Source organism: Schistocerca gregaria, unplaced genomic scaffold (assembly GCF_023897955.1).
Source record: "Schistocerca gregaria isolate iqSchGreg1 unplaced genomic scaffold, iqSchGreg1.2 ptg000178l, whole genome shotgun sequence".
Classification (NCBI taxonomy): domain Eukaryota; kingdom Metazoa; phylum Arthropoda; class Insecta; order Orthoptera; family Acrididae; genus Schistocerca; species Schistocerca gregaria.
Window position 1 is genome coordinate 17,799,266 of NW_026061728.1, and position 72,089 is coordinate 17,871,354.

Below are 72,089 nucleotides of genomic sequence, written 5' to 3' on the forward strand. Positions count from 1 at the left end.
TGTTTCTGGTGTCTGTTTAAAGCAACAGTCTGGAACGCTCTGTATCGACGCAAAGAGGATTATATACTGAGCGTGGTGGCGCAGTGGTTACCACACTGGACTCTAGTTAGGGAGAACGACGGTTCAAACCCATTCCGCCATCCTGATTTAGGTTTTCGGTGATTTCCCCAAATCGCTTCAGGCAAATGCCGGGATGGTTCCTCTGAAAGGGCATAGCCACCTTCCTTCCCCATCCTTCCATAATGTGAGGGACCGATGGCCTTGCTGTTTGGTGCCTTCCAACAATTCAACCAACCAACAGTGGATTACATGTACCGAAATCCTGGCCAAAATTATTTTTGATAGTTTCAAACCTTTAAAGCACTCCCTTTCACTACTAGGTTAACTGTAGTTGTGAATACCCCTAAACTACTCCACTGCCGTCCATAGAGATGGGCCTGGGATGACTCGGCATGCATTTGTTAGTTTGTCTGCCTGTCTTTCAGTTTGTACCATGCCACTTTCCACTAGTTCTTAACCTTTTGTACTTGAAAATTTCAAAGTTGATTCGTGTGATACCCTTAATTTGCTGTACCGATTTTACTGGTGACGTGATGACAGGACTGCTTCTACTAGGGCACCGAATTGCTCGTCACGTGTGTGATTGTTCCATATGTAGTTAGTTTGCCATACTTTTCTCGCAATTTTTAAATGCGCCTTCACACTAATTATAGCTATGTACTGTGTTATATATGTGCGTATTGAGAAGTGAATGTTAGTGTGTGTAATCTAGGTTGGTTCTGCTACGTTGACTTGTCTAATGTTACCGATCACAGCAGGTGATTGTCCCAGGCCTCTCGCAAAGTTCTTTTCAATTGCACGTTGGTTTATTTTCTTACTTCTCGCAGTTCACAGCCTGATGCGATATATGGTGCTGCACGCATCGCTAGATTGCAAGCAAAATCTATCTACGTAGGGGGGCAACATATCTGTATGCTCCACCGTGACGTAATCCAGCAAATCAGATGCCTTCCTATGAGTATGAAAGAGGGAACCTTGCCAGTTCACGACAGTCAGTTTTAGTCCCTGACGACGATGGTGGAGGGTATCATCGAAAGCGTGGAATTTTCTGAAAATTTGACGAGGCAAGTGAACCGAGAACCTTTCATGTACTTGCTACAATAGTTGACCAAACGTCCATTTTTGCCATTTTGGCCATAATTTTGGTAAATATACTCCGGTGTGCGGCACAGGTCAGCACAGCATGGGCAACATGCGATGTTGGTGTAATGTGTTGAAAGATAATGTCACGAAGATCTCGGAGAAGGGTCATAGCATTCGTCCTTAAGGCGCCAGAAATGTGATAGGTACAGTCCAAATTACCATCTGTGTGGACAAGACGCGATCATCTTATTTACCCAGTGGTACCCCATACCAACAAGTCAGATGATGAGCCCATGAGAAGATGACGAAAGCAGCCTGGCAACGTTCGTCCTCCTCAGAGCTTGCATGCATGGATACGTCCAATGTGATGTTGTACACAGGACTGGGACTCGTCTGCAAAGACGACATAGTGCCACTCTGGTATGTCCAGTCTCCTTGTTGGGAGTTCCACTGTCGGCCGCCTCGGTCTCCTGCCGCGTCGATGTGGGCTTCGACAGCAGTTGTCGCTGGACGTCGCCGCACTGTCCGTGAGGGCGCTCTTCTGGCCACCAGTGAGTTCGCTGTGTTCCTAGACACAGGGGACCTGGTGTGTCTGTGTGCTCCTGCACAGCCAACCAAACAGCACGTCGAGCCTCTCAGGCGCTAGTCACGTAGGGCCATTAACAGCCTACGTGACGCTCGCGAACCGATAGGCACCGTATACACGTGACAGCGCGAGCAGCGTAACGACAAACTGCAGTCTCGGACTTTGGTACGTGCTGGTAGACGTTTCCCCTTCGTACACAAGGTGTCACACAGTCTTCCCACAAACAAACAACACTCAAATGCGATTTCTGAACGACAAACCCGCTGTAAAATCTTTACTTACATACAGAGCATAGTGGCAGCTGTGGAAAATCACTGGTCCACATCTACCCTATACCTTGCAAGCCATGTAATATGCTGTGGCAGATGGTGGAATCCGTGCTGGATACAGTGGCCGATGCGCAGGGAACAGTTACTGTGCGATTTCATTTGTTTCTTTAGGCGGGGCCGACCTTGTCTGGCCACTTCCAGCCGGCTGGCGACACACTGCGATGGCAGAAGCGAGCCACACGCCCTGCGTTCTTCCTCAAACGATTTTACAGATACTATTCCGTAAAAAAAAAATCTTTTTTCCCTACTTATAGCTTTATATGCCAGCTTCGTGTGACGTGCCCATCATTTCGTTAATGGTGACATTTATTATGGTACTTCGATTTAAGTAAGACACTGCATGAAATATGAAAAAGTTTAAAATAGAAAATAGGGGTTGCTAAGATTTTGCGTTTGGTACACATTACATAATATGTTGTCGCGTATAAAATTCAGCTGAGATAATGAATTTTTCTTTAGACTTTGGTGGAAGTCTCAGTCACCAATGACGGAAAAATTAATCTGATGTAGCGCACTCATCTGCAACCGTCCGAGCCAGCGAAAGAGCCAGAATGAGATATTCTCAACATTCCTCACATCTCAAACGGTTTGAGATATGGAAACAAGATTTTGGCAAATGACAGCACGCAAAGAGAAGAGTGCTTTGCCGTATGGTTAACATGCAAAACTTAATTATTGACCGCATTATACGATGAAACAATGTAATTATTAAGGGGCATCGATAGCTGGTGAAACGAGACATACTGTGGGATATAGTACAACGTAAGTGAAGACATTACAAGCTCATTTTTGAATCGGCGATGTGCTTTTTCATAAACGTTTCCTCCCTATTTTTCCTCAGTTTCTCACTTAAAAAACTTCATAACCACTGTCCATTCTCAATTTCTCGCCGCGTAATGAACAGTCCATTAAATTTTGGGCACGCAGCCGCGCAAATAAAATTTCCTCCGCTGATATTTCGGCCGCGTATCGTCCGGCCATCCTCAGAGTGAGTCATAAGACTGACGACAAGATGCCAAGCGCGGCCTTAGATGCTCCACCGAAGCGGTACTGCGCATGCGATTGACAGATGTTGGTCGGCGGCAAAGAAATACGCTTATACATGCACCGCCTGTGGCGAAGGCGTACAGGCATTCGATTCGCTTATCGATGTATGATCGGCGGCGGTGACACCGTGACGACTTCTCTGCAGTTCAATTACCCCAAGAGCCGGATTCCATGCTTTGTCCAAATTAAAACCATTATCTCTGTTTATTAAATTATTAGCTGCTCTAATCTCTATACCTTGACGGGAGATTTCCAAAAGGAAGACGTGGATGTTAAAATATTCACATCACTGTAATTCATGGAATGACCTGTACCAAGACAATGTTCGGCCACAGCTGACTTGTCTGGCTGTAATAAGCGTTTGTATCTTCGATGCTCTACACATCTCTCATGAACGGTGCGTGTTGTTTGATCTCTGTACGATTTCTCACAATTTCCGCTATAAATCTGATACACACCCGCTTTACGAAGCTGTAAATCGTCCTTCACAGAGTAAAGCTGCAGCAGTCTTCGTTGGGGGGGATGGGGGGGGGGGGGGGTGAAAGACCACCACAACACAGAATTTCTCAGGAATACACCCACATCGGCAAAAAAGTACTAGATTTGAAAGAATTACTATCTTCTTCCTAGGTTTTACATTGAATGCTCTACAAATTTGTTGCGGAGAAAATCCATTCGATTTAAAAATGCTCTTAAGGTATGTGAGCTCTTGTTGCAAATTGTCTTTATCGGAAATACAGTGTGCCCTATGCACTAAGGTCTTAAGAACACATACGGTCTGTGAAGGGTGATGGCAGCTACTGGCATGAACATTTAGATTTGTATACGTTGGTTTCCGGTATACGGCGTGTCCTAATGTGCCATCAACTTTACGGCGAGCGACAACATCCAAAAATGGGAGGTAGACGTTTTTTTTATATTTCCATAGTAAATTTGATACTAGAATGGATGGAATTCTAATGCTCAAGAAATCGATGTAATTCATTCATCCCGTGCGTCGATACCACAAATGTGTCGTCCACGTACCTCCAGAAGACCGTTGGTTTAAAACTTGCTGAGTCCAGTGCCTTGTCCTCGAAGTCTTCCATGAATAAATTAGCTACCAGAGGGTAGAGGGGGCGTCCCATGACAATACCATCGATCTTGTATGAATGCATGGTTTCTCGGCGATATGAATTAATAAAATATTCTCAGGCTTCCAGCGGTTAAAATCGCACGAGCTTCCGACCGAGCTCTCCCCGGTCATTGTCAAGTGGTAAGACTGACTGCTGTGTCGACGTGGCCGCGTCGTTATACAGCCGCACTGCTAGCTGTGACGTCACTGGTGCTCTCTTCCTCGACAAACAGGGTGTTGCAAAAAGGTACGGCAAACTTTCAGGAAACATTCCTCACACAAATAAAGAAAAGATGTTATGTGGACATGTGTCCGGAAACGCTTAACTCCATGTTAGAGCTCATTTTATTACTTCTCTTCAAATCACATTAATCATGGAATGGAAACACACATCAACAGAACGTACCAGCGTGACTTCAAACACTTTGTTGCGGGAAATGTTCAAAATGTCCTCCGTTAGCGAGGATACATGCATCCACCCTCCGTCGCATGGAATCCCTGATGCGCTAATGCAGCCCTGGAGGATGGTGTATTGTATCACAGCCGTCCACAATACGAGCACCAAGAGTCTCTACGTTTGGTACCGGGGTTGCGTAGACAAGAGCTTCCAAATGCCCCCATAAATGAAAGTCAAGAGGGTTGAGGTCAGTAGAGAGTGGAGGTCATGGAATTGGTCCGCCTCTACCAGTCCATCGGTCACCGAATCTGTTGTTGAGAAGCATACGAACCCTTCGACTGAAATGTATAGGAGCTACATCGTGCATGAACCACATGTTGTGTCGTACTTGTAAAGGCACATGTTCTAGCAGCACAGGTAGGGTATCCCGTATGAAATCATATTTACGTGCTCCATTGAGCGTTGGTGGAAGAACATGGGGCCCAATCAATACATCACCGACAAATAATGCCTGCCCAAACGTTCACAGAAAATCTGTGGTGATGACGTGATTGCACAAATGCGTGCGGATTCTCATCAGCCCACACATGTTGATTCTGAAAATTTACAATTTGATCACGTTGGAATGAAGCCTCATCCGTAAAGAGAACATCTGCACTAAAATGAGGATTGACACATTGTTGGATGAACCATTCGCAGAAGTGTACCCGTAGAGGCCAATCAGCTGCTGATAGTGCCTGCACACGCTGTATATGGTACGGAATCAACTGGTTCTCCCGCAGCACCCTCCATACAGTGACGTGGTCAACGTTACCTTGTACAGCAGCAACTTCTCTGACGCTGACATTAGGGTTATCGTCAACTGCACGAAGAATTGTCTCGTCCATTGCAGGTGTCCTCGTCGTTCTCGGTGTTCGCCAGTCGCGAGTCATAGGCTGGAATGTTCCGTGCTCCCTAAGATGCCGATCAATTGCTTCGAACGTCATCCTGTCGGGACACCTTCGTTCTGGAAATCTGTCTCGATACAAACATACCTCGCCACGGTTATTACCCCGTGCTAATCCATACATCAAATGGGCATCTGCCAACTCCGCATTTGTAAACATTGCACTGACTGCAAAACCACGTTCGTGATGAACACTAACCTGTTGGTGCTACGTACTAATGTGCTTGATGGTAGTACTGTAGAGCAATGAGTCGCATGTCAACACAAACATCGAAGTCAACATTACCTTCCTTCTATTTTGCCAACTGGAGGTGAATAGAGGAAGTAGGGTACATACTGACGTAACTAAAATGAGCTCTAACATGGAAATTGAGCGTTTCCGGACACATCTCCACATAACATCTTTTCTTTATTTGTGTGTGAGGAATATTTCCTGAAATTTGGCCGTCCCTTTTTGTAACACACTGTATATAGTCATGTTTTCATTCCGCGTCCGTTTTAACATCGCGATAGTCGGGTTCCGTCCTTGTTGATGGTGTTTTCAGCGGTTTTTATTTCAATAGCTTCTTTTATGACGCTATCGCAAAATCCCTCCTTCATATAGACATGTTTCGTCAAATAGAATTCGATGTCCACTTTCTAAGGCGTGTTCTTCCACGGCTGAATTTTCTGGATAGCGTAGGTGTAAGCACCTCTCGTGTTCCTTCCCGACGTTGCTCTACCATGCGTACTGTTTGGCTGACGTAGTAACAGCCACACTGACATGGTATCTTGTACACTCGAAGCGTTCTAAGATCTAGATCGTCCTTCACAGGCCTCATGAGCTGACGAACTTTTGCTGGGGACCTGAACACCGATGAAATGTTATATCTCTTCAGGAGCCGGCTAATCTTTCCCGACACTGTACCACAGAAAGGCTAAAACACAAGTTTCTTGTTTGCTTCTTCGGTGGTGTTCTCACCTCTCTTAGTTTGTTTTTTTTGCGTGTCGCGCCAGATATAGCCTGTGATACCTGTCCGTGGCTGTAACCGTTTTCCCGGAAGACGTTTCGGAGGTGGCTCAGTTCTAGTGGCAGACTTGCTGCGTCTGGGACGACTTTAGCACAATGAACGAGGGTATTCAGAAGGCCACTTTTTGTGCCGGATGGTGGTGGCTGAGTTACCGATCTGTGTGTGTAGGTTTCCTGCGGGCACTGTGGCTGAGGTGCCCGTTGGTTTTCCGTCGAACGAGTACGTCAAGCAAGGGCAGTGCATCATCTGTCTCGACTTCCATCGTAAACTTGATGTGGCCGAGGAGAGCTCGGTCGAAAGTTCGTTGGATTATAACCACCTGACGCGGCTGGAAGCCCGAGAAAATCTTATTAATTCATATCGCCACGAAACCACGCATTCATACATGGCGTACCTCTACGGGGGGGAAACGTGGCGCCAAGGGAACCTGCTTGGGAAGAAGGCTAACCTGTTAAGCTCTCTAGCCTTCCTGCTACGCTGTCGAGATGAGAACGCGATTCCACGATTTACCTCGGCAGCCAGGTGAATCTACCGTTCAGCCAGCTCTGCCCTGTTGCGGGAAACGATACACTTCACTAGGAGGCAGCTGGATTTAAAAGGTCGCGAACTGCTGGCTATACATCTGCAGTTGACAGAGGTACTCTCACAATTAGATTTTGAGTGGGTCGACGCGGCCACCACAGCAAAAGAAGGCCACAGAGAAACAGAAAGGGTAGTTCGCGCGGATTTCTTAACAACAACACGGTGCAGAACGGAAATCAACAGAAGGAACTGTCATCAATATGACGGAGAAAGAGGTCGATGCGGGTGCCATTTCGGCGCTTAAGAAAGGTATTAACTTCGCACCAGCGCTTCATAGCATCCCTGTCTGTGATGATATAAGTGGGGTTGAACAAACAATCCGTAAGATGCCTAGTGAGAATGCTGACGAAATTCATCGCGAAACGTGTCGCATCATTTCAAAATCTAAACCACCGAGGTCTAACTTGACTAGGGCTAAACGCAATGGTCTTCACGCACTCCGCAACGACGCACTCATCGTGGTTCTGCCAGTCGACAAGGGCAATGCATCCGTCATTGTAAATAAAGCTGACTACGATGCCAAAATTCAGTTAATGCTTGAAGAGGATATATAGCGTTAACTGCCACGGGACCCGAGGTCAAGAATAATGAGGAAGACATCAGAGCTTCTAAAACAGTCAATGCTGGAAGAGGGCGTTATTAAGACTCTCCTCCCTCAGGCGCCGAGACCACCTACGCTTTCTGGACTACCAGAAATCCACAACCGGATTCTCCTCTTCGTCCCATTGTGAACACCATTGGGTCACCCACTTATAGACTGGCAGAACACCTGACCAGCCTCCTTGCACCGCATGTGGGTCGTTGTGTGCATCACATCAAGAACACCGTCGACTTTCTCAACAGAATTAAACAACTGCGTCTTAGTCAAGGAGATATGATGGTTAGTTTTGGTGTGGTCTCCCTGTTTACACGTGTTCCGGTCAAAGACTGTATAGATCTCCTCTCCCAATTATCTGATAGCACAATTGTGGGACTGTTTAAGCACACAGTGACATAGTCGTACTTCCTACATGGCGGCCAGTATTTCGACCAGTTGGACGGCGTGGCTATGGGAAGCCCTCTGGCTCCATCCATAGCCAAACTTTTTATGGCAAAATTTGAAGACTTCGCCTTGGACACGGCTCCAGCTAAACCAAGTTGCTTTTAGCGTTACGTCGATGACACTTTCATCATGTAGCCCCATGGTCGTGAATTTTTGGAACACCTGAACAGCATTCACGGCCACATCAAGTGTAAGATGGAAGTCGAGACAGAGGGTACATTGCCCTTGCTTCACGTCCTCATTCGACAGAAAACCAAGGGGCCCCTCAGCCACAGTGTCTACAGAAAACGGACACACACACACACACACACACACACACACACACACACACACACACACACACACAGATCAGTATCTGCACGCTCTCAGCCACCACCATCCGGCACAAAAACGTGGCGTTCTGAATACCCTCGTCCATCGTGCTAAAGTCGTCCCAGGCGCAGCAAGTCTGCCACTAGAACTGAGCCACCTCCGAAACGTCTTCCGGGAAAACGGGTACAGCCACGGACAGGTGTCCAGGCTATATCTGGCGTGACACGCAAGAAACACACCAACAGAGAAGAGAACACCACCGAAGAAGAAAGCAAGAAACTTGTGTTTTAGCCTTTCTGTGGTACAGTGTCGGGAAAGATTAGCCGACTCCTGAAGAGATATAACATTTCATCGGTGTTCAGGCCCCCAGCAAAAATTCGTCAGCTCATAAGGCCTGTGAAGGACTACCTAGGGCTAAGAACGCCTGGAGTGTACAAGATACCATGTCAGTGTGGCTGTTACTACGTCGGCCAAACAGTACGCATGGTAGAGCAACGTCGGAAAGGAACACGAGAGGTGCTTACACCTACGCTATCCAGAAAAATCAGCCGTGGAAGAACACGCCTTAGAAAATGGACACCGAATTCTATTCGACGAAACATCTGTCGTTATGAAAGCGGAGGGATTTTGCGATAGCGTCATAAAAGAAGCTATTGAAATAAAAACCGCTGAAAACACCATCAACAAGGGCGGATGTTTGCAACTCAGCACAGCCTGGGACCCGGCTATCGCGATGTTAAAACGGGCGCGATGAACGCGGTATGAAAACATGATCATATATGGCGTGGAAGAGAGCACCAGTGACGTCACAGCCAGCAGTGCGGCTGTATAACGACGCGGCCACGACGACACAGCAGTCAGTCTTACCACTTGAGAATGACCGGGGAGAGCTCGGTCGAAAGCCCGTGGGATTTTAACCACCCGACGCGGCTGGAAACCCGCAAATTTTTATTAACTATCAATCTTCTCATAAAATTCACCATTAAACTGGAAATAAGATGATAAAAGCACATGATCAAATAAGGCCGTAATGTTCGTATCAAGATGTTGGCTGATAAGAGAAAGAGTCCTTTAAAGGTACCGGTGCATAATGACAGCAACGTCAGGCTAAATAATAATGATGTGCTAGTTAGTTTTGACGTGTTAAGTCTCTGAATAAAATCCATAGAATTACGAATGTGGTGACTCCATTTTCCTACCAATTGTTTTAATTAGGAAGTCAAGTGTTTGGCAGAAAAATATGTCGGTGAACCAATAGCGCTCGTTATAGGTCTCATAGACCTCTACACTCTCATACTTAGACATTTTGTGAACTTTAGGAAGACCATAATATCTCGGTGGTACTTCTTTTGACTTCCTTTGGTAGTGATGAAGCGTTCAGCAAGGCAGCAGTCCATACTGTCACCTTGATAGTAGGATCTTTGTTAATCTTCCGTTATGCACCAGAACTAAGTAGACCACATAGCTCTTCCTTGTAGACTTTCTGAGGCAAAAGGACGGGAGCATTACCCGCACGCGCTGCAGTCGGAAAACTATAAGCGCGACGCCATAGATAGTACAAGGGTACTAATATCGATACGCGCTGCTGCTGCGACTCACGGAGACAGAGGATAACAGCATAACCGCGAGAGACTAATCACAGAATATCAACCAAAACCAAGATTTAATGGGAAGCATAACACGAGCCAGCCACGGCTCAACCTCCCGCCCTCAAACAAACACGATGCTGGAAGGGGGGGGGGGGGGGGGGGGCTACTTAACCATCAGACTAACTAACTGGATTTAACCTGGCTAAGGTGAACCCAGTACTGGTTACCGGAATGGTTATCCTTAACCAGCAGATTCACCGGGCCTAAAATGCGCAAATTGGTGCTAGGCCCCAGAAAATGAGGAGTAAATTTACTCATATTTCCGACACGCAGGTGCCTACTGGGGAAACTACGGACATAGACCTGATCTCCTAGCCTCCCTCTAAAGGTTCGCCGATTACGATTGTAACGCTCACCTTGATTATTATGGACCCTGAGTATATTACGTCTGGCACGGTTCCAGTTTTCATTGATGACTTGAGGAACTAGATCTTGAATTCCCCACAAGTTCTAAAAAGGGGAATTAACAGGATAGGAAAGGATCAAAGAGGCGGGAGTAGCTCCCAAGGCTTCATGATTGGTGGTATTAAAAGCAAAACTAAGCCAAGGAAGACTAGAGTCCCACTTACTAGGCGTTTTCTGAAATCAAAGCGGATTTACGATTTCGGTTAACCCTCTCCGTAAAGCATGCCTGCGGATAATACGACGCAGTCGTGATATGCTTGACACCGTTCTGAAAATAGGACGCCTTGAAAGGAGCCGAAAGGAAGGCCGGCGCATTATCGCTAACAATTTTCTTAGGGGGGCCAAAAACAATGAAAACTTTAGTTAAATGAGAAATAGTGGTGGTAGCAGTGACGTTACGGCTCGGAAGGAGCCAAGTGAATCCGGAGAACGCATCAATAATAACTAACACGTATCGATGACCTTTCTTAGTACGAAGAAAGGGTCCTAGATAATCGATATAGAGCTTGTGCGTAGGACAGGACTCGCGCTCAGAGCTCAGCAAACCCTGTTGAAGAGCATTCTTGGGTTTGACTACATTATACAGCCGATATTGCTATACCATCTCTCTGACATTTCGCTCCATGGTGGGCCAAGTCAAATGCTCCTTGACTTTTTTCAGAGTCTTAGGAACTTATAAGTGGCTACCCACCAACGAATCATGAAAGTACCGAAAAACCGGGCGCACCAGAGCTACTGGCAAACTTCTTTAACTGCTTCGCATGCCCGACCCTTTTACGCAGAATGCAACTGTTAATAATATACTCATGCGACAGTTCCCCAGCCAAATAGGGTCCTGATCCCGACGCTGAGCGACATCAAACTAAAGAGGAATTTCTCCCAATCCTGCCTCCATCTGTCTCCCCGGTTCCCTCACTAGGTGTAGATTCGGCGAACTACCGGCTGAGGACATCCGCAAGGATATTTTCAGTGTCTCTCACGTGTTTAACTTCAAATTAAATGCGTATCTCTCATCTGGCACTACGGCCAGTTTTACGGCTAAAATACCAGCATTAGATGTGTCATTTTGGACAATAAACCTTTTATTAAAGTATGGTACTCCTAGAAATGGACGATTGGCTACAGCTGCCTTAATATACTCAAACGCGGGCTCCTGGACAGGTCCTTACTCAAAACGCACTCTCTTCCGGCACTGTTCGTTTGAGGTCGCGGCCAACTAAGCAAAATTAGGGACAAAACGCCTAAAATAGTTCAACATGCCTATGAACCTAGCAATTCCGAGTTTATCAGTAGGCGGAGGCAACGCCCGTATGGTCTTAGTTCGCTCTTGTTCGTTGCGAATACTCTGACCTGACACTAGGTGACCTAAGAAGAACACCTGCTGCCTTTCTAATGTCATCTTACTGGGTTTAACAGTCAGCCCGGCTCCCTGAAACCTCGAAAGAACTTTCTGGATATGATCCAAATGGACTGAAACGAACAGCTATAGATGACTAAATCGTCCAAATAATTATAGGCAAACACTAATTTCAAGTTCCTAAGGATATTATCCAGCAAACGAGTTGCCAAACCAAAAGGAACTCCGTCAAACAGATTCCAATGAGTACAAAATGCGGTAACATGTTTACATTCTTCAGCTAATGGAATCTGACAACAGGCTTGGTTCAAACCAAGAACAGTAAACCAATTAGTACCGGCAAACCAGGTAAAAGTTATGCAGATCAGAGGCAGAGGTACATTCGAAGACAACCTTAGTGTTCAAGCACCCGGTAGTTAACCACAGGTCTGAAATAGTGCTCCTGATCCTTGGGAACATGGCATATGGGGGAAGCATAAGTAGATGTAGAAGGCGTAATAACTCCTTGTTGGACCATTTGTGATATTCTCGCCTTCAGTATCTTCACCTTAGGAGGTGAGAGGCGACGTGGGGGCTGCCTGACAGGACTATCGTCGGATAGAAGGATATGGTAATTAAGAACATTAGTGACACTCAAGTTATCACTAAGAAGCTCAGGAAAACTCTGTAACAAATCCCGTAATTGAGAAGCGTGATGCGGCGAGAGATGGGTAAGATCAAACTCATTAGCCACATCCTGAACGGCCAATGCATCTGCATTTCGATGCACAATACGTTTAGCGCACTTATAAAACGAAACATAAGGTGGCTTGCGGAGTATGGATGTAGATGTAGAAACTTCTCCACAGGAGCTAACTTAAAGAAAAAGGTGTGCCCAGAATAATCCAAGAATAACCCAGTATTTACTGAAATCACATCCCAAAATTAGATCGACCGGCATCTCCTTGACCGAGGCTAATGACAAGGGCCAGGAAAAATCCCCCATCGATATACTCCCTCGGACCCAATCATGCAGAGGCAACACCTGGTCATTGGCCACCCGACATCTCTGCACCGGAGAAAGCACCGACCGAAGTTTCGTAAAATGACCAACTTCCAAAAACCACTCGAAGCACAATAATGAAAATGAGCTACCAGAATCGGAAAGAGCACAGATCGGTTCGCCACCTACTCGAGAACAAACGTAAGGCGAGGGCGGTGAAGAGGGAGCGACAACACGGGTACGCCAGCGTCTAAAGGCTCGATCACGAGATAGCTGCCCAGTCCGGCGTCATTTATTGGCTCTGAGAGCGCGAGGCTGAATCCGAGAGCGCTCCAAGTGAGCCGTGCTGCCGCACCTGAAACAACCCCGGGGTTCCAGTTTTACGGCTTCAGCGGATGCAGACACTTCGGAATTTCCCTTGCCAGCGCCGGTGGCCTGCCCCTTAACTTCGTGACATACATCGTATCCAAGTGGCAACGCCCATATCGCTACAACCGCGGCACGGAGTTCTTCCCAAGCTGAAGGCTGATTACGGAAAACATAGTGCTACTTATCCGCAACGCGCATTCCCCTAAGAACAATAGACACCGGCTGTTGTTCAGGCAAATCGATTAACAAAGCCAAGGACGCCGTCTGAACTCTGTCCACATACTGATGTAACTGCTCTTTATCCCGCTGCATCTCCCAAATGTAACGACATTCAAGCTGTTTTCGAACTCCGGTGGTCAATCTCTGCCTAATGACGAGCTCCCTCAATTGCTGTAAGGAGAACACTTCAGTCATGGCTCGGAAGAGGAGGTTCTGCAACTCACTTCTAGCTAACAGGTACGGCAGTGACAAAATTACTTGGTGTGGAACCACGATAGGGAGAAGCATAAAGTTCAAGACGAACCGATAACCGTAATAATTTTTCGACCTGTTCAAGCCACTCCACGACTAATTCAGTAATATCACGAGAGGATTAGGCAACTTGGCAAACATTGCGTCTAACTTCACCGAGGACGTAACAGTACCATCCCGGGCAGGCTCTCGCCCTCTCCCGAACACAGCAAGTCCCGCTCCTCAATCCTCTTCTCACCAAATCTAAACACGTAACATTAAACTGCAATGCACTAACCAAAGAGCCCAATTCGGCGGCTAATTTTTTATGGTGATCTTCCAAAGCTAACATGCCCAAATCCGCTTTCCGATTTGTTAAATACATTAACTGGGCCTACACCCTATCCAATAGACTGGCACTAGGTTGAGTGCCTTCCAAAACGCAAATAGTGTCCTCAAGGCCCCTAACAGCCTTCAACAAAAATTCAGTGGCCGCTCCTGTCTCACCCAACACCGCCGGCGTGACGTCAACCGGCTGAAAAACGGCAGCACCTAAACGGGCCACTAAATCCGGATCACTGCTCTCAGTAGCTTGGCGCCTTATTTCCAACTCGTAAACAAGATGTTCCTGAGCAGGCCGATCCCCGGACTCTGACTGACCGCCATTACAATACACCTGAAACAATCAACACCCAAAACAATGTGGTGTCACAGAACAGAAATAAAATTGAAACTAACAGTAACTGAAATGGCAAGAACACAAACGTAACCACGCTCTGCTACCAGTGAAATCCCTGGGCTAGCAGGACGGAGCGGATGCGGTTATATTTGTGGAAAGAGGTCAAAATATGTTACTGTCAGTTGCACACCATCATACAAAATTTATTTCTTAAAACACACAATCAGACAAGCAAGAATCAAAACTCTCAAGGTTTTAACGAAAGACCTCCTTTGATTTAATTTAGATCGGCTGAAGGCCACATCGAAAATCCAAGGCACAAGGCCTAAGCAAGGTACAGGAGTTCTTCTGGCGGTTTCACTTCTTCAGAATTTTTTATCTTCAATATAAATAGGCTGAAAGCCTTAGATTTAATGTTATCCCATATAACGCGGCTGAAGGCCTCACGTTAATCAAGAATAGTCTCGCGGCTTAAGGCCGAGACAAAGATTTTCAAAGTTTAATTTAAATTGGCTGAAAACTCGGTTGAAGGCCGCATATCAACAAAACAATTTTACGGATTTTGCCTGGGAAGAAGAGCTTTCAATTTGAAAAGGCTGAAGGCCTGATCTCAAAATACTTCGTGTAAAACTCTGCTGCAGGCCTCATATTAAAAAATAACAATCTTATGACTTAAGGGCAAGACAAGGATTTTGAATTTTTAATTTAATAGAGATTAAAACACACATCATGGAGAAAACAATTTTACGACTTAAGGCCTAAAGGAAGAGATTCTGAATTTCAACTAAAATAGGATAAAGTCTTTATCCTAAAATGCTTCACATAACTCTCGGCTGAAGGCCACATACGAAACCCAAATAATCTCACGTCTTAAAATTAAAAATTGGAAATTTCTTTGTCTGGGCTTTAACTGAAAAACTCGGCTGAAGGCCACATAAAAACTACAAAATATTTCTTCCGGCTTAAATCCTAGACAAAATTTTCAACTCTTGATTTGAAAAGGCTGAAAACTCGGCTGAAGGCCACATACCTACTTGAAACCAATTTACGGCTTAATGTCTAGGCACAAGGAATTTGTAATTTTAATTTTGAAAGGCTGAAACTCGGCTGAAGGCCACATACCAGTCAAGAAACTTTTTTACGCCTTAAGGCCTAAGAAGAAAAGTCTTGAAATTTCAATAAGCAAAAACTCCGCTGAAGGCCACACACACAGTACTTAAGACTAAAAAGGAAATCACTCTGTAAAACACAAGGAGCGGCGCTCAGAAGGTTCCAACCTGGGGAAGTAACTAACGCACTTTTAGGTGAAACAGGCAGCCAGACCGACAACTTCTTAATCAAAAGGCAACCCAACAAAAAGCCAGCCGAGGAACCAACCAACAACATCAGTTCTACTGCACCTGAACAGCAAAACGACAACAAGATGTCAATCGCACAACGTTCCGGATACTGGTGGCCAATCAAGCCAAATGAGAATAAACGCCCAAAACTACCAACACCTCAGCTGTCACACTACACGCTGTGCTGTACAATACCAACACGATGTGGAAAATACACTGGAAGAAACTACGTCAACAACCACTTTAGGTCACTGGAACGTCAACGGCCACAACACAGGAGATACGTCTGGTTCACTCAATTTAAGTCATTCCTTCATTAATGAAGTTTAACACCACACAGGAAGACGGCTGCAATTCTAATCGACTTGAACGCACACACGTGTGGATCTCTCAGAAAGTGACAACCAGGATCAAACCAAGAGATGTGATAGCAGTTGAGGCTTGATAGTAGGTTAAGTGAGCACTCAACTTTAGTGTCCAGTTTCGGTGGCTGACGAACTTCGTAACCCTCGCAAGAAGTGCCTCACAACTCCAACCGCACGTGCACGCCGCCAGCGGCTCCGGTCTGACCACGCGCCACAGAGACTTCCTCGTTGCTCTGACCCAACGGACCGACTGTCACACACAGCACACCCGGAAAACATATCCGCCACACCAGACATAGTACAGCAGTACTAGTATCGATACACACTGCTACTGCGGCTCACGGAGAGAAGACAGCAACGTTATTGCGGTAACCACTGGGCTACAACAAATGATTAAAAAAAAAAAAAAAAAAACAAGGCACCCATCCAGCCAGCCACGGCTCACATACGTTGCAAAGAGCAATGGTGCTGACAATTCCTTTCAGTATTCAATACTGCCTTCTCACGTTGCCATCCTGATAAGTCAATGTTGACTTTTATAGAAGAGATATTCATTTTCCAAAAACATCGCAGTTCTTCCACATAAAAAATGTTCCTTAATTCTACAACACTTATTCAAAAAATGGCTCTGACCCCTATGAGACTTAACATCTATGGTCATCAGTCCTCTAGAACTTAGAACTACTTCAACCTAACTAACCTAAGGACAGCATACAACACCCAGCCATCACGAGGCAGAGAAAGTCCCTGACCCCGCCGGGAATCGAACCCGGGAACCCGGGCGTGGGAAGCGAGAACGTACAACAGTTATTGTTTCTATACAGGCTACACTTTAGTTTCTTTTTTTGGCGTGCTTTTGCCTAGAGCGGAATGCTGTCTGTGTATTTCATTGGTCAAATTTTTCAGTGTAACGAAAATATGATTCTCTATAAATTGTTCGAAGCAAAGAGTAGGATATGACCAAATGAGGAAGCAAATAGACCAGCGTGAGGCCTAGTTTTGCGAAAAACGATTTAACTTCTTTAAATAAATCAGGGTAACTGAGAAAAACTTAAATCTTTCGTTGCTGTCATACTAAAGTCATACGCAGTGTTTAGAATTGTCACGTCGATGTCTCATATCTGCCTAGTGTTAGCGAGATGCTTTAGGAGCTTTAAGTAGAATGCTATAGACCACAGGGTGTACTCAAAAAATGTCTGAAGTAACTAATTGTGTTTTCTTATACATCATAGTTATTGTTTTGCAACACTACTATAAATCTCAGAAATTCTGCTGGTTTGTACATAATGCGGATGTAGTGGAACATAGATGCTCCAGAAAGTGGCGCAAAATGTGCAAAATATTGATTTGTGTTATGTCAAAGTCATCTGTAAATATTATGTCGATATTTTGTGACCATACTTTGTCCATAATTAGCGTCCTGATATAATCGCTCTTAAACAAAAAAAATTAAGTCTGAAATCCTAGGTTCACTTGAAAATATGTATCTATTAGGCTGGTGCAGAAGTTCACAGCTTTTTTTTTTTTTGTCAGCTGGTATTCAGGTTGCTAAGGGTTTATTTAACGATTGTCAGTTTTTATTGTTAGTTCACTGTTGCTATTTGAGTTTACATGTTGAAATTTTGTGTCTGAAGATAGTGAGTGGAGCTGTCGACGCTACAAAATGGAGTACAAACAGGATAAATCGGAACATTTCCGACATTTTACACGGTCTGAGTTCATTCGAGGGGCTACAGCAGCGGAGGCACCCAGAAACATTTGCACCGTGTGTGGGGATAATACTATTGGACAGAGAACTCTAAGGAAGTGGTTTTCTCTTGTTAAGGAGGATCGTTTTGACGTTAATGATTTCGCTGTTTAATGGAAGTCGTTCACACTCATGAACCCACAATGATCCACGCGAGTGTACTCGAGAGCTGGTAAATGTGGTAAACTGCAATTATTTCACCACCGTACGAATTTAAGTGAAATTGGAAAGGCTCAAACATCAAGAGTACGGGTGCCGCATGCCCTAAGCCAAAATCACAAAATCAGCAGGTGACCACATGTGCATCATTGCTTGGCTCGTGAACAACACCGGCGATGACTACTCCGTACCGCTATTGGGGTGCAAAATAACTGATGATGGTCGAAGAACAGAGGATATAGAATATAGACTGGAAATGGCAGGGAAAGCGTTTCTGAAGAAGAAAAATTTGTTAACATCGAGTATAGATTTCAGTATCAGGAAGTCGTTTCTGAAAGTATTTGTATGGAGTGTAGTCATGTATGGTTCAAATGGTTCAAGTGGCTCTGAGCACTATGGGACTTAACATCTATGGTCATCAGTCCCCTAGAACTTAGAACTACTTAAACCTAACTAGCCTAAGGACAGCACACAACACGCAGTCATCACGAGGCAGAGAAAATCCCTGACCCCGCCGGGAATAGTACCCGGGAACCCGGACGTGGGAAGCGAGAACGCTACCGCACGACAGCCGTGTATGGAAGTGAAACATGACGATAAATAGTTTGGACAAGAAGAGAATAGAAGCTTGCGAAATGTGGTGCTACAGAAGTATGCTAAAGATTAGATGGGCAGATCACATAACTAACGATGAAGTATTGAATAGAATTCGGCAGAAGAGGAATTTGTGGCACAACTTGACAAGAAGAAGGGACCGGTTGGTAGGACATGTTCTGAGGCAACAAGGGATCACAAATTTAGCACTGGAGGACAGCGTGGAGGGTAAAAATCGTAGACGGAGACCAAGAGATTAGATGGAAACCAAGAGATGAATACACTACGCAGATTCAAAAGGATGAAGGTTGCAGTAGGTACTGGGAGATGAAGAAGCTTGCACAGGATAGAGTAGCATGGAGAGTTGCATCAAGCCAGTCTCAGAACTGAAGACAGCAAACAACAACAATGCTAACACAGGGAAACGAAAGGAATGGTTGAGCCCAGCAAAGCAGCAACTCCCCGAACAACGACCTGTAATCATCTACAAAAGATGATGTTATGCATCTAGTGCGCTACGAATTGCTTCCCCGAAGTGTAACCATCACTGCTGACGTTTATTCTCAGCAACCGAGACGTTTTGCAGACGCAGTCCAAGAACGACAAGGAGGAAGACCGCGTGAAGTGATGCTACTCCACGATAATGACCACCCGCATTTTGCTAGGCTGAGGGAAGACACTATACGGGAGTTGTGTTGGGGAGTCCTTCCGCAACCACGTTATTCAGCTGATCTGGTGTCCTCAAACACAGATACAACCTTGAAGGAACTTCCCTTTCCAATGAAGATGCTCTATGAACATGGCTCGACGAGTTCTTCGCCTCAAAACCACGTGATTTCCACAGTCGCGGAATATAAAACGTACTCCAGCGTTGACAGATTGTTTTAAATAGAGAAGGAGAATGTATTATTGATAAACGTCTGTGTTACGTTAGAACTTATGCACCAGACAAATACCTTATCTGCATGAGACACGGCAGTCCGCAGAGCTTACCGGTGTGACGGGATGCCGCAGCGTGAGGGGAACGTGCATCCAGCCATGAGGTTGCCCCGCTGAACTGCAGGCGTTCATGAACAGTACAAGGCGTAGGGTAGTATCTGACAACTTCTCGGGCTTCAAACTACCCATTTCAGCGATAGTATTGCTCGTAACGGGAATATTTTTCAATCTCTGAGTTTTGACGTTATAACAACAGCAGCTGCCGAAGAGCACTGAAACACATAAATCAAAAGAAGGCAGCTGTAGTAGACGAAATTCCTTCAGAATTCTTGAAACTCTGGGTGAACTTACCTTCGTAGCACCATTCCACTTAGTAAGCGAGATATATGTATCGAGTAACACATACTCTGACATCAATAAAAAATATAAAACAGCAATTCGGAAGATGCTGACATCTGTGAAGAATATTACGGCTACGAAGAAGTCTCGGACGAAATATCAGCACAGGTCAGTTACTGGATGCAGCAGTATTCCGAGCACTTTATTCACCGTGGTCGTTTCTTTACGTTTGATTAGCCAGATAGGATTCTACAAGCAGTCAGCTGAATTACTTCTTAGCAGCTTCCCTTACGGTTGGGCAATGCCTTTGCCACACACATAAAGAAAGACGTATTTCACAAAAAGATTGTCAATGTAAAAGGATTCCTTTCCTGGTTAATGGTTGGCTTACGATATCTCTCAGCATTCGCAACCACTGTATCATGATGATTAGTAAATCTTCTTGGCCTCAGTATCATCCACGGGCAATTATCGTCCTAACTTACAGGCAAAGCAAGTGGAGGTCCTTTCTGTGCATACAAAAGCTTGGTGAATGTTGGGGGGTCACATCATTGTCCGGCGAGTTGCCATACCTACCTGTCACTCTGGGAATGATGGGATTCCCTCAAACATATATACATGAGATAGTCCTTCAGATGTACGCGTGAGACTCCTAGCAGTTGACGTCTAAATGTGGTTTTTTATGTATTTATTTGCAATGGATTTCGGTGTCTCTCCATTTTCTGGCATGTCTACGGTACCACGTGATCAGGCGTGTACCGGGTAATCATCAATATACACATGTCTCATAGAGGGTATAAAACCAAAAATGCAGACAAAGTACCGTCTGCAACATCCAAAATTTTCGCCGTTTAATTTTCGTTGATATCTTCCACTATACTCTTGATTCTGATGCTATATGCTGTACTACAGAAACTAAATACATCAATTCTTCGATTACGTATTAAATAAAAATTTGACTGTATATAATTGATTGTAATTATAATAGAAGTATTATAAATTGCCGGGTAATAGCCAAGGGAACTTTATTGAGATGTATCAATAGCAAAGACGAAATGATAATAGCTGTACCGATGTTTATCTTTGCGCATGGAGAGCCTCTGTCGCGTGGCGTGCAGATGGGAGGCAGAGCAGTTTGTGTCATGAAAGAGTGCGGAAGTGTTTGTTGAACGCTCCGGCCGACCCGTTGTGTACCTATACTCGCGCCAGTGTAGACATCCCTAACTCGTTAACCTGCGATTACTGAGAGCACGGTAGGAGTGGACCGGCGGGGGAAGCTGCAGTTTCAACTGTTGCCTGTCCCGTAAGTATCCGTGGCTCTGGAGACGACTCGGGGTTCCTCTCATCAAGCAGCAGCAGCAACAGCAGCTCCGCATTGTTGTCGGCTACATACTTGTCATCCGCACAGCGACAATATCGAAGGACTGTTAATTGACAAACATTGTAGTGTAGAGAGGCTTCAACCAGCAACATTTCATTCACAGAGTGTGAATAACTTGAATAATAACTTGCAAAAGTTAAAATTTCTAGGACACCTGTGTTGCATTGTCCTCATACATTATTACCATGCAGGGTTCCTTTCCTTTCCATGCAATCGTCGAGTGTCATAAGAATATCAAAACTGATTAAATATTTACTGCTAGTTTCGTGTACTTCATACTGACCAGTTTCAGTCTAAATTTTCTGCCTTAGTAACTACATTGTTGTATTGCTTAACAGAAGCTACTTACAGCAAAGTAAGTTTCGCTGGCAAAACAAATAACTACAGATACAATATAAATCTCCCACATGAACCATGGACCTTGCCGTTGGTAGGGAGGCTTGCGTGCCTCAGCGATACAGATAGCCGTTCCGTTTGTGCAACCACAATGGAGGGGTATCAGTAGAGAGACCAGGCAAATGTGTGGTCCCTGAAGAGATGCAGCAGCCTCTTCAGTAGTTGCAGGGGCAACAGTCTGGATGATTGACTGATCTAACCCTGTAACACTAATCAAAACGGCGTTGCTGTGCTGGTACTGCGAACGGTTGAAAGCAAGGGGAAACTACAGCCGTAATTTTTCCCGAGGGCATACACCTTTACTGTATGCTTAATGATGATGGCGTCCTCTTGGGTAAAATATTCCGGTGGAAAAATAGTCCCCCATTTGGATCTCTGGGCGGGGCTACTCAAGGGGATATCGTTATCAGGAGAAAGAAAACTGGCATTCTACGAATCGGAGCGTGGAATGTCAGACCCATTAATCGCGCAGGTAGGTTAGAAAATTTAAAAAGGGAAATGGATAGGTTAAAGTTGGAGATAGTGGGAATTAGTGAAGTTCGGTGGCAGGAGGAACAAGATTTCCGGTCAGGTGAATACAGGGTTATAAACACAAAATCAAATAGGGATAAAGCAAGAGTACGCTTAATAATGAATAAAAAAATAGGAGTTCGGGTAAGCTACTACATACAGCATAGTGAACGCATTATTGTGGCCAAGATAGATTCGAAGCCCACGCCTATTACAGTAGTACAAGTTTATATGCCAACCAGCTCTGCAGATGACGAAGAAATTGATGAAATAAAAGAAATTATTCAGATAGTGAAGAGAGACTAAAATTTAATAGTCATGGGTGACAGGAATTCGACAGTAGGAAAAGGGAGAGAATGTAACGTAGTAGGTGAAGATGGATTGGGGGTAATAAATGAAAGAGGAAGCCGCCTGGTAGAATTTTGTACAGAGCACAACTTAATCATAGCTAACACATGGTTCAAGAACCATAAAAGAAGGTTGTATACATGGAAGAGGCCTGGAGATACTGACAGGTTTCAGATAGATTATATAATTATAAGACAGAGATTTAGGAACCAGCTTTTAAATTGTATGACATTTCCAGGGGCAGATGTGGACTGTGACCACAATCTATTGGTTATGAACTGTAGATTAAAACTCAATAAACTGCAAAAAGGTGGGAATTTAAGGAGATGGGATCTGGATGAACTGAAAGAACCAGAGGTTGTAAGGAGTTTCAAGGAGAGCATAAGAGAACAATTGAGAGGAATAGGGCAAACAAATACAGTAGAAGAAGAATGAGTAGGTTTGAGGGATGAAGTAGTGAAGGCAGCAGTGGATCAAGTAAGTAAAAACACGAGGGCTAGTAGAAGTCCTTGGGTAACAGAAGATATATTGAATTTAATTGATGAAAGGAGAAAATATAAAAATGCAGTAAATGAAGCGGGCAAAAAGGAATATAACCGTCTCAAAAATGAGATCGACAGGAAGTGCAAAATGGCTAAGCAGGGATGGCTATAGGACAAATGTAAGGATGTGGAGGCTTATTACAAAAAACTCGATGGTTTGTCACCTCATGGTTCCATGTCACAGACATCAGCGAAAGTTCTTCACCAAGTGTTATGCACAGATCACATCTGGATCACCAGTGAAGACGGAACAGGCTAATATTGTTGCTCACATGCCAGTTGCGCAGTGAACTAGCTTTATTGCTGTACACTTGTACTGTGTTGAAGGACAAGGATAAAGTGATGGCATGGCGATGGAACTTGATGAGGTTTGTTTGAAATAGATACATTGACTCTGCACAAAAGAGTAAACAAGTAACCGGCAAATGAAATCTATTTACAATGTCTACTAGCTGGTGAATGCGGTAAATGATGTTCTCACAGGAGTTCACGTTGAGGGCATACAGGCCTCAGTGATATGAGCATGTCGTCCTATCACGTGACCACGGAATAACAATGGACGTAAGTCTGGAGTGAAGCAAACTTTCTTTATGAACCACCAGGCACACTGTACTTATGAACGAAAGCGAAACATGTGGACAGCCCTAAATAAAGCCAAACACATCAGTAGCTCACGTTAAGCTCAACCCAAGTAGTCCATGGCTCGTGCACCAGACCCAGAATACGTGTATACTCGGTACTATAGCCCATCTCAAACTGGTTTGTTTTTTACTCCTGTGTGCATCATACCATTGCCATAATTTGGCCTAACAGAATATTTGCTTGTGAGTGGACACCACGTGCCACACGCTTTGCGCTGATTGCCGTCCACATATTTCTGCAGGACAGCTGTCGTGATAGTCACTAGGGGAAAGATAGACACTGCCTACAGGAAAATTAAGGAGACCTTTGGAGAAAAGAGAACCACTTGCATGAATTTCAAGATTTGAGATGGAAACGCAGTTCTAAGCAAAGAAGGGAAACCTGAAAGGTGGAAGGAGTATACAGAGGGTCTATACAAGGGCGGTGTTCTTGAGGACAATATCATACAACCGGAGGAAAGTGTAGATGAAGTTGATATAGGAGATATGATACTGCATCAAGAGTTTGACAAAGCACTGAAAGACCTAAGTCGAAATAAGGCCCCGGGAGTAGACAACATTCAATTAGAACTACTGACAGCCTTGGGACAGCCACGCCTAACAAAACTACCATCTGGTGACCAAAATGCATGAGACAGAAAAATTACCCTCAGACTTCAAGAAGAATATAATAATTCCAATCCCAAAGGAAGCAGGTGTTGGCAGATGTGAAAATTACCGAACTATCAGTTTAGTAAGTCATGGCTGCAAAATACTAACGCGAATTCTTTACAGACGAATGGAAAAACTGGTAGAAGTCGACCTCAGGGAAGATCAGTTAGGAAATATTGGAATACGTGAGGCAATACTGACCCCACGACTTATCTTAGAAAATAGATTATGTCTACAAAAGCTAGAAACGTAGGTTTGCCTTTCCTTAGAGTATTCCAGTCAACACTGTCAAAAGTTTTCTCTCTTTGAATTTCTGAAGGTGGCATGGGTAATATACAGGGAGTGAAAGGCTATTTACAATTTGTACAGAAACAAGATGGCATTTATAAGAGTCGAGTGGCATGAAAGGGAATCAGTGGTTGGGAAGGGAGTGAGATAGGTTTGTAGCCTCTCCCCGATGTTATTCAATCTGTATATTGAGTAAGCAGTGAAGTAAACAAAGTTTTTATTTCTTCTCCATGGATTTTAATACCTACTCCGAATTTTTCTTTTGAGGTTCGGCGATGACATTGTAATTCTGTCAGAGAGGGCAAAGGACTTGGAAGAGCAATTGAAAGGAATAGATAGTGTCTTGAAAGGAAGATATAAGATGAACACCAACAAAAGCAAAACGATGATAATGGAATGTAGTCGAATTACGTCGGGTAACGCTGAGGGAATTAAAATAGGAAATGAGACACTTAAAGTAGTAAAGGAGTTTTGCTATTTGGGGAGCAAAATAACTGATGATGGTCCAAGTAGAGAGGATATAAGATGTAGACTGGCAATTGCAAGGAAAGCGTTTTTGAAGAAGAGAAATTTGTTAACATCAAATATAGATTTAAGTGTCAGGAAGTCTTTTCTGAAAGTATTTGTACGGAGTGTAGCCATGTATGGAAGTGAGACATGGACGATAAATAGTTTGGGCAATAAGAGAATAGAAGCTTTCGAAATATGGTGCTATAGAAGATTGCTGAAGATTAGATGGGTAGATCACATAACTAATTAGGAGGTATTGAATAAAATTGGGGAGAAGTTTGTGGCACAACTTGGCTAGAAGAAGGGATCGGTTGGTAGGATCAAGGGATCACCAATTTAGTATTGGAGGGCAGCGTGGAAAGTAAAAATCGTAGAGGGAGACCAAGAGATGAATACACTAAGATGATTCAGAGGGATAGAGAAGCATAAGGAGCTGCTTCAAACCAGTCTCAAGACTGAACACTCCAACAACAACAACGTGGGATATGGAGGGCTGTCGTTGATGATTCCCACCATTTGACGAGTACAAATGATGGTCCCTTCACAGTGTTGATGTGCTCGGTTGACAGTCATCTGTCGAGTCCGTGTTTGTGGCATAACGGAACACTACCTGAGGATGGCGTAGTAAAAGTCTGCGATTCCCGGATGGGGGGGGGGGGGGGGGGGTCAGGCATTTTTCTGCCACGTGATGACCGAGTGTTGTGTAAAGTCCTTAGGTTAGTTAGGTTTAAGTAGGCACAGTCTACACGTGTCTCCAACTGACGGATGACATTCCGGTGAGATCAGGTAAGCGGGCAGCGGCTACGCCATAGTAGTTGTCGTCAAAGCTTGATGGTACAGGCGTAAGTAGTGTGATCAGTAAATGCAGCTGGCCACAACTCGGCTGCTTTGACTGCATCCTCGAGAGAGCGGGATGTATACATCCTATTAATGTAGACTGGCAATGGAAAGGTAACCATTTCTGAAGAAGAGAAATTTGTTAACATCGAGTATAGATTTATGTATCAGTAAATCGTTTCTAAAAGTATGGAGTGTAGTCATGTATGGAAGTGAAACATGTACGATAAATAGTTTGGACAAGAATAGAATACAAGCTTTCGAAATGTGGTGCTACAGAAGAATGCTGAAAATAAGGTGGATAGATCACGTAACTAATAAGGAGGTATTGAATAGAATTGGGGAGAAGAGCAATTTGTAGCACAACTTGACTAGAAGAAGGGATCCGTTGGTAGGACATGTTTTGAGGCATCAAGGGATCACAAATTTAGCATTGGTGGGCAGCGTGGAAGGTAAAAATCGTAGAGGGAGACCAAGAGGTGAATACACTAAGCAGATTCAGAAGGATGTAGGTTGCAGTAGGATCTGGGAGATGAAGAAGCTTGCACAGGACAGAGTAGCATGGAGAGCTGCAGCAAACCAATCTCAGGACTGAAGACCACAACAACAACAACAACAACAAAACATTTTTCGCAAGCTCGGAACCTTCTGGTCCGTCAGAAACTATCACATTCATTTTTCCATAAATACAGTGTACAAATCTCACAAAATTTAACAAGACAACCGTCTGGACCTTACAAAAGTAAGAGAAAGAATGAATAAGTAATTGTTCCTTCTCTTTCAACAACATTCAAATATTCACAAATAATGTTTGACGTCGCACTGAGACTGCGCGTTTGTTCCTTGAGCTTGACATGTAACTCCTTACAAATGGAAGGCCTCAGACACGGCCAACCGATTCGGCTAAAATTTGGCAGGTCGCTTGTGTACAACCTAAAACGGAGGAATCTAAGATATTTTAGGTCAACACCGCCGCGTTATTGAAAAAATCACCCCTAAAAGTTATGAAGAGCAATCGACTCAAAATTGGTGGGATCGATAGATAATTGTAAATAGAGCATTTTTCAATATCAGCTATTCTAACCGAAAACGCATACTATTCCAGAAACCGAGGAAAGAAAGTTTTACAACTGTCGCTTCTGTTCCTACTTTTTAAACGGTTTTTGCCGACAGCACTGATAGCGCAACAGCCAAGGTAACTGGCTGGGAATCTAAGAACCCGGGTTCGAATCGCGAGGAAACCCAGTGGATGTTATTATTTTCGTTTGTATTTTTCCATATCTCAATTCATAGGAATAGGAGGGTTAATAAGGTAAGTAAATCTATAAGGAACGATAAAAATAAGGTAGGCAAATAAATTTCTGAAACTTCTTGGGGTAGTAAACAACTAAAATGTTACTCCAGGTCACTTTAGAATGGCTCTTCCAGTCACTGTTACGTGTCCTCATTTTTCGTCGAACAACGAGATGGCTGGTACTTGTCACATAAAAATTTGAAGCAAATATACTCACGGCACCAAGAACATCTAATGAATGCAATCTTTCGATAGCTACACTGTTCCTTCCCAAGAGTAGGCGGAAAACAAACTTGGTTTACATTTAAAAATGTCTTTTTCGGGAATTAATTTTGATGCGTACCACGCATACGATATCATTGCGTGAAAAATCGGTGCTGAAAGTTGGTTATGAATTATGTTGTAAATAGTTATTGTATCCGTGCGGTCGTCCAATTCCCGCTGGGCTTCCAGAAGCACACTGCTATCCTGAAGCCTGGAAATAAAGTTTTTAACCTGGCGATAGAAATCAACATCACACGGCTGGTACACAGGTGTACAGTTGGGCGGTATTACTTTTACCGTGCACGTCGGCTGACCCTCGCCATCTATAATCATTGCGTCATATAATATAGCATTACTTTGTCCACTCCAGGAATCCACTACTAGAAAAAACTTGCTATCGGGAACGTATGGTTTTAAAACATTCTCAAGAAATGTTCTGTAAATCGCATTCGTCAGTTTGGAGAAGGTAATGTAAACATTTTTCAACGAGTCGGTTAAACGGTTGACCTCTTCTATAACCTGAGGACCAAATGTAACATTCGTTTCTTGTAAACATAGGAAAACCTTACGTAACAGTTTTCCAGAGGCTGTAGTGGCATGTTGCGCCGTGTACGAATGTGTTAGTAGGTTTTTACTACCAACTGCGACAAGGATTCGTTTTTCTCCCTTATGCGATAACGTGCGTCGAATGTTCACCCAATACTCGCATCCTGTATGCCGGTGTTGATCACGTAATCACTATTAAAACCGGTCATAAGTGACGCCGTTTGCCTGTTGGAAAGAGCTCCCACTTCCTGTATATCTTCTATATTTTGTACCTCCTTATGAGAGACGTATTTAGTGACGCGCCGTTGACGAATTTTATACCCCGATCTGAAATTTTTTGCCCAAGATAATGATGCAGCAGACGTAGAATCCTTGTTGGCCGTATATTGAAGCGCTGCACCTGCAGCCCACTCCTGAAGTATTCTCGCTGTTACATTCTAGTTACGTCAACAAGATTCGACAAATCGGTCGTATGTCCACATATTTATCGCCTAGTATTTGTCGTATCTTGTCCCTCCTTTAACGATATCACTTTCACACAATTTCAAGTCCTTCTTCTGTTCCAGGGCTGTTGTTGCTCCATTCCTTTGCAGTGTTTGTAAGTTCAAATTTGGATGATTCCTGGCTAGCGCTACCGCCTTAACTTTTACTTCAAGGGGTATAGAGCTGTAGTTAAGTCGTTTAGTAACCGGTTCGTGATACTTATCGGGAACGGATGAAGCACATATTCCCAGTGATGTGGAGATTTCTGAAGTGTTATGACAATTTAGCGATTCACTAGTCGGGATATCTTCCACTGAATCACCTTCTGCTTCGTCTTCATGGTATAGTACCTCAGTATCAAGAAAAGTCATTTCGTTCGTCACCACCAAAAATCTCTCGACCATAGCCGTTCCTATCAACCTGGAACGCCGAGAAACAGACCTGGCTGCTTCCGGTAGTGCGTTGATAATGCATCTGTATTTTGCAAACCAAAACACAGTGACAGTAACTTCCCGCTTGCCATCGTCTGTGACAGGCTCCCAACTATATATTACAACGCTAGTCGAAGGGTGTACATCCTCCGTTACTCAGATTATGCACCTGAAAGATATGACAACAAATAATAACTAGTTACTACGGCATAAACAGACGAGCTAATTTCTACAAACTACATACAGCACTCGTCATATGTTACTTACAGAATAACACTGTATTCATTCACGAAACTTATTTCATTCGGCACATTAATGATGGAAAAATCACTACTGTATCCGCCAGGATCGCGGCAGCCTAATGACGGAAAACAACTCTTTCCGATTTACGTCTATAAGGCTCGTGCTGGACACCTTCTCTCTTCCAGATTCAAAACTATGATATGACGAAGAGGCAACCGGGACAACATAACTCTCCCCGCGTGCATTCTGTCCCGTGCATCGCTGTAAACAAGCGTCGCGCGGTTGGCTGTCTGTGATCCCTCGTGAGGAATTCGAAGCACTCTTACAAGGGGAGGCCACCAATTGTGAAATTCAGATTCAATTCATACTGCGCATAATAAAAGCTCATGGCCAGAGGTGCTATGTGGGAAAGCACCAAGATGTACTTCTCAGCCGTTGTCGAGAAAATTGACAGTTAAAAGAAACCGTTGCGGTGAAATACTCACTACGATTGATAGTATTCTACAGCGTCGTGGCGCAGTGGTAAACTCTCGGGTTCGGGTTGGTAATTCCGAAGTTCGCCGGATCGAATCTCGCGCCATGCAACCATTTTTTTTAGTATTTGTTTTTTGTAATTCAAATTTGTGTACATACACACAAAATATATATATATATATATATATATATATATATATATATATATATATATATATATATAATTCCCAGCAATCAGTTGCAACAATTATGCATATAATAAGTTGTTGAAAGTAGTTTGTCGTGGAAAAACTGGCAACTTCGAACATCATTATGTTTTCCGCAAACAAAGTTGTATTTCATTAATGTTATTAATTGTCTTCATAATGTTAACCAAGTATAGTTAACGGAAGACGTAGAAACGATATTCCGAAACGAATACGTATAGCGTAAATCAAACGTTCGAATTAGAATACAAACCCCACGTACACAAATTTTCTGTGGCAGGTATGAAATACACTCCTGGAAATTGAAATAAGAACACCGCGAATTCATTGTCCAAGGAAGGGGAATCTTTATTGACACATTCCTGGGCTCAGATACATCACATGATCACACTGACAGAACCACAGGCACATAGACACAGGCAACAGAGCATGCACAATGTCGGCACTAGTACAGTGTATATCCACCTTTCGCAGCAATGCAGGCTGCTATTCTCCCATGGAGACGATCGTAGAGATGCTGGATGTAGTCCTGAGGAACGGCTTGCCATGCCATTTCCACCTGGCGCCTCAGTTGGACCAGCCTTCGTGCTGGACGTGCAGACCGCGTGAGACGACGCTTAATCCAGTCCCAAACATGCTCAATGGGGGACAGATCCGGAGATCTTGCTGGCCAGGGTAGTTGACTTATACCTTCTAGAGCACGTTGGGTGGCACGGGATAGATGCGGACGTGCATTGTCCTGTTGGAACAGCAAGTTCCCTTGCCGTTCTAGGAATGGTAGAACTATGGGTTCGATGACGGTTTGGATGTACTGTGCAATATTCAGTGTCCCCTCGACGATCACCAGAGGTGTACGGCCAGTGTAGGAGATCGCTCCCCACACCATGATGCCGGGTGTTGGCCCTGTGTGCCTCGGTCGTATGCAGTCCTGATTGTGGAGCTCACCTGCACGGCGCCAAACACGCATACGACCATCATTGGCACCAAGGCAGAAGCGACTGTCATCGCTGAAGACGACACGTCTCCATTCGTCCCTCCATTCACGCCTGTCGCGACACCACTGGAGGCGGGCTGCACGATGTTGGGGCGTGAGCGGAAGACGGCCTAACGGTGTGCGGGACCGTAGCCCAGCTTCATGGAGACGGTTGCGAATGGTCCTCGCCGATACCCCAGGAGCAACAGTGTCCCTAATTTGATGGAAATTGGCGGGGCGGTCCCCTACGGCACTGCGTAGGATCCTACGGTCTTGGCGTGCATCCGTGCGTCGCTGCGGTCCAGTCCCAGTTCGACGGGCACGTGTACCTTCCGCCGACCACTGGCGACAACATCGATGTACTGTGGAGACCTCACGCCCCACGTGTTGAGCAATTCGGCGGTACGTCCACCCGACCTCCCGCATGCCCACTATACGCCCTCGCTCAAAGTCCGTCAACTGCACATACGGTTCACGTCCACGCTGTCGCGGCATGCTACCAGTGTTGAAGACTGCGATGGAGCTCCGTATGCCACGGCAAACTGGCTGACACTGACGGCGGCGGTGCACAAATGCTGCGCAGCCAGCGCCATTCGACGGGCAACACCGCGCTTCCTGGTGTGTCCGCTGTGCCGTGCGTGTGATCATTGCTTGCACAGCCCTCTCGCAGTGTCCGGAGCAAGTATGGAGGGTCTGACACACCCTTGTCAATGTGTTCTTTTTTCCATTTCCAGGAGTGTATTTGCAGTATCCTTAAAATGGGAAAACCAATAATAATTAGTCTACAACAGATTGCTGTTCAAAAAGGACTGTCATCCCTTTTTTGCAAAGCATTTGCAGAAGAGAACGCTTCTGCTCATATAGTGTGTTTACCTTTAATCAGTTTCAATAGATGGTTCAAATTTCTCTGAGCTCTATGGTACTTAACATCTGAAGTCATCAGTCCCCTAGACCTGGAACTACTTAAGCCTAACTAACCTAAGGACATCACACACATCCATGCCCGAGGTAGGATTCGAACCTGCGACCGTAGCAGCAGTGCATTCCCGGACTGAAGGGCCTAGAACCGCTCGGCCACAGCGTCCGGCAAATTCCAATAGATCATCGAACATTGAGAACAGCTGAAATCTCTCTAATTGAATGAAGCTCCATGGCTCGGCCGATCCCTTAACACGGTGCATGGTATTTGCGGCTGCGTTAGCAGTTCTGTTAACTATAATCCATCGTCCATCGCACGAACAAAAAGCCCTGCCCAGTAGTTGGAAGAAGTCACAGATCGCACCCGTTTACAAGAAGGGCAGTACACGTGATCCTCAAAACTTCCGTCCGGTATCCTTGATATCGATTTGTTATAGAATCTTAGAATATATTCTAAATTAAAAAAATAACGAGGTATGTCTGACAGAATGACCTCCCTATGGCAACCTGTATGATTTCCGAAAACAATGATCACGTGAAACCCAACTCGCTATTTTATCAGATGACTGCTAAAAGTAATGGACGAAGGCAGATAAATGCAGTATTTTTCGATTTTCGAAAAGTATTTGATTCAGTACCAATGCTATACTATTATCAATAGTAAGGCACTATGAGGAATCAATGAAAATTTGCGTCAGTTGAGGATATTTGATAAGGAGAATGTAGCTTGTAATCTTGGATGTAGAGTCATCATTAAGTATCAAAGTAACTTAGATTGTGCCCGAGGGAAGTGTCTTGGAAGCCTTGCTGTTGATATTGTGCAGGGATATGCTAAAGTCCATATTATTTCAAAAGTCAATATTTCACGGAATAATGCAGGTAGAGAGAGCCGCACGCGTTAGCCGAGTTGTCTTGGGCGCCTTGCCACGGTTCGCACGGCTCCCCTCGGAGGTTCGAGCCCTTCCTCGGGCACGGGTGTGTGTTTTGTCCGTAATGTAAGTCAGTTTAAGTTAGGGACCGATGGTCTCAGCTGTTTGGTCCCATAGGAACTTACCACAAATTTCCCAAATTTAGGTTTTTACTGAAACTAAAGAAAGTGCAAATGACAAATAATCCTGAGTTAATAACGAGCATCAAAACCGTTATAGGGATTAGTGAACACAGGGTTGTCGTAGCGAGACTGTATATTGTAATCCCGAAATCCTCGAAAAACAAATAAAAATTATACCTATTCAAAAATGTTGATAAAATTTCACTTGACGCCTTCCTGAGAGACAATCTCGACTCATTCCAAATTAATAATATAAGTGTAGACCAGAAGTGGTTTGCATTCAAAAAATAGTATCGGCAGCAATTGAGAGATTTATACGAAATAAACTAACAAACGGCGGAGCTGATCCTCCGTGGTACACAAAACGGGTTAGAACACTGTTGCAGAAACAACGAAACAAACATGCCAAATTTAAACAAACGCAAAATCCCTAAGATTGCTTAAATTCCGGGCTTCTCTAAAGGATAGCCAGAGTTCAATGCGAGATGCCTATAACAGTTTCCACGACGAAACTTTGTCTCGAAACCTGGCAGACAAATCCAAGATATTCTGGTCGTATATGAAGTATGCTAGTGGCAATTTACAATCAATGCCTCCTCTGCGCTATAACACTGACACGCAGTCAACATGGGTTTTGTAAAGATTGTTCCTGTGAAACACAACTAGCTCTTGTTGAGTGCTATTGACAAGGGATTTGAGATCGATTCCGTATTTCCGGAAGGCCTTTGACACTGTACCGCACAAGCGGCTCGTAGTGAAAATGCGTGATTATGGAATATCGTCTCAGTTTTGTGACTGGATTGGCCATTTCCTGTCACGGAGGTCACAATTCTTAGTAATTGACGGAACGTCATCGAGTAAAGCAGAAGTGATTTCCGGCGTTCCCCAAGGTAGTGCTATAGGCCCTTTTCTGTTCCTTATCCATATAAACGATTTGGGAGACAATCTGAGCAGCTGTCTTCGGTTGTTTGCAGATGACGCTTCCGTTTATCGACTAATATAGTCATCAAAAGATCAAATTTAAATTACTCTGAGCACTATGGGAATCAACTGCTGCGGTCACTAGTCCCCTAGAACTTAGAACTACTTAAACCTAACTAACCTAAGGACATCACACACAGGATTCGAACCTGCGACAGTAGCAGTCGCACGGTTCCGGACTGCGCGCCTAGATCAAAAGATCAAAATAAACCGCAAAATGATTTAGAAAAGATATCTGATTGTGCGAAAAGTGGCTGCTGACCCTAAATAACGAAAAGTGTGAGATCATCCACAAGATTACTGAAAGGAACTCTTTAAACTTCGGTTACACGATAAATAGGTCTAATCGAAAAGCCGTAAATTCAACTATATATCTAGGTATTACAATTACGAACAAGTTAAATTGGACAGAACACATAGAAAATGTTGTGGGAAAGGCTCACCAAAGGCTGCGTTTTATTTTCAGGACACTTAGTAGGTCGGTTATATTTTCTAAGGAGACTGCCTACACTACACTTGTCCGTCCTCTTTTAGAATACTGCTGCGCGGTATGGGATACCTACCAGATAGGACTGACGGAGTACATCGAAAAAGTTCAAAGAAAGGCAGCACATTTTGTTTTATCGCGAAATATGGGAGAGAGTGTCACCGAAATGATACCGGATGTGGGTTAGGCATCATTTAAGGCGTTTTTCGTAGTGACGGAATCTTCTCACGAAATTCCAATCACCAACTTTCTCCTCCGGGTGCGAAAATGTTTTGTTGACACCGAACTATATAGGGAGGCACGATCACCACCATAAAATAAGGGAAATCAGAGCTCGTACGGAAAGATACAGGTTTCCATTCTTTCCCCGCGCTATACGAAATTGGAATAATAGAGAATTGTGAAGGTGTTTCTATGAACCCTCTGCCAGGCACTTAAATGTAATTTGCAGAGTATCCATGTAGATGTAGATGTACACCAACAGATGGCTCTTTATATGATACAAAAGCAATATTTAGCATAGCAATGGAGTTTTGAAGATGTTACTTATAACAAATGCTCAGTATGTCGGCCGTCATTCACCCACAGTGCCTGTAGTCAGGCGACAACGTTGTGAAATGCTCTGTACAACTCACCAGTAGGTATGGTGAAAAACTGCCGTCGAGTGTTGTCTTTTAGCATCGTTAATGCGGTCGGACGATCGCGGGTGACTTGAGACTTCAGCTAAGCCCACAGCCAATAATCACACGTACTGAGGTCTGGGGAGCCGGGAGTGGCTGCTCAGCTCGTGATCCTCACTAAATAATGTGCGCGAGACATCTTGCACACGTGTAGCAGTGCGGAGTGGGGCGCCGTCCTGGATAAAAGTCGTACCTTTCGGAGAGTGTTTATTAGCCAGACATGGGACGATGCGATTTAGTAACATCGACCTACCTCGCACCCGCCACGCTGACAGTTTGCAAAGTTGCCCGTCTGTTGCCCAGTTTTACTGTCTTTTTCCATTTCAATAAAAGCCGATGCCATTTCAGGCATTTGTTTCACTTTTTACCACTCGACCGAAATTGTTCTGTGAATTAGGCTACAGGAAAGTTAAGGAGGTATTCGGGAAACAAAGAGAAGCAGCTGTACGAATATAAAGATCTCAGATGGAGAACCAGTCTTCAGCAAAGATGGGAAAGGTGGGAGGTCGAAGGAGTATGTAGAGGGTCTATACAAAGTGTGGGGCAGCGGGTTAACAGTAGTCATTGTAATCACTCACGTTTTGTTGTTGTTGTTTTGGTCTTCAGTCCTGAGACTGGTTTGATGCAGCTCTCCATGCTACTCTATCCTGTGCAAGCTGCTTCATCTCCCAGCACCTACCCCAACCTACATCCTTCTGAATCTGCTTAGTGTAGTCATCTCTTGGTCTCCCTCTACGATTTTTACCCTCCACACTGCCCTCCAGTACTAAATTGGTGATTCCTTGATGCCTCAGAACATGTCCTACCAACCGATTCCTACTTCTAGTCAAGTTGTGCTACAAACTCCTCTTCTCCCCAATTCTATTCAATACCTTCTCATTAGTTATGTGATCCACCCAACTAATCTTCAGCATCTTTGTATAGCACCACATTGCGAAAGCTTCTATTCTCTTCTTGTCCAAACTATTTATCGTCCACGTACTCCATACAAATACTTCTAAATCTATACTCGGTTTTAACTAATTTCTCTTCTTCAGAAACGCTTTCCTTGCCATTCTCGGTCTACATTTTATATCCTCTCTAATTAGAACATCATCAGTTATTTTTTTCCCCAAGTAGCAAAACTCCTTTACTACATTAAACGTCTCATTTCCTAATCCAATTCCCTCAGCATCACAGGCCTTAATTCGACTACATTCCATTATCCTCGTTTTGCTTTTGTTGATGTTCATCTTATATCCTCCTTTCAAGACAATGTCCATTCCGTTCAACTGCTCTTCCAAGTCCTTTGCTGTCTCTGAGGTTCGTGAATGACATTGTAACTCTGTCAAAGTTTTTATTTCTTCTCCATGAATTTTAATACCTACTCCGAATTTATATTTGGTTTTCTTTACTACTTGCTCAATATACAGATTCAACAGCATCGGGGAGAGGCTACAATCCCGTCTCAATCCCTTTCCAACCACTGCTTCTCTTTCGTGCCCCTTGACTCTTATAACTGCCATCTGGTTTCTGTTAAAATTGAAAATAGACTTTCGCTCCCTGTATTTTACCCCTGCCACCTTCAGAATTTGAAAGAGGGTATTCCAGTCAACACTGTCAAAAGCTTTCTCTAAGTCTACAAATGCTAGGAATGTAGGTTTGCCTTTCCTTAATCTTTCTTCTAAGATAAGCCGTAGGGTCAGTATTGCCTCACGTGTTCCAGCATTTCTACGGAATCCAAACTGATCTTTCTTGAGTTCGACTTCTACCAGTTTTTCCATTCTTCTGTTAAGAATTCGTGCTAGTATTTTACAGCCGTGACTTATTAAACTGATAGTTCGGTAATTTCCACATCTGTCAACACTTGCTTCCTTTGGAATTGGAATTATTATATTCTTCTTGAAGTATGAGGGTATTTCGCCTGTCTCATATATCTTACTGACCAGATGGTAGAGTTTTGTCAGGACTGGCTCTCCCAAGGCTGTCAGTAGTTCTAATGGAATGTTGTCCACTCTCGGGTCTTTGTTTCGACTCAGGTCTTTCAGTGCTCTTTCAAACTCTTCATGCAGTATCATATCTCCCATTTCACCTTCATCTACATCCTCTTTCATTTCCATAACATTGTCCTCAATTACATTGCCCTTGTATAGACCCTCTATATACTCCTTCCACCTTTCTGCTTTCCCTTCTTTGCTTAGAACTGGGTTTCCATCTGAGCTCTTGATATCCATGCAAGTGGTTCTCCTTTCTCCTTTCTTCCTGTAGGCAGTATCTATCTTACCCCTAGTGAGATGAGCCCTCTACATTCTTACATTTGTCGTCTAGCCATCCCTGCTTAGCCATTTTGCACTTCCTGCCGATCTCATTTTTGAGACGTTTCTATTCCTTTTTGCCCGCTTCATTTACTGCATTTTTATATTTTCTCCTTTCATCAATTAAATTCAATATTTCTTCTGTTACCCAAAGATTTCTAGCATCTCTCGTCTTTTTACCTACCTGATCCTCTGCTGCCTTGACTACTTCATCCCTCAGAGCTACCCATTATTCTTCTGCTGTATTTCTTTTCCCCCATTCTTGTCAATTGTGCCCCTATGCTCTCCCTAAAACTCTGTACAATCTCTGGTTTAGTCAGTTTATCCACGGTCCCATCTCCTTAAATTCTCCCCTTTTCGCAGTTTCTTCAGTTTTAATCTGCAATTCATAACCAATAGATTGTGGTCAGAGTCCACATCTACCCCTGAAAATGCCTTACAATTTGTCGGCCTAGTGGTCGAGCGGTTCTAGGTGCTACAGTCTGGAACCGCGCGACCGCTACTGTCGCAGTTTCGAATTTTGGCTCGGGCATGGATGTGTGTGATGTCCTTAGGTTAGTTAGGTTTATTTATTTCGGATTTCTAGGGGACTGATGACCTCAGATTTTAAGTCCCATTGTGCTCAGAGCCATTTGAACTTTTTTTTTGTCATTAAAATTTAAAACCTGGTTCCTAAATCTCTGTCTCACCATTATATAATCTATCTGATACCTTCTAGTATCTCTAAGCTTCTTCCATGTATACAACCTTCTTTCATGATTCTTGAACCAATTTATATTCACTCATAGGGGGAAATATTTGAAATATTAGAATGATTAGAATTATTTAGATTCTCTGTAAATACTTTTGCCGTCGTTTACGAGAGCTTGGAAAATTTTGATGGTGACAATGTAGTTCGGAATATTTAAACAATTGTGGCGCTTTATTATCCCAATTGTGCAAGGAATTCCATCAACATAACTCACCAAGCGTTATTACACTGTTGAAAATCCTTTTCATCAACCTCATAGCACTGTGCGACCACACCTCCAACCACTTCGCGAGGCTGGCCATTTCGCCTATTTCTTCATGCGGAGGCTGCACTACTCCCACTCAGGTCCATGACTGGCTACTGGCAGAGCGGATGTTGCACTAATCCCTAAACAAAAGCTTCAGCTGGTGGCAAAGTTTCGATATTTGATACCTGAGAAATTCCTGTTGAAGCACATGCTCTCTCTCTCTCTCTCTCTCTCTCTCTCTCTCTCTCAAGCAGTCACGTCATGTAGTGTGCCACTGCCAGGACTGTACGCACCGTTGGTCATTGTTGGTTTAAACCACAAACAAAGCAGCATTTACCTGGTAAACCCCAGGTGTGGATGTCTTGGAAATATTCCCGCACTCTATCTGACTGATTGAGTAATTAATTACATCGATACCCTTTTTGTGGACAGTTTTTCCTTGCTTCCTATTGGTGGATAATAGAACTGGAATATTTGATGGGTTGTTATCCTACAACCTCCCAGCCGGCCGGAGTGACCGAGCGTTTCTAGGCGCTTCAGTCTGGAACCGCGCGACTGCTACGGCCGCAGGTTCGAATCCGGCCTCGAGCATGGATGTGTGTGATGTCCTTAGGTTAGTTAGGTTTAAGTAGTTCTAAGTTCTAGGGGACTGATGTCCTGAGCTGTTAAGTCCCATAGTGCTCACAGCCATTTTTACAACCTCCCAGTATGCAAACCCTACTGTTATTTTTTTCACTTGCCTCCTATCGGTCGATACTAGTACAGTTACGTCATTTGGTAGAAAGTCCATTAAGTTAAAGGTAACTGAAAATTTCGAAGTTCAGTTCAGTTGCACGCTATGTCTATAAACAATCTGTGGAGGGTTTGTACTGGTGCTACAACGAGATGGAGATGGAGGAGAACGAGAAGGAAGGGTCTACTGCCTGATATGATAGAGACAACAGCAAATACCACTGAAAGACAGAGATCACTGTGATGTATTGAGAAGCACTAAACCTGACACACTTAAACCACCTCCTGATCGTCCACACACAGCGCACCTGTCCCCTCGTACACCGCCATTGCCAACGCTCAGAGGCCAGAGAAAACTATAGCAGCCATGGATGTGCGTGTATACCAGAATGCACCATCCAAGCCATGGGGTGCGTCCAGGGATAATTGGAGTGGTAGGACTTCGGATTTCATCAATGCGTTCAGGACCAACACTTGGCAGTGATCAATACAGAATTGTTCAATTGTCCATGGAGAATACATGCAACACACGCGATCGAAAAGACAGCTCAACTCGTACTGAGTATCAGTTCGCTATTCAGCTATCCAGAGGGCATAATCGCCGGGAGTTGTCCTGCAGCTGTGCGCAAAAAACGACTAGTCCGCTGGCCTGAACTTTTCTTTGTCTCTACCACTCGCAAGAGCTTTTAGCCAGCAAACCCATTTGTTCTGGCCACAGTCTACCTCTGCCACGTGCTCCTCATGACGAACTTTGTCGTCCTAGGAAACCAGCGACGTATTTATCACTGTAATTACAATCACATAGTTCGATTGCAGCCCCAACCTGATAACATTAAAAAGAGATCGAAGTAACAGAAACACCTCCTCCTAAAGACTGTGGCTCTGGAAATATCAATAACCCTCTTATGACTGGGCACCTCCTTATGGCTATCGATGCCTTGAAACTGCAATCCTCCATGTCAAACCCATATCTCCCTTATGACTGGACACAGCCGTTTTCTTTGTACATGTTGAAACAATAACCACAGTCACTTCACACCCCCAAAACTAGCTTTATAAACCTGCCATTCACACCGCCTACTAAGTACAATACTTCGCCAGTAACTGAATGCTGTTGGCTCCAAGCAATATTCAGTGGAAAACCGCGATGGATCGACATGCCTCATTTGTTTACCTTGCATGTGTGTCTTAGGAAGAGAGGCATAATCGTCCTATGAGCTACCAGATATTAAAAACACCATCGCTAAGATCGTGTTATTGTAACCCCGCATAAAAATCGGTCTTCGTTCTACAGACACCCAAGTATCAACAACGATATCCATGCTGAAAAGTATACCTTCCTTATAAGTCGAGGTATGCTAGTGCTTCTGAATAAAGTAGTCTTCCGCACAAATACCAAGATATTGAACGTGGATAGTGATTGCGGTTTCTGTATTAACAGACCGAAAGTGTAGGTGCACATTGCTAGCGATGTAAGCCCGTAATAAAATCAACACTATCACCGAATTTAGAAAGTGATGCAGCTAAGAAACATGGTACTAGTCCAATATTTGCAACTGCTTCTTGCAGCTGCTACGTATTTGTCACACTAACAAACAGTATTTGTAGCGTCTTCTATATCGATAGTATGTAGACAGTGTAACAGAGGTTCTGCGATATATCCACGTGGTTATAGGGGAGGTTGATGGTTGATTGAGAATGATCACATACAGTGGATGGTATGTTATATGAGCAATCACTTAAAAATGCATCACTAGATGGAACTCATAAAATATGTATAAAATCCCATGACTTCTCAAGTCTTTAGTGTCAAGCTTTCAGCCAGAAATGCTGTCTGGAATTTAGTACCATTCAGCCACATATTTTGGGTGCATCCTATCGCGTTGTCTTAATGATTACACCGTCCAGTCCCGGTAGCTGAGTGGTCAGCTCGACAGAATGTCAATCCTAAGCGACCGGGTTCGATTTCCGGCTGGACTGGAGATTTTTTCCGCTCAGGGACTGGATGTTGTGTTTTTCTAACCATCATCATTTCATCCCCCATCGACGCGCAACTCGTCGAAGTGGCGTCAAACCGAAAATGTCGTCCTAACCGCCGTCTGCTTCACGTCTGCTGTGCAGCGAGCTACGTTATTTAAGTATTAACTGTATTTTTCTTACTTGTCACTTCTTTTACCGTGTGTTTTTGCTTTTAGGAAGCTTTAATTGTCGACTGCTATTAATAGTGTTCCATAGATTTCGTGTTAGTTTTGAATACAGTCAGAGAGAGTCCCTTTAGTGAGCCATAGTGCCAGTAGTGCTAGTGTTTGTTTTCAATACAGACCAGAGACGGGTAGTGCTATTTTCATTGTTTTCTACAAGAAGTGGCTAGCAATCACAGTTTAGTCAATAATCAGCCGCCTTTAGTGAATTAGCAGTCTAGTTAAAAGTTTATTAAGTCTCTTCAGTAAATTAATTCCTTAGGATGGATAGGATGTGTGACTGCTGTGTACGGACGCACGAGGAGCTGGCCACTCTTCGCGAACAGCTGAGCGTGTTGATGGCCGCGGTCATCCGACTTCAGGCTGCTACCTCGGAGTGTAGCGGCAGTGGGGAGTCTGGAGCGTCTCAAGGTACACCCCAGGTGTTACATGCTTCACCCACTGTCCCTGCTGTCAAGATATCTTCTCGGGTACCGGGCGCGGTTGGGCCACCCTCTCCGCAAGGGGAGTGGCGGGTTCAGTGGCGTTCGCGGCGCACGAGGCGGAGGGTCAATGTGGAGGCTGGCCGTGTGGCATCACCCGCTCTGTCTGTGAGTGGACATGTGGCTGCTCCTTCAGGAAGGTCCGAGCAGGCACACGGGGGGAGGGGTTTATTAGTTATTGGGAGCTCCAACGTTAGGGGGGGGGGGTGATGGAGCCCCTTAGGAAAATAGCGGAAAGGTCGGGGAAGAAGGCCAGTGTTCACTCTGTCTGCTTGCCGGGGGGTCTCATCCGAGATGTGAAGGAGGCCCTACCGGCGGCGATAGAGAGCACTGGGTGCACCTGACTGCAAATTGTTGCTCATGTCGGCACGAATGACTCCTGCCGTCTGGGTTGAGAGGTCATCCTCAGTTCGTACAGGCGGTTGGCGGAATTGGTGAAGGCGGAAAGCCTCGCTCGCGGGGTGGAATCTGAGCTAACTATTTGTAGTATCGTTCCCAGAACCGATCGCGGTCCTCTGGTTTGGAGCCGAGTGGAAGGCTTAGACCAGAGGCTCAGACGATTCTGCGGAGAGCTGGGGTGCAAGTTTCTTGACCTCCGCTATCGGATGCAGAAATGTAGGGTCCCCCTGAATAGGTCAGGCGTGCACTACAGGCCGGAAGCGGCTACAATGGTAGCGGAGTACGTGTGGAGTGCACATGGGGGTTTTTAGGTTAGAGAATTCCCTCCCTAGGCCCGACAAGACGCCTCCTGAGACGCGGCAAGGTAGGAGTAGGCAAAATGCAACAGGGAATAACAATATTAATGTGCTAATAGTAAACCGCAAGAGCGTCTATAGAAAGGTCCCAGAACTGCTCTCATTAATAAACGGTCACAGCGCCCATATAGTACTAGGGACAGAAAGTTGGCTGAAACCAGACGTAAACAGTAATGAAATCCTAAACTCAGATTGGAATGTATACCGCAGAGACAGGCTGGACAGTGAACGGGGAGGCGTGTTTATAGCGATAAGAAGTGCAATAGTATCGAAGGAAATTGACGGAGATCCGAATTGTCAAATGATTTGGGTGAGGGTCAAGGATAAAGCAGGCTCAGACATCGTAATTGGATGTCTCTATAGGACCCCGGGCTCAGCACATGAAGAATAATTTAGAAAACATTTCGAGTACATTTCCCCACCATGTTAGAGTTCTGGGTGGAGATTTTAATTTGCCGGATACAGACTGGGTGACTCAAACGTTCATAACGGGTGGCAGGGACAAAGAATCCAGTGAAATTTTTTTAAGTGCTTTATCTGAAAACTACCTTGAGCAGTTAAACAGAGAACCGACTCGTGGCGATAACATATTAGACCTTCTGGTGACAAACAGACCCGAACTATTTGAATCAGTTAATGCAGAACAGGGAATCAGCGATCATAAAGCGGTTACTGCATCGATGATTTCAGCCGTAAATAGAAATATTAAAAAAAGGTAGGAAGATTTTTCTGTTTAGCAAAAGTGACGAAACGCAGATTACAAAGTACCTGATGGCTCAACATAAAAGTTTTGTCTCAAATACAGATAGTGTTGAGAATCAGTGGACAAAGTTCAAAACCATCGTACACTATGCGTTAGATGAGTATGTGCCAAGCAAGATCGTAAGCGATGGAAAAGAGCCACCGTGGTACAACAACCGAGTTAGAAAACTGCTGCGGAAGCAAAGGGAACTTCACAGCAAACATAAACATAGCCAAAGTCTTCCAGACAAACAAAAATTACGCGAAGCGAAAGGTAGTGTGAGGAGGGCTATGCGAGAGGCGTTCAATGAATTCGAAAGTAAAGTTCTATGTACTGACTTGGCCGAAATCCTAAGAAATGTTGGTCCTATGTCAAAGCGGTAGGTGGATCAAAACAAAATGTCCACTCTGTGATCAAAATGGTACTGAAACAGAGGATGACAGACTAAAGGCCGAAATACTAAATGTCTTCTTCCAAAGCTGTTTCACAGAGGAAGACTGCACTGTACTTCCTTCTCTAGATTGTCGCACAGTTGACAAAATGGTAGATATCGAAATAGACGACAGAGGGATAGAGAAACAATTAAAATTGCTCAAAAGGGGAAAGGCCGCTGGACCTGATGGGATACCAGTTTGATTTTACACAGAGTACGCGAAGGAACTTGCCCCCCTTCTTGCAGCAGTGTACCGTAGGTCTCTAGAAGAGCGAAGCGTTCCAAAGGATTGGAAAAGGGCACAGGTCCTCCCCGTTTTCAAGAAGGGACATCAAACAGATGTGCAGAACTATAGACCTATATCTCTAACGTCGATCAGTTGTAGAATATTGAAACACGTATTATGTTCGAGTACAATGTATTTTCTGGAGACTAGAAATCTACTCTGTGGGAATCAGCAATGGTTTCGAAAAAGACGGTCGTTTGAAACCCAGCTCGCGCTATTCGTCCACGAGACTCAGAGGGCCACAGACACTGGTTCACAGGCAGATGCCCTGTTTCTTGACTTCCGCAAGGCGTTTGACACAGTTCCCCACAGTCGTTTAACGAACAAAGTAAGAGCATACGGACTATCAGACCAATTGTGTGATTGGATTGAGGAGTTCCTAGATAACAGAACGCAACATGTCATTCTCAATGGAGAGAAGTGTTCCGAAGTAAGAGTGATTTCAGGTGTGCCGCTGGGGAGTGTCATAGGACCGTTGCTTTTCACAATAAATGACCTGGTGGATGACATCGGAAGTTCACTGAGGCTTTTTGCAGGTGATACTGTGGTGTATCGAGAGGTTGCAACAATGGAAAATTGTACTGAAATGCAGGAGGATCTGCAGCGAATTGACGCATGGTGCAAGGAATGGCAATTGAATCTCAATGTAGACAAGTGTAATGTGCTGCGAATACATAGAAAGATAGATCCCTTATTTATCTACAAAATAGGTCAGCGACTGGAAGCAGTTAATTGCATAAATTATCTGGGAGTACGCATTAGGAGTGATTTAAAATGGAATGATCATATAAAGTTGATCGTCGGTAAAGCAGATGCCAGACTGAGATACGATGGAAGAATCCCAAGGAAATGCAATCCGAAAAAAAAGGAAGTAGGCTGCAGTACGCTTGTTCGCCCACTGCTTGAATACTGCTCAGCAGTGTGAGATCCGCACCAGATAGGTTTGATAGAAGAGACAGAGAAGATCCAACGGAGAGCAGCGCGCTTCGTTACAGGATCATTTAGTAATGGCGAAAGCGTTACGGGATGAAAGATAAACTCCAGTGGAAGACTCTGCAGGAGAGACGCTCAGTAGCTCGGTACGGGCTTTTGTTAAAGTTTCGAGAACATACCTTCACCGAAGTGTCAAGCAGTATATTGCTCCCTCCTACGTATATCTCGCGAAGAGACCATGAGGATAAAATCAGAGAGATTAGAACCCCCACAGAAGCATACCGACAACCCTTCTTTCTACGAACAATACAAGACTGGAGTAGAAGGGAGAACCGATAGAGGTACTCAGGGTACCCTCCTCCACACACCGTCAGGTGGCTTGCGGAGTATGAATGTAGATGTAGAAAGACTTGCACCCGGCGAACACTCTACCCGACGGGAGGCCATAGTGACACGAGATTCACATTTTCATGATTACAGCCACTGGTAGATTATATTCACGGCACTCTCCTATCTCAAAACTAGTTACCTCTTTCGATCCTGTCTGCTAAGGACCCTGTACGGCAAAACTCCATCGTGATTTTAATCAGTCCCTCTGCACCTTGTAACTCTCCCTCGGTCTCTGCCACGATCTCACTGCAGCCTTGTCCATGTGGTCATCACAGTTTGAGTCGTAACTGAGCCGAAGTTGGAGAGACAAACACGGAGAGCTGAGTTAATGCAACGGGACCATCTTTTTACCGTCTGGTGGAAATGGGAACATTTTGTCGTAGCTCTGCTAACCGGGTGCAATGTGTAAAGCCAGTGCCAAACAAAGCTTTCTCCTGCGACACAAGCTAGTAGGAAAGACAGTACCAGCAGTTACAGTAGTGTTTATGAGGAAAGTTAGGTAGACTCCACATAATATGTGAACTAGAAGATGGACAATGATTTTGCTACAGCTTTGAGGGATGTTTTCAAACTACAAATGGTTCAAATGGCTCTGAGCACTATGCGACTTAACTTCTGAGCTCATCAGTCGCCTAGAACTTAGGTTAGTTAGGTTTAATTAGTTTTAAGGACATCACACACACATCCATGCCCGAGACAGGATTCTAACTTGCGACGGTAGCGGTCTCTCGGCTCCAGACTGTAGCGCCTAGAACGCACGGCCACTCCGGCCGCCAGCGGCGGACTTAGCGCACAGCATCCCTCAGGGTGCATTTCTATCTGTCACGAAAACGTTATCTCTATCTTCGTTATTTTGTACCATCCAATATAAAGAAACTATGAGCTATAAAAACTTCACTCTCACCCAATAGAGAATTTGATAAGGTGTTACTGTGTTCCTCTCTTCCGATATGTCAAAATCAAGTACCGTCTGTGTGCTATGTGGAGATCCTACTGAAAATATACAGGTACTGCTCGACTGGAGCAGGTAACCAGTGATCGAAGTCGCTTCAGGACCTGCACTGTAGGACCACCATATCCCACAGACTATCAATTAAAAAAGAGTGTCATTGGGCCTTTGTTTGATATGTTGCTTTCCGCTGTAACACATCGAAGTAGTATATGTCTGCAGCTTTGTACACCGCCATACCTTTTTTTTTTTTATCCACCATGACTTCAAGGTCTGTGTCAGGTGTTAAACCGACATAAACACATTTCGATCCATTGGCTCTCACAGAAAGCTGGACATTGCATGGTGTAAACTATGATGCTGTTCTCACAGCACACAGGATGGTTGAAATAAGAGAGAGGCGGTGTTTCTTACTGACAAAAATGTGGAAAACATCACAACATGTGGAAACTGGAAGAGTTTGCGGCATTGTGGAGCGTTTCCAAACAGCTATACAGAGGTGATGACCTGTACATTTAATCTCATCTTCAATAGTGATGGGGGTAGCAGACGTCTTGGTGTTCCATTATGATTGAAACAGATATCACGTACATAGCTGCAATATAAGGAATCAGTGCTGGTCATCCCTGGAACGTGTTGCTCTCATAAAGACTCTCTCCCCCTCAAACAGGTGGAGTCGGTCAATCATTATGTGGTAATCAACCATGTACCAGTAGATGGAAAAGATGCCACCGATGCACTGTAATAAGCACCACAGTTGGTGGTGCTATCAATTTCAGCAATATTATCAGTTTTTCCATAATGTCAACGCGGACCAGTGACATGGTAGCATGTTTCCCAGGATCTGCATCATCACTAAACTGCCCCCCCTCTACTTTTCGAGTACCATTGCGAATGTAGATAGATGACTGGTGCATATGTACAAGAATTATCGATGAATGGATGTACTGCACAAAGTAGACCAGACAGCATCTCTACTCATGAAGTTAGGTTATCTACATATTTCTAGCAGTTTGATCATACTGCGTAATTTAGTATTACGATTGCCCATCTTTCCCTGCGTGGATGTGGGTCACAGACTATTCTTGCATTGATTAGATAAAGTTGGATATTGAAAGGTCTCCTTGCACTGTCTTTGACCAACCCTCCCTAAAAACTGGCTCCTATTTAATTTTCAACTGACTAGAAGTAGGAGGTTATTATACCCATTAAACCCCAGGTCTCGTGAAGGAACAGAGAGAGCTGAATCCGTAACAGGTGTTCAGGGAGACTATTCACAACCAATCGTACTCACAGCGCATCTCCAGATGCAGACATGTGGAAGAGGTTAGCACCCCTTATCGGTGTATGGTAGATATGAAAGTGTTGTGATGATATAACAGATGATCGTAAAGAAGAAATTTGTGCATGATTGAGCTCCAGACGAATGTAGTTTAGAACTGGTAGCACAATAGATTCATATAAAATATTCCAAATTATTGGTCCTGTGTTTGGCGCCCATACAAGTAAGGTATCAGAAAGAGAGAAATGATCGTGGAACATAAACACATTCTAAGGGCTACATGGTCCTGCACTAAACACGCTATATTGCTAGAGCTGTGCTGCTTGTGACTTCTGAGTCGTGTGGAATACAACGCTGTTAATATTCCAGTGTAATAAAGCGCATGATATACATTCTTCCTGTGAGTTTCTTTATGGTGAACTATGGTGACGCACTGTAAGGTGATAAAACTACTACTTATCACGCCAAAGAAGGCATTAATTCTTTGTAAAACAAACACTCCAACTTTGTAAACACCTGGTGTCATACACCTCTGTAAAAGTATGAAGGCCAATTACAGTTCAGAAATTGTGATCTTTTCACAACAGTCCCATAAAATGGTCGTCAGCAGGCAAAAATGCATACGAAGGAACAGCGACAGCTTATAAGGAAATAAGCACTACAGGCAGTGCCAGAGAATGTGTAACAGTCCTACAGTTTACCATAGCCCCTTGTAACCTTCCTCTTGCACACAGATGTCATGGTTCGATTTTAGGTTGTATTGCTCATGTGCACGATAATATTGCCATCTCCGCTATTAAGGTGTCTTTATGTAGCGCCATTCTACCACCCTCCTCCAGAATATGCAGTCCTATTGATTTCGCTAGCTTCATATCTCATGGCATTCTTCTCTAATTTTGTATATTTAGTTTTTCGTGATTTTACATATTTTATCGCATTTCCCTCAATTTCAACGTATTTCACATCAGTATCTCGTGATGAAATCGGTAAAATTCGAGAAAAACCTCGTATAATGCGTTATTCAATTTTTCGTCAAAGTTTCCCATAGGTGTGGTCGTATTGCTGACATCCCATGTACTGTCTGATATTCTACAAGAATATTGCGTTTATTGTACACCAAACTATTAAAAATCCCAAGACTTGCCCTTTCCCTTATGGTCCACATGCATGAATTTTGGATAGGCCGATCATTAAAAATATAGTAGCAGTCGATTAGTACCTGTATGAGACTCCACTACATCCATCATCCGCGCCAGCCGTTGAAAAACAATTCCATGTGCTGATATGATCCATGAGAGAGGCTGTCTGCAGACTCATGTAGTGCAGCTCCCGTGGCTTTAGATATTGACTTGTGTTGTGCAACAAATCGCCTTCTTTGCTTTTTCTAATGTTTAGAATTAGCATTCAGTGTAATAGATAGTCTGAACACAAATCAAATGTGCTAATCAGACCCCTGCTGCAAGTATCGAGTCTCAACATCTGCATCTCTTGTAGATGCCCTGTGACACCGTTTGACGCTGATCCAAATCATCAACCTCCCTTCACTGGATATTTGTCTGCCGGCATTTACTTCTCACCATTCAGAACTTGTAGACTGACCTTAAACCCCTGTCTTCCCTCCATCCTCTGTTAGGACACCACAACATTTCAATTCGTGCTGCTAAAGATCATACCTATTTCGATATAACTTCTATTACCAATATTTGTGCAAGACATTTCCAGGGGCAGATTTGGACTCTGGCCACAATCTATTGGTTATGAAATGAAGATTAAAGCTGAAGAAATTGCAAAAAGGAGGGAATTTAAGGACATGAGACCTGGATAAACTGAAAGAACCAGAGGTTGTACAGAGTTTCAGGGAGAGCATAACAGAACAATTGACAGGAATGGGGGAATGAAATACAGTCGAAGAAGAATGGGTAGCTTTGAGGGATGAAATAGTCAAGGCAGCAGAGGATCAAGTAGGTTAAAACACGAGGGCTAGTAGAAATCCTTGGGTAACAGAAGAAATACTCAATTTAACTGATGAAAGGAGAAAATATAAAAATGCAATAAATGAAACAGGCAAAAAGGAATACAAACGTCTCAAAAATGAGATCGACAGCAAGTGGAAAATGACTAAGCAGGGATGGCTAGACTATAAATGTAAGGATATAGAGGCTTATCACACAAGGGGTATGATAGATACTGCCTACAGGAAGATTAAAGAGACCTTTGGAGAATGGAGAACCAATTGCATGGATATCAAGAGCTCAGATGGAAACCCAGTTCTAAGCATAGAAGGGAAAGCAGAAAGGTGGAAGGAGTATATAGAGGGTCTATACAAGGGCAATGTACTTGACAATAATATTATCGAAATCGAAGAGGATGTAGGTGAAGATGAAATAGGAGATATGATACTGCGTGTAGAGCTTGACAGAGCACTGAAAGACCTGAGTCGAAACAAGGCCCCGGGAGTAGACAAGATTCCATTAGAACTACTGACAGCCTTGGGAGAGTCAGTTCTGACAAAATTCTACCATTTGGTATGAGACAGGTGAAATACCCTCATACTTCAAGAAGAATATAATAATTCCAATCACAAAGAAAGCAGGCGTGGACAGATGTGAAAATTACCTATCAGTTTAATAAGTCACAGCTGTAAAATACTAACGTGCATTCTTTACAGACGAATGGAAAAACTTATAGAAGCCGTCCTCGGGGAAGATCACCTTGGATTCCATAGTAATGTTGGAACACGTGAGGCAATACCTACCCTAAGACGTATCTTAGAAGAAAGATTAAGGAAAGGCAAATCTACCATTCTAGCATTTGTAGACTTAGAGAAAGGTTTTGACAATGTTGGTTGTAATACTATCTTTCAAATTCTGAAGGTGGCAGGGGTAAAATACAGGGAGCGAAAGGCTATTTACAATCTGTACAGAAAGCAGATGGCAGTTATATGAGTCGGGGGGTATGAAAGGCATGCAGTGGTTGGGAAGGGAGTGAGACAAGGTTGTAGCCTGTCCCCGTTGTAATTCAATCTGTATATTGAGCAAGCAATGAAGGAAACAAAAGAAAAGTTCGGAGTAGGTATTAAAATCCATGGAGAAGAAATAAAAACTCTGACAGAATTACAATGTCATCGGCGAACGTCAGAGGCAGCAAAGGACTTGGAATAGCAGTTGAACAAAATGGACAGTGTCTTGAAAGGAGGGTATAAGATGAACATCAACAAAAGCAAAACGAGGCTGATGCTGAGGGATTTTGATTAGGAAATGAGACACTTAAAGTTGTAAAGGAGTTTTGCTATTTGGGGAGCAAAATAACTGATGATGGCCGAAGTAGAGAGGATATAAAATATAGAATGGCAATGGCAAGGAAAGCGTTTGTGAAGAAGAAAATTTTGTTAACATCGAGTATAGATTTATATGTCAGGAAGTGGTTTCTGAAAATATTTGTATTGGAGTGTAGCCATGTATGGAAGTGAAACTTGGACGATAAATAGCTTAGACAAGAAGAGAATAGAAGCTTTCGAAATGTGGTTCTACAGAAGAGTACTGAAGATTAGATGGGTAGATCACATACTTAATGAGGAGGTATTGAATAGAATTGGGGAGAAGAGGAGCTTGTGGCACAACTTGACTAGAAGAAGGGATCGGTTGGTAGGACATGTTCTGAGACACCGAGGGATCACCAATTTAGTATCGGAGGGCAGCTTTGAGGGTAAAAAACGGCGAGGGAGACCAAGAGATGAATACACTAAGCAGATTCAGAAGGATGTAGGTTGCAGTAGGTACTGGCAGATGATGAAGCTTGCACAGGATAGAGTAGCATGGAGAGCTGCATCAGACCAGTCTCAGGACTGAAGACCAAAACAACAACCAATATTGTCTAGATTCTCCAGTAATAATAAACATGCAAGGTGTACGATTGCTCCTATCACACCTCCTTTTATACTCTAAAAATCCACAGTGATGGCACATGATCACCCCAATCAAACTATTTTGTGAGCTGGATGTCCATTGTACTAATGCACCAATACCCCCAAGGAGGATGAAGCATTTTATGTGTTAAACTGTACCCAATTATAAGGGCGATATTTCCAGAGTCGGTGTCCAATGTTATGAGATTAGGGCTGCAAGTGTAATATTTAATTCTAATTACAGCGATAAATAAATTTTGCTGGTTTCCTAGGACGACGCGGTTTCGAATGTGAGGCGTGTGCCAGAGGAGGCATGTGGCCAGAACAAATGGGCTTTTCTGGCAATCGGTGGTTACAACGAAAAGTTCCAGTAGGCCAGCTAGTCGGTTATTGCACACAGCTACAGGAGTAAGTCCCAGCCACAGTGCCCTTTCGATAGCTAAACAGCAAACTAATACACAGTGTTCATTGGGCTGTCTCTGTGATCGCATGTGTTGCATGTATTCCCCTTGGAAAATTGAGTCATTCAATATCGATAACTGTCAAGTGTTGGCAATGAAAGTGTTGATAACATCCTAATTCCTACCACTCCAATCACTTCCAGACGCCCTCCACGTCAGGGTGGTGCACTCTGGCGGACACACGCGTCCACCAAACTGGCTACGGCCGTCCGACCTCTGAGCGTTGGCGCTGGTTGCTCATGAGGAGATTGGCGAGTGACGTGTGGACACTGGGCATGTGCATTCAGGATGTATTTCAGCGATATCCAACATCTGGCCATGACAACTACTGCTACGGCCTGGACTGTGGTATTTTCTGTGTCTTTGTCCTACCCCCTAACACAGCCTTTCTCCTCCTCCTCCTCCTCCTCCTTCCGAATGTAGTGGAGAGAACCAATTTAGGAATTCTACAAAGATTTAAAAATCCAATCGCAATATCCAATCCCCGTTTAATCAATTTATTGTTGTTGCTTTATTGCGAGCACACATACCAGTCCGAAATCTCCACAGAATTTCTATGGACACAGCATGCAGCTGAGCTGAAATTTTAAATTTTCAGCTACCTCCAGCTTAATGGACTTTCTATAGATGACTTAACTCTATCAGTATACACCAATAGGAGGCAACGGGAAAAAATAACAGTAGGGTTCGGAAATTGGGAAGCTGTAGGATCGAATCACATCAAATATTCTAATCCTAGTAATCCACCAATAGAAAGCAACGGAAAACTGTCCCACACGAAGGGCATCGATTTAATTAATTAGACAATCAATCTGATGGAGATATTACCTCACTCTAAGAAATGCACAGGTGGGGTTTACTAGGTAAATGCTGCTTTGTGTGTGATTCGATCCGACCATGGCCAATGGTGAATGCAGTCCTAGCAGGGTTACACTACAGGACATGACCGGTTGTGAGGAGGGGGGGGTGGAGGGACAGAGAGGGGGATAGGGGAAAGAGAGAGAGAGCATGTGCTTGAACAGGAATTTCTCAGCAATCAAATAATAAAGGACAGCCACCATCAGAAGCTCTTTTGTTTGGGGATTACTGCAACGTCTGCTCTCATAGTGGCCAGTCACGGACCTGAGCAGGGGTAGCGTGGCCTCCACATATAGTAATACGTGGAATGACAAGCCCAGTGAAGTGTTTGGGCGTGTGGGCTAAAAAAAAAAATTTCGAAGTTGTTTAATATTCCAAGTATCTTCTCACCCTCAAAGAATTTGTAGGGAATGGAATTTTGTCTATTTAAATATTTAAAGTAAATAAATGAACTGTATGATATACACTGCCTTGTATCCCTTAAATTGTTTAAATAAAGAATCTTTCACACATTGTTTTGTGTATGAGAAACTTTTTAACCCTTTATTTGGCAAATGGTGAAAATAAAAAAAAATTAAGTGCTTATATCTATTTATTATACTTAAAGAAATACAATTCAGTCAGTTTTAGAAATTTTTGACAAAAATTATGAAAATTATGAAACGTTGCTTACAAGCAACATTGCCAGCAGTAGATCACACTTATTCATATTATAGGAAAAAGGAGTTTGCCGATAACCTCAAGCAAAATGTTTGCCGTACGTGAATAATTTAATTTATGCATTCCTGCTGTGTAATAGAACTGTTTCATTTTCCCTTCTTGTTCTTCTTGCAATGGAATTTTTGGAAACAGTTCCTCTTTGGATCGAAGTACAATACTAGATTGCAATTGGAACACATGACTGTAGAATATTCAGACGGACAATAACGACAACGACCTTTGGGACCGTATACAGGCCAATGCTCCATATTATCAAATCGGACATCTTGTGTAACAGTCGGAGCTGTTGCCTTCCTCCTCTTCTTTTATGGTGGTGGTTTGTCTGTTGAAGGTCTTCCTACTTTACTTTTACCTGAAAATATCAAACCATTGGCAGTATCTGCCCTAAATGACTTTGATGAGGTCTTCTTGTCCAGAGATTCTCTTCGAAAAATGCAGGCAAGCATTTAAAACACTCAGATCTAGAATAAATCCAAACCATCTCATGTACCATCGCCTAGTTTTCATTGGTACTCTGTAGAGCTCTATCAGCATACCAGCAAGATCAACTCCTCCCATGTGCTTGTTGTACTGACGTACATTACTGGGACAGGGCACATCAGTTCTTTTTTGATTGCTGTCCCATCGTTTTCCTGTTGAGAGTGGTTGGAAACCAAAAAACGAGCTTGCAAGTGTCACGATTTTATAGCCTGCCCACCTTACTAAAATGAGGTCGGAGTGACTGTCCTTCCTGTAGTCATAGCTGACTCGTCATTCAGTAACCGCTTCTCGTCATGTAGAGGACAGTTCTTTATTCAGTTCTTCCTTATGGTGCCCATGGACTCAATGTTTTGATGTTTTTTAAGTATGTTTTAAGTTCAAGGCTGCAAAATAAATTGTCAAAATAAAAGTATTCCAATTCCATTATTTTCACGTCATCAGCAAGATCAGTTATCATCCCCTTGCCAGTATAGGGAAGAAAATCATAGACAACTCTAGACACACCAGCACGAACAAAAATCTTAAAACGCCACTTGTGTGGCTTATTTGAATATATTGGCGCAAATTACCTGCTCTTGTACCTTTATATGCAACCATCTTCTCATCTGTAGAAAATGCCGACTCTTGTTTCTGCTCACGGCAGTTCTATACAATTGACCCAAGAACAGGTCTTATTTTCAAAAGTCTTTCAGAACAGTTCACAGCATTCTCATTGCTCGTAAAATGCAGGTATCGGCGGAGTTTCTGAAAGCGCTTCAAACTGAAAATGCTGGTGAATTTTTCACAGTTCATTGACTGAGACCAATAGTCAGTCTACTAAGACATAGAAACAAGACCCATGTATATCAGAACACCGAAAAATTGTTCTATTTAATTTATATTGCTGTTTACTGACGTGTAGTTCGTTGGTCAGAGTTTAAGTTCGTTTCATGCACAATTTTGTCAATTAGTTCTGAATCAAAGAATCTTCTGAAATAACCCAGTGGTGTATTGCCTTCATCAGAAAACACAGGAGAGAGACTTTCTGCCCTAGCAGTTGTATCTTCCTTTACCCACATGTAAGTGACTGCTTTTGTAATTTACTTTTTCACTTGACTGCCACTTGCACTAGAAGGATTCACTGCAGAAGGTCCTTGCACATGTTCAGCTTCTGAGATTTCACTTCCTAAATCAAAATCAGTGTCTGGTATAACTTGGTTATGGAACTGAGATTGACGCTCTGGAATCACTACAGCCTGCCAAAGCTTCGAGTTCAGTGTCTTCAGATTCACTTAGATCAGACAAAGCCGAGTTTTCTAGTGGAACTACTATTCCTCTCGCTTTTTCAATTCCATAAAATATTCTGGAATCCATTGCTAAAAAGCCCCTAAAAATAAAAATATCTTCTCTGTCACACCGTAAACATGTGTAATATACTAATGGCACATGTCCCAACTATAGGCAATGTTGCTCACAGGCAACATAAAAGTTTTATACTACTTACGTATTTCCAAACAAAGATTGAAATATTTCTGCTGTAAACTTACCTCTGGGTATATCTTGCCAGTAATCTTAGCAGTTTTTCTTCAATCTATTTAAATCCACTCTTTTAGAACCAAAATAAGACATCTCTGTTGCTCACACGAGGAGATCTCTGTAACACCACTGCACAAACTGCTATCTCGTGTGGAAAACCTTAAGCTATTACAAAAACTGGCGTTGGCAGTGTGTAAAGGAATGTTGCCTGGAGGCAGTAATGCCAGTAAAATGCACTGGGAAGAGTTTGTTGTCCCATAAGGCCAAGGTAAATGTGATGTTGCTTGAAAGCAACACTGCCAAATAAAGGGTTAAACAATATTCCATACACTGCAATCAATTTTCCACCTGCTAGCCAATCAATTGGGTCTTTTTCCAGACAAATTCCTGGAGGGGGAGGGGAGGGGAGGGGAGGGGAGGGGAACTGCTGGGGGTGTCCCAAATAGGGAGGGGTTAATTAATTGGTCGATTTAATTAATTAGTCAAATGGGTCCATATCATAAGTGTGCTTGTATTGCGAAACAATTTCCAGAGGGGTGGTGGAGAAGGAGGAGAAGTGGGGAGAAGGAGAGGGAAGGGAGAAGTGTGGAGGGTTTCTTGGAATGACGGATTATCCTCAGGTGGACATAATCCACTTAGCAAAATAGTAAGTTAAGGACTTGTCAATCAAAAGAGACCAATAGGTTTTCCACTGAATGTATGCTTGCTCCTGATGTAGGCAACCTGCGCTAACAAAATGTGCTGATCCTTTCCTTACCCAACTACTCCTGTTCACAGACAAATGTGAGTTCACTGGGGAGGGATTGTGTTCTGAATTCGCTAAACAGCCATGTCTGGCAGCCAAAAAGCCCCATGCGAAGCACATTCCGAGGCTTCGGTGCCTGTTGGATATTTGTTTGTTGGCAGGCATTCCAGACTGTCGTGTAACTGGGCCGTACCTCCTTCCACTCTAACTGGTCTTGCATCTCTTATGTCTCTACAAAAGATATTGGGGCCGTTCTTGAAAGCTGTGCCAGTGATTGCCCATCAGGAAATGTGGTTTCAGCATGATGATGCACCAACTCGCTTGTATCGTGCAGTTTGCAGACATCTGAACAAACGATATGGTGACAGATGGACAGGGCGAGGAGTCTTAACACAAACAAATGTGCTTAAGTGATAAACAGGTGTTCCGTTATGTTTCATTTCGAATTGTTTTGTATTGCCTTATGCGTAATTTAATCCCTCAAACAGAAGTGGATGAGTTAAAAATCGAAGTTGAAACCATTGTAGAACTGAAACGGTACATTCCTGGGTATGGGTTTGTACTCAAAATATTCTTTCCTGTCTCCCTTCTACAAGTCCTAGAAGTTTGTCCGAACACCCGGCATTCAGATTTTTAGTTCGACTATCGATCGTTTATATGCTCGGACAGCGTTTTGTGTTTGTTCTTAGTTTTGACAATTATTAGCGAAAAGTGTTTTACCGTGGAACACACTTCAGACTTTCACACTTTAATAGACCTTTACTCCATTTTGTTATTCTATTTTGAAATGACAGCATTCACTTTAGGAGTGGTGCACTTTCTTTCTGAAATTACAATTACTCCGGAAAAGTAAGATTTTTGACAAATGAGAGACTGTTCCAAGATACAACATGGTCATGTACCTAGGTACAAATATCAGTTCAAATCGTTGCAATCGAGAAAAAATTTTGTCAGTAGTGTATTTCTCTATGAGAAATGTCTTACGTTATTACTCTACTACACAAGAATAATCAGCAAGCGAAATCAATCGTTTTATCAAAAACCAGTTAGAAGTTAACAACGATCTGAAATAGAAGCTGTTGCAGCTATCACAAATTTCCCTTTTCGAGACTGGTAACTTCGTTAATACATTACATAAACATACTTCTTTTGCAAATCTCATATACTCCATGGTGCAAGGTCTTCCGTTTGAAGGTACGAGATGGTTTGTGACCCACGAACTATAACTTATTCATCCACACGTTATGTAACTAGTCAAAATTAAACAATATTTTATTCACCACAAAATTCTTTAACCATAGAACAGACAGTATCCTCCAAATATCTTTAATATATTACACAACACTAAATATGTAGAACTCGTTATATTTGCAAACCCTGCAGAAAACAAAACCTCAGGCCCCACAACAGCAGCAGTCGAAAATGCCAGGAACTACTTACCGCGTCCTCTAGTACGCGTTGCTTCATATAGTTCTAAAATCGGTGACTAACTGAAACACCGACCAAGAAAGAAGATGTGTTTGTAGGTACACTATCCTATGCCCCCCCCCCCCCCCCCCCCTATTCTCATATTGTCATAAATGGAGCACCAGAAACCGATATTGCTTACATACAGTTGTAGTCAGTTGCGTATTCTAGGATCCCAGTCACATTTCTTTAGAATAGTAAATAGCGTTTGCAGGAGCTCTTTATTTTAGTCTCTGAAAGTACCGGTTCACATGCGATTAACTTTAATCTTCAGCATATACTCGACAAATGAAGATCAAGTACTTTCAACTAAATTCAGTCCTTCATACAATAAAGGAGCCGCCACAGTGGTATGGAACCAGCCCCCGTGGTCTCACTTCACCCCAATAGACCCCGTCAGACCTTTTTCGTTTTCGATTATAGTGCTTTGCGAAACTCCGGGCCAAAGTAACTTTCACATGTTGTGTCACTGTCAAGCAAAATAGAAATAATTGCTGCTGCATGGTACAGATGGTAACAAAGAAACATGCAATGATACGAACATAACTGACGTTTTTGTTCAAAGACAGTAGTCACATTGCAAAAGGCGGAACGTGTTCTCCATAAAGCATGTGATCACCAAACACAGCTGTGCGTGCTCTGTAACCAGCTCCCAAGCTGGGCACGAGGTTGGTAAGGAAATGTGGTAGAGCGTTCCATTCCTCAACAAGTTTGACTGAGAACTCTGGATGGTCGCTGGAACATGTAGGCGAGCTGCGGTATGCATCCCCAATGCATAACGACGTGGCCCACGGTGTTTAAGTTTGCCGAACATCCACTCATTCAAAGACCTCCTACACCAGTGCTTTCGATGCGATCACGCATTGTCGTCCTTAAAAGTACAGTGAGGGTCGCATACAGCCTGAAAAGATACGCATGGGAAACGAATGCAGTGTCACAATGCCGCTGACCTGCGAGTGTACCATGATCAATTTGCCCAACCAACGGTATGCCTCTCCAAAACATAACACGTGAGCGCATCGGAACGATTATATGGACAATTCTCGTCGTACCCTCATATGGCCAGAAGTGGGAGCACGTAATGCACCCAGGAACGTCGCCGAATTTCAAGATCACTTACTGCCCTCCAGTTTTTGAGGGGCAAGACGACCCGCAAATAATAACTATAACCTCTTCTATTCGTAAGCTGTTCATCGCAAGGAGACGGTATTTGCGTTGTGCACAGCGGCCAAAATGAACGATCAGTTACTTAACACAATTCGCTCGTCTTGTATGATTATAGAGATCGTTTATTTATTGGCGAGAGATAGTGATTTCGATTTTCCCTTGGTTTGTATTGTTTCAAGATACAGAGATCACAGCTTCCGCAGCAAAAGAAGCAAAAAAGGTCATGCGGACATATGGCCAGAAATGCGTTCCCAGTGAGGTAGGCCATTTTGATGGCGAAGGTAAGAGATCATTGTCAGAGAAGGTATCAATGACACTTGAGAGCGCACCAGACGAATGGGAATGTTCTGCCTCTATCAGTGTTCCAGCTGCACACTCTAGGGGGCGCAATGTTATCCACGAGGGCGGTGCACTCGCACTTTGTTATCAGGGGCAACGGCCGTGCACCGCAAAGTTATGTGCAGACTGTGAACGTAACTATACAGCCGATTTTGGTAGGCTTTACGTTAGTCAAATATTCGAATCAGTTACATGTTCTGAAAATTTGAAGCAAGCCATGTTAATAAGCCAGTATCTTTCACTAATACCTCATTTATCGCTTTTGCCGGCCGTTGTGGCCGATCGTTTCTAGGCGCTTCAGTCCGGAACCGCGCTGCTGCTACGGTTGCAGGTTCGAATCCTGCCTCGGGCATGGATGTGTGTGCTGTCCTTAGAACTACTTAAACCTAACTACCCTAGGTATAGGGGACTGATGACCTCAGATGTTAAGTCCCATAGTACTCAGAGCCATTTGAACCATTTATCACTATCTCTGTTGGTGTCTTGTTGTTTACATTGACAATAATTCATTAAGATCATAAGAAAGAACTAATTCATTGACCAGAGACTGTTGAATGACGTAGTCTGTCACCTGTCATAATGTTTTTATTGTACACTAGCTGACAGCCGGCACTGTCGGTCGGGGTGTTCACTTTGCTAGTTTTCCACAACGAGGAACCTTGCACGCACACCTGCCAGTAGGCTCGGCGTGGGATGATGCGCTTGGCACAGCTGCTTCGAGTATCTGCACGCCTCTGTGGCGAGGCCTACAACCGTTTGCGCCTCATAGTTGAAAGCTGCCAAAAGCGCTGCCTGGAGTCACTTCACTCGACTGCACGAGTGGCTCGGCAGTAAAGAGTCCTACAACGATGCATTCATGTAGGCGCATTCAGCGGCGTATGTCGATACCGTCAGCAAAATATGTTGCTAACAGAGTGAGCAGCAAGGATAAATATAAACATTAGGCACACTCCGGCAGTTCTTCACACATCTTGGTGTTCATGACGTCGGATCTCCCGAATCATGTGTGGCATCATGATATAGTTTTGTATGTGCCTTTCGCTGCGAAAGTCTGCGAAATTTGTTACGAATAGAGTTAGTAGTACAGAAGCAAATTTCAACATCAGGCATGGTGCGGCTGATTTTCATGCATCTCATCGTTTATGATGCCACACCTCCTGAATTATGATTGTTACCTGTCAGTAAGTGGTATGTGCACAAACTTTGGTCCATATCAGTCCAGTGGTCTAGGGGGAGATGTGCCACATACGTACATACATCAATTTTTTTAAATATGTGTGGGTTCTTTCCACGTAAACAGTGCAGTTACAATCGTCTACTGTGTGTATCTGAATAACCCAATTACTGCTGTCCTTCACTTGAGACAGTTCCACACCACCAGTCAGAGACGTTAATCACACCCACCGTTATCTAAGATTAACACAGCTATTTCATGGAGACTACGAAAATATTCAGATTTCATAAGTCCCCCAAATAAAAAATAAGAGTAGTCAAAACATTTGTGAGAGAACTAGTTCTGTATTTGTTTTTCGCATTTACCACTATATATTTCCCGTGTGTCTTTCCTAAAATAAGCTCGTATAGCATATTGGAATAGTACTGTGTTTACGACACAATAAATTCTTTTAAAGCTGAGGGCCTCATGAGCTAAATGAAGAAGAGAGTTTGAACTACAGGGTGAGGCATAATAAAGAGCGATTTTTGAAAAGCTGTTAAATAAAGACACTTTTTCTATTTCATAATCTTATAATATACGAAAAAATGTTTTCTGTAACAGTAAAACGTCAGTTACTTTTTCACCGAGTGAGGTGGCGCAGTGGTTAGCACACTGGACTCGCATTCGGGAGGACGACGGTTCAATCCCGTCTCCGGCCGTCCTGATTTAGGTTTTCCCTGATTTCCCTAAATCGCTTCAGGCAAATGTCGGGATGGTTCCTTTGAAGGGCACGGCCGATTTCCTTCTCCATCCTTCCCTCACCCGAGCTGGCGCTCCGTCTCTAATGACCTCGTTGTCGACGGGACGTTAAACACTAATGTCCTCCTCCTCCTCCTGAGTTACTTTTTCAAGATAACTGTCTTATTATGGCGTCCGCTTAGAAGCACGCATTCCTCCAGCCAGACCTTGTACTGACTCATCACACTTCCTGTCGCGTCCACTCTTTCAGGGCTTCAGTTGTTCGAGGTGGGTTATCTTGCTAAACTTTCCGCTTCAGATAACCCCAAAGAAAAAGTGACAAACATGTGACGTCCAGTGAACAAGAGGGCCATGCAATGTACCCATTTCGGGAGGCCATATCTTTGGAAACAAACGACTGACAATATTCATGCTTACTAGCGTATCTCTGCGAAGTCACTGTTACAACTTAAAAATCGTTTGGCCTTATGATCCCTAATTGAAGACATTACGAACCACACAGTAACTTTTGCCCAGTGCAGTGGTTGCTGATGCAGTTCTCTAGTATTAACGTCACTGCAAAATCGAAAGTTCTGCTTGTTCACATAACTGGAGAGACGGAAGTGAGCTTCATCCCTCATCCACAAACGGTTTACAATGTCCTGGTCCCGAATAATCATGACCAAAACTTTTAATTAGAAGCGGCTGCGGATCACATAATCTATTCCCTTAAGGACCTGTACCGTTTAGATTTTGTAGGGGTGAAAGTGCAAATCCTGGGGTAAAATCCTTCCTACCGTTCTCTTTGAAATCCCAAGTGTAGCGCTGTGCCGGCGAACTGAGCGACGAGTGTGTCTCTCAATGGCAACTCTAAAGGCTAGGCGCAGCGCAGCGCGCGTTTTTGCAACTTCACAGGTTCAAATGGGACCGCGCAAACTGCGACGCGACGCGACTGGGACGCGACACGCGCCTGCGCCAGGTCGCGCGGCTTTGTGGTAGCGGCGCAGTTTCTCGCGCCGCGCGTCACGCGGGTACTGACGGATGTGTGAGGCGGGGAGCGGGAGGGCAGTTCTGCCATATACTCACTTCGGCATGGCGCATACGGGCAGTGGAAGTATTGTCCATCCGAAGAGTACGGCCTGTAATGTAAACTGAAGTTTTCTATCACTGAGCAGTGTTCTTTTTTTCGCTGTTTAAGCGCTCCGTCCATATTCGTTAGCACGTAATAGTTTTCATTTACATACATATGTACAGTTCTTTTGTTTTGTATATTCTTTGTCAAAAAACCCAATGCACAGTTCAATAACCGGTGAGCCATTAGCCACTGAAAGTATATCGTCTGCCTCCACAATTATTTCAGAACGTAAGAAGGGACAGACGATTTACCGTGAGGGTAGTGAATAAGGAAGTAAGGAATATTATAAAATCGTGTCATCTAGAAGCAAGACAGGAAAGTAGAACAAGGTTACCTACTTGCTGCCTCTTATGCTGAAGTATCTCTGCGATCCATTACAAAAAGTCGGAAAGGCATAATTTCCACAGGTATGACCCCTTTGCGCTCCTGGTAAAAAGCGTCCGAGATAGTAAAACTTAAGTACTTCATATCATCATGTGGATATGGGTCTAATAAGAGACGTTATACTTCGTACATGTGGACGTGACATTTCCATTGCAAGCCCGAAATAGTCGAGAAGCCCTCGTAAATAACAATGTTTTAATCGGCTCGTCGTGACGAGGAAAAGTATTTCAGTGGTTGCATACACGCTATCAGCATTAATAAACTAATTACACAACAGGCTACACAAAGGAATTAGTGGTCGGTACTATTATAAAAGTAGGAATATCCTGAAAGAGTGTGGTGATATGTAGAAATGTAATGGTGACAATGTTTTCGGAACGATGTGAACTCTTCCTCTCACAAAGCACACTTGCTGGCTTCCGCATTCCTGTCGCGCGGTTTATTCGCAGCTGCTGACGATACACTGGCCATTGTGTTGTGCCACGTATCAGTTGTTTACTTTTCTCAGTAACAACTATTTTATTCGCGAACCACGGTCTGTCAGTTTGGCAAGGCTTTGGTGAGGAACCGGCATCAGTAGTGTGCGTGGTATCCCGCCTAAAGACCACGCTCTTCATTACTTTGCTATTGCTCAGATGAAGGAAAGGAATAAAACTCTTTGGTAAGTTTCCATTTCAGTCGCTCGGTGTTAAAAATAAAATGGGTTGTGAGATTGAACAAAAATTCCAACAGAATTAGCGATTTATTTTCGTGTGAGTTGTTAACCTCGTCTCATTCGAAGATGCAATACCATTTGCGAGTAACGGCCACACTTCTCTTGTTGAAGGGTTTGAGAGCACTTCTTTTGCCAAAACACAATATGATTTGCATAAACTCATTTTTGCAGCAGTTATTGTGACACACTGTTTTAGGAATCTGTCTCATTAAACAAGTAATTGGCGACCAGAGAGCCGAATATCTTACCAAAAAACTCATTGTGACGGTTTGTGGCAACATAAGAGAAGAAATTTCATGTTTACTTTCTTATTAGGACACTCTTGTCTCACTAGCTGTCGATAACTCTAAAAAAAATAGACAGTGGAATGAAAAAAAAGTAAATAGGGAAGTGTAACTACTCATATACCGTGATAGATAAGAAAGCTCAGTGTGTTTACGACGTGGAAAAGTATGGTTCAAATGGCTCTGAACACTATGGGACTTAAAATCTGAGGTCATCAGTCCCATAGAACTTAGAACTACTTAAACCTAACTAGCCTAGGGGCATGACACACATCCATTCCCGAGGTAGGATTCGAACCTGCGATCGTAGCGGTCGCGCGGTTCCAGACTGAAGCGCCTAGAACCACTTGGCCACACCGGCCGGCGTGGCAAAGTACTCTCTTCCTTGTGTCATCATTCACCAAAATCTTGTTTCGATGTCTCGAGTGGTTTAGGAAATACCAGTGATGTAGGAATATTTCATTCCCGTGGCGTAAGATTGGGAGTGAATGCTCTACATGGGATCCATTTTCTCGAAATCGAAGACAGATGGAGACCTCCTCCTAAGTCTAAACAAAAATTTAATATGTTAGCTGAATTTCATACTCATAAACATATGGTGTAATACGCACCAAACGCTAAATCATAGCGCCCCCTATTTTTCATTGCAAACTTTTTGAGTTTTGCGTAGTGACTTACTAAAATGTGTAGATCACAGTAAGCATGACTATTAGCCAGATGATAGGCACTTGGCCAAGAAGTTCACACGTAAAGCCACAAGTACGGAAAAAAATCAAATATTTTCAGTGAATAGTTTCTGTAAATTATTAGAGAAAGATAAAAAGGTGCGCGCCCTACGGTTCTGTCAGCGCAGAGCGTCGCCAGTCGGCGCGTGCTAAGTACGGTGTACGTGTCGCAATATGCACTGCAGCCGCGCGACTCGTGCGGCACGTGCGTGTCGCGCTGTAGTGTCGTGTGAAATCACACGTGCTATACGCGTTTCATTTGGCGTACACGTTCGATGTTTTTCAGGCGAGCGCACAGTTTTTGGTCTCCCAGTTGGCGCCGTCTCCTCAATGTTCCCCAGCCACATTTTAATCGCCCAGGCAGGTGCAGCGGCCAATTTCGATTAACGCTGAAGTGGTTGCGGATTGCACGTCGTGCTAGCTGGTACGAACTACCGTTTTGATAAAATGCTTTGACAGTGTACGCTCCATTATGACTAAATGCTATTTCGCGTCAAACGTAACTGAAGCTATCCCCTCCACCTCTATCCGACGCAGCTTGGTTCACTCGCTTTTTAAAATCACTAGATATTATATCTCACAGTGCATAAAACTATAAAAAGGTAGCACGTGCAAGAATGTAATGAATCATGAAGAAATCCCAAGAAAGATCATCGAAATGCCAGCAAGATTATTACCGAAGTAGACGCCTTGTGATTAACCGAAGAACCTTAACTTGGAAGCCACGGTCACATTATTTGCTACTTGTGGATGTCTGCTCATGTCCGAGAAAAGTGAAGTAATAATACAAATTAAGCCCATAATACTGAAGTAGCCAGATCAGTTATTCATGTTTTCCGAGTGAGCTACGTGGTGTGCTTACAATTTAAAGCCACAGTGGCCACAAGACGGCAGCCTTTTCTGATGAACGGAGTGCTCCAGTATTCATCTACAGACAAGAAAACGAAGTAAACGCGCTCTCATACGGCATCTATTTGACTTTCTCTGCAGGAAAGCCACAACAAACGACAAGACTGAAAAAATACTTGCATTAAGGTCTATGTCCATTCTGTTTGAATGTTTTTTGTTTTGTCATATTTTGCCTGATAATGGCTCTGAGCACTATGGGACTCAACTGCTGTGGTTATCAGTCCCCTAGAACTTAGAACTACTTAAACCTAACTAACCTAAGGTTCAAATGGTTCAAATGGCTCTGAGCACTATGGGACTCAACTGCTGTGGTCATTAGTCCCCTAGAACTTAGAACTACTTAAACCTAACTAACCTAAGGACATCACACACAGCCATGCCCGAGGCAGGATTCGAACCTGCGACCGTAGCAGTCGCACGGTTCCGGACTGCGCGCCTAGAACCGCGAGACCACCGCGGCCGGCAAACTAACCTAAGGACATTACACACATCCATGCCCGAGGCAGAATTCGAACCTGCGGCCGTAGCAGTCGCACGGTTCTGGACTACGCGCCTAGAACCGCGAGACCACCGCGGCCGGCTTGCCTGATAAAGAGGTGATAGCTCGAAACGCGTTGCAATATTAAATAAGTTAAGTAAGTGAACTGGTAGGAATTTCTGAAAAACCTGTTTGTAAAATCCTGTGATAATATTCTTTTGTACTCGCTTTCGAAAGATGTATTCGAATCCAGGCCGATTGCTTCGGTTTACGCTTTCGACGGCACCACCTCAGAATGGGTTTTTGATGTCGCCGTAGAGAACGTCACAACTACTTCTCACCTCAGTTGTGTACAAAACGGTGGGACCCCGAGTGAGTAAACAAAAGAGTTACTATAACGGATTCAGTTTTTAGACTACAATAACGCACCGATAACTGATTACCGCCCGAATGCACGGTTATAGGTTGCGGGACTGAATACACGCAAAAGATAACAGCAGGAACGAATCGCCTTACGTAACAGGTTAAAGAGTGACTGATACGGCGCACTCGGAGTGTCTCTTAAAACCAGTGTAAATTACCAGTCTGTGTGAGAGGATCTCTTGAAAAATACTCAGCCAGTAAGCAACTATGTCGTTGCACTATACGATAGGTATCGACTGGCTTTATTACCTCATTCTGCCTGAAGTAAAACGTGTGAAAATGTAATTTTATTTACGTTTCGTACTCCTAACACAAAGTACCTCTTAGAAAGCCACCGAATGGTTTTATAAAATAAGGGCAACAAAATATATTAGGAGAATACTTTAATCGGTCTTCATGATCAACTCCATTAGCCACGATACACTTCTGGCTACATTTATAAAGCTGGAACTGTTCTTCGGACAGATTGAAGCATTACCGCCACACTACTTCGGATGTCTGTTCGGATACCAACCACACAGCTATACCCAAGTACCGTAAAGGCTACCTAAACCGTTCTGGATTGAACTATTAGTACTACGTTTTTTTGAGGATCAACCTCAATAGCCACGAGGCTAACGATGTAGCTTGGATTCATATGGGAAACGATTTCGATAAGGGAGAAACCACGAATAGATCTTACATCAAACCCCCTCCATCCTTTCTGGTGCGATAGAAACGCTTGCATATAATTTTATATGCAGGGAACAAAACCAGATCTAGACGTAGGGTGGAAAAAAGTTAGCATAAATCAAGAGAACCACCCACAACGTTAATAAATATTGAAGGCATCTTATGTTCGTCACTCTTCTTTTAACCTGTAGTGCAAAGTGTCGAATATTTCGAGAGGTGGGACTGTCCCCCAAAACAAGAAAAAAAATCCATTACACGTTGTAACATTACAGGACATATTGGGACATATTGAAGTATTCGATACTGTAGACTTTTAGGGGATGTCGATACAGATATGCAAAATGTAAAGGGAAACTTTGGTGATGTTTAAATATTGTACTGTGTCAATATTAGGACTTTTGCACAGAAAGAACAAAAATAGAATTAATGTAAATATATATTAGTGTTAGTAACCTATTTTCATTCAATTTTGTAATTATATTTCATTTTGTAAAAGAAAGACTCACTGTTTGCTGTAGCTCTGATTAATTGTATAAATTATCAGTTTTGAGCTAAATTATTTCGTATAATATGGACAAGATACTTTTAAAAACTCACCAGCTAAAGAGAAAGTCTGGAAATGAACGTTTAATGCACACTTCTGGAACTTTCAATGGGGAAATTGTATATTATGATCGCAAAAATAGGAAAACTTGTGAAAACTGTTTCATAACCTAATTTCGAAAGACGATTTGTATCAAGAAGTATTGCTAAAAAGATTTATTTACGTTTTGAAACACGATTTAAATCATTTTACATATAAATAGTTCTTCTAAATCACTCAAGAAATATCCAGAATCAAATGTCAAGATATTTCTGGAAACACCGTTACAAATCTGGTGAAGGTTATCCAGAAGCTGGTAGAAAAATGTTATAAAATCTATTTGGAAATTATGCTTGTAAGAATTTATATGTACTGATCCTCTTACTTACTTTAATCTGTACTAAAATTCTGTGATGTCTAATTTAGTTTTAAGTCGTGAATTGCTATCGTTTTGTAAACAAAACATTGTCAAAGACTCTCATTGTTTGGAAAGATACTAATACACCTAGGAGTTGTCAGTTGCCAGTTCGGATATGCAGTGCGGTTAGCTCGGAGAGTCAGTTGTTGAGTCTGTGAAGTCTGTCAGTTCTGTTTGTATATAAACGTCTGTAACGAAGAATTACTTGTTGTCGTCAGTATGAACTCAAGACCTTTTGCACGAAGCAGACACCTCCTAATGCAACGTTTTAACTTGGTGTTGAGGAGCTGAAATGTTATAATTTGGTGCAGAAAGTCCTGGGACGTTATAATTTGGTTGAGGAAGCTGGGATGTCATAATTTGGTGGAGGCGCTGGAGCTGGGATATTTTAATTTGGTGGAGGAAGCAGACGATTTGACGACCACCCAGTGATTCTTCAAAATAAAATACGTCTCTTCTCGGATCACAAGAAGTAAATACGTCGATTCTGGGGTCACAAGAAGAGAAGTGAATCAACCGAGTGAAACCATCCTGGAATTGAAGAAATTTCGCAAAACACGGACACCAACGACCGCCGACAGACACTAAGATAAGTAACTGCTTCCCAAAATAATGGAAAAAGACGCAGATTTCAGTATTGACAGCGGTGTAGCGAGTACACCTATTAGGGAAAGTGCTTCTGACAGTGTAGGAATGTTGTAAATGTTAAAACAAATGTTTTCAGAGTTAAACTCGAAGATGGACGATTCTCGTGCCGAATTACGTCAACAAATTGAACAGACACAACAACAGATGGACAGGTCGATTTCGAAGGCTGTGTGTGATTTAAAATCAGAAATAAACTCAAATTGAGAACAGATTGCTCACACTAATCAGGTTCTCGAAGAATGGCGAATTACTTTTGAGTCAAACCAAAAAGAACTTAGTTGTCGTGTGGACACGGTTGAGAGCAAAATTCCTGTCCTTGAAACTGATTTAAGTAACGAAATTTCAAATAACCAGTCAAAACTTAAAAAAGTTGATTTTGTAAATGAGGAAAATTCTCAATTGAGAAATGAATTTGACCAGACAAAACGATTTTTTGAAAACGAAATTGAATCTTTCAAATCTGATACGGAATCTGATACGGACAAAAAGGTCACAGAAATTTGTAGTAGAGTAGGTAATGTCGAAAAAACTGCAGACAGAAAATTTGTAGAAATACAAGAAACTATGTTTCAAAAAGGTTTTAGTAATAGTTGTAATGGGGTATGGGGAAATTTTCCAATTAAAACTTATCCCGGTGACAAGAATATACACCCAAAAGACTTCATGCAATTCTGCAAGGAGCAGTTCACGTCCATAATGACAGATAGTGTTAAGATAAAATTTGTAAAGAAATTACTTGATGGTGAGGCGCTTTCGTGGGCCAATCAGAATTGTTATGCGGAAATGTCCTTTGAAGATTTCGAAAAATGTTTTCTAACCAAATTTTGGTCTGAAACTGAGCAAGCTCGAATCAAAAGTGAATTCTTGAATGGTCCTAGTTACAGAGAATCTGATGGGTCAATGAAAGCCTATTGTGAGAAACAGTTGCAAAAATTAGTGCATCTGGATAAGCCATTTGATGAGCTAACTCAAATTGATGCTCTAAACCGGAGACTTCCGAAAAGAGTACAATGGGGTTTAGTATATGGTCCAGATGAGTCCATAGAACAATTCTTGAAATATGTGGACAAATTTGATAGAGCCTTTGAACAAAACAACACATTCAACGACTTTGTAAGTTCATCACACAGAGGGTGGGAACCGAACCGTGCAAATAATAACAGTAATAGTGAACGAAGAAACTTTAACAACAACAGGGATAATTATAATAGCAATGACAGAAGAAATTTTGGTAGGAATGATCAGCACTTTAATTCAAACAGAGAATGGGAAAATCGAAACAGGTCCTGGGGTAATGACATGAGAGAAGGTAACCCGAGGCAGGGAAACGACAGACATAGGCCTTTAAACGACTAAATGCTCCACTGGGAGTCTGTCAGTTTGGGGCAAGGAATTTTCAAAATCAGGCTAATTTCACCCGGAACAGACAGCACTATAATCAGAGACCTAACCGGTATAGACAGTATGCTATGATCGATCTGTAGATAGAGGTAATGAAAAAATTTAATTTGACAGGAAATTTTGGAATGTCATCAGAGAAAATACTAGAAACAACTGTAATAGGAACCAGGCTACTGTTGATGAAGTAGGCCTAGAAGATGATATAATTGCAAATTTATATAATCAAGAAGAAGCACCTAATGCTGAAATGAGAGGTAAGGATAACTTTGATAATTTTGGATTGTACAAACTTATGTGTGGTGATGTTTTAGATGTAAGTTGTCATAATGATGTTCGTACTGAAGTTTCTGGAAAGTCTGATATTCATGTGGATGTGGTTGGTGAAGATGGTGTTGTGAGTAATGTTGGTGATAGTAGTAGTGTTTGTAGTGTAAGCTCAGGCAATGATGATGATAATGTTGATGTTAAGGCTAATGGTGATTATGTACTAGAAGATTTTGATGGTGAATTGGATGGAATAGTTTATGTTGAGGTTAAGGAGGATAAGCAATAGTGTTGAGCATAGCTGTGCCAGGAACTCTAACTACATTCCACATGAGAATCAGATTGTGCCAGTTCAGCTTAGTAATACATCAGGAGACAGGGGGGTTGATTGTGCTGATGCATCTGTGATTATTTTGAAATCTGTTTGGGACAAATTTAAAGATTACAGTGATGACAATGATGTTAAGATCAAATTAAGGGAAATTTGTGAACCAGTTTCTGCTTTTAAGCCTAATGAAATCATCAAACGGGGTACTAGTCAGGATGTGAGAGAGGTAAATAGTAATCCAGACATTCCAGTAAATTCCAGTAGACCTAGAAGTTTGAAGAAAGTATTGCCTAATAAAGGAAACCTAAATATGGAACAGAGGTATGATGAGATAGCAGAAGATCTTTTGTATGAAGAACAGGAAGAAAGGGAAAACACCACTATGGGTTGTCCATACATAAAAATTAAAGCTGCAGGTTGGGAAGGGTATTGTTTGATTGACACATGGAGTCCAATTAGTGCCATTTCAAGCAAATTAAGAGATATAATTAACCATGATCCTGACTTTGTTGAATTACCTGTTGTTGGAATAAAAATTAGAGGCATTACTGGCAAACTGAGCAAAATTGTTAATAGACAGATGTTGTTGTCCTTCAGTATAAATGATGTACAGTTTACTCAAGGATGTCCTGTAATAAGTGACCTAAATGAGAATGTACTGTTGGGTATGGACTGGATATTAAAAGCTAATGCAGCATTTGATTGGGAAAAGAGTTTGTTTACCTTTATTGATCCTAAGACGAGAGTATGTTCCAGTACTGACATGTCGGTTCAAAACTGTGCTCATAAGGGAATTGAAATTAGGGACGTTACATTTTCTAAACACAGTGGTTATTGTGTAGAGGAAATTACTGAGGAGTATGATGATGGAGAATATGGGGATATAGTTCAAGAAAAATTACGGGAATCAGATAATTTGAACCAAGAACAGAAGGTAGAGTTAGAAAGATTATTGTGGAATTACTGTGATGTTTTTGATGATAGACCTGGCAGAGTAAAGAATTACCAATGTAAACTCAGGTTAAAACCACATGAGCCATTCTTTATAAAACCTTATAGTGTACCCATTGCAAAGAGAAAAGATGTAGAAAAGGAACTTCAAAAGATGGAAGAGTGGGGCATCATTGAGAGAAGTAAGAGCCAATACAATAATCCTTTGGTAGTGGTTGCAAAACGTGATGGCAGTGTCAGGCTTGTACTAGATTCAAGACACCTAAATAAGTATGTGGAAAGAGAGACCGATCATCTCGAGAATATGGACGAACTACTTCATAAATTTGAAAGAATGAAATACATGACCAGTTTAGATCTCACACCAGGATTTCACCAAGTAGAATTAGAAAATGATTCCAAAAAGTATACTGCCTTTTTGTATGGGGGAAGATGTTACCAGTATTGTGTGGTACCATTTGGGCTGAATGTCTCAGTAGCCGAATTCATTAGAGCACTTGACTTTGTTTTGGGAAAAGATCTTTTATCAAAATTAACTGTGTATGTAGATGACATTTTGATCACTGGAGAAACTTGGGAAGAACATGTTAATACTTTGAGGGAGGTTTGCAATACATTAAGGAAGGGGGAATGTCACTTAAATTATCTAAATGTAAGTTTTGTATGAAAAAATTGAAGTTTCTGGGGCACAGTATTTCTGAGGAAGGTATTTTGCCAGATCCTGAAA